Source organism: Chelonoidis abingdonii, chromosome 14 (genome assembly GCF_003597395.2).
Source record: "Chelonoidis abingdonii isolate Lonesome George chromosome 14, CheloAbing_2.0, whole genome shotgun sequence".
NCBI classification, from domain to species: Eukaryota; Metazoa; Chordata; order Testudines; family Testudinidae; genus Chelonoidis; species Chelonoidis abingdonii.
In genome coordinates, this window is record NC_133782.1 from 16,994,990 (window position 1) to 17,067,078 (window position 72,089).

The 72,089-nt window shown below is 42.6% G+C and overlaps 1 protein-coding gene across 2 annotated transcripts; it reads right to left on the reverse strand.

Annotated features, from left to right (window-relative positions):
* Window positions 1–14,920: 14,920 nt before the first annotated feature.
* SLC9A8 (solute carrier family 9 member A8) lies at window positions 14,921–59,415 on the reverse strand. 2 transcript variants are annotated; one of them, XM_032804011.2, is made up of 16 exons: window positions 59,296–59,415; window positions 57,927–58,105; window positions 53,778–53,858; window positions 41,519–41,577; window positions 34,191–34,274; window positions 32,611–32,712; window positions 31,857–31,891; window positions 29,932–30,075; window positions 28,368–28,506; window positions 25,527–25,632; window positions 23,360–23,476; window positions 21,875–21,957; window positions 20,163–20,274; window positions 19,481–19,701; window positions 17,506–17,652; window positions 14,921–16,166 (listed from the first exon to the last, which is right to left on the reverse strand). In XM_032804011.2, the coding sequence occupies exons 1-16, from the start codon at window positions 59,307–59,309 to the stop codon at window positions 16,059–16,061; spliced, it is 1,731 nt and encodes a 576-aa protein (XP_032659902.1). In that variant the 5' UTR covers window positions 59,310–59,415; the 3' UTR covers window positions 14,921–16,058. The 2 variants fall into 2 exon arrangements, with proteins under 2 accessions (XP_032659902.1, XP_032659903.1); XM_032804012.2 differs by lacking the exons at window positions 41,519–41,577; window positions 57,927–58,105; window positions 59,296–59,415 and having other exon boundaries at window positions 53,778–53,850.
* Window positions 59,416–72,089: the final 12,674 nt, after the last annotated feature.

Genomic DNA, 72,089 nt, shown 5'->3' on the forward strand with positions numbered 1-72,089 from the left:
TGGCTGCAGCTATGTGCAAGACAGCAGGGGGACAGGAAAATGGCAGCCGGAGATGAGCATCACAGCCCAGTGGGCTCCCTTTGACATTGGCTTCAGAGCCAACATCCTTGCTGTGCCCAGCTCACATACTGCATGCCACTTCCTGGGCAGTAGGAATGGACACACCTGGGTATTAGCTCTTCTGAGACATATCCCCCCACCCTTCCTCATGGTGCCTTGCTGCAAGTTCTGAGGAAGAACAGGGGAGAGATGGGTGTCCAGTCTCTCCATGCTCTCCAGGGTATGTGATTCCACCCGTGCCCTTGGCAGCATGTCCCAGTGTGAACACATGCCTGAGGCGCTGCCTGGGTTGCCCTGGAGCAGTGAAGCCCATGACTGTTCTATCCCCATAGATTCATGACTAATCATTGATCCCTCTCGGCTTTCTACTGGCCCTTGCATATCTGTAGACAGCTATCAGGCCTCCTCTAGGTCTACCCCACAGGGCCCATACCTAGCTCTTACCCAGAGCTCTGACTTTCCAGCTCCTGCATCTTTTGGGATGCTCTCTGCCAAGCTCCCTCCACTTTCTCCTTTTGAAAGGCAACGCCCTACCTGAGCCCAGCTTCCCCCAGGAGCAGCACTTCCTTCTGGAAGAATAACTAATATTGAAACAGTGCCTGTCTCTTGGGACCCAGAAACAGTGATAGCAGGGGGAGGGTGGAGTGAATTCTCCACTTCTAACTGGAAACTCCCATCTGGAAAAGTAACAGTAGTGGGGGCAAGCCCCCCTGCCCAAAGGCCAGTGAACAGCCGGCCTCACCTCTTTGACAGCAGCACCAGCTCTTCTGTCAGCAGCACCAATGAGGAACAGGGGTCTGCTGTCCTGACCCAGCTATAGAATGGGCTTTGTAGTTCTGGAGCAATGGAGGCAGCATCCTGCTTGCCATGCTGCTCACAAGCTACTGCTGTACTTCCTGCTGAGGAGAAAAGGTGATGGTGGCTGCAGTACCAGAGAAGAGCCTCTTGCAGTGAGCAGGGCACCTCTGTCTCTTCCTCTGGGTAAGCTATGGAGAGTCTCACTCCCGCAGAGGCTGCTGTAGCCCAGTGCTGCTGCTTCTCCCCACTTCTTAAATATACCTATATTCCTGAGGGCATTCTGCACCAAAAAAAAAAAAAAAAAAAATCTGTGCCCCCAAAAAACCCATCTGTGCACAATATTTTAAAATGCTCCAAAATTCTGCATATGTTATTTGTCAAATAAATGTGAAGGCTCCAGCATGGCACTGGGGAGTACAGGCCATTGGCTGCACAGAGGTGGGAGATCACTCTGTAACTCCCTTGCAGGACATGGACTCAGTGGTGAGGTTGTACCCAACTGTGACACAGAGAAAGGACCTGGCCTGCCCCAGAAACACCACAGGGCCCTTCCCCTCCGTGCCAGGTGCACCAGGTGTGGGCAGGCAGGCTCATCCTGGAAGGATCCAAGTATAGAGGTGCTTATTTGGGGAGAAGGGGCGAGGAGAATCCAGGTGTGGGTTGAGAGAGTTCTGTGTGGGGCAATGTGGGAGCAGGTGGCTCGATGGGGGATCTGGGTGCAGGGAGGGGTATGGATGCCCAGGTGCTTCTTGGGGGTTATGGGTGCAGCAGTAATGAGACTCCAAATGCAGGTGGCTCATCAGGGTGGTCCAGGTGCAGGGGGAGTGTGGCTTGGCAGAGGAGCTTTTGGACATGGGGGGGTGAGGCTTAGCAAGAGGGTCTGGGTATGAGGGGGTCTGGATGCACAGGGGTTGGGCAGATGGGGGAACAGCTTCCTGTACAGTGATCCCTTCCCCTGCAGCGGAGGAGTGATGAGTGCAGGAAGTGGCAGGGTCGGGGAAGAGACTTTGCAGAGCTTCCTGCAACCTGGGGAGAAATCTGGGGTTGGATTTGACCCAGCATCAATTGCAGTGCATGGGACAAGGAAGTCCCCTCTTCCCCAGCCCCACTGGGACTAGCTGCTGAGCCCAGTGCAGGGTAGAAGTCCCCAGCCCCACCCTCTTCAGCTGCCCTGGACACTCAAAACATATTACTGGGGGTGGTTGCATGACCGCTCTTGTGGCTTCCCTTTGCTTCCCTGTCAGAAAGTCATTTTTCTGTGGGGAAGCAAAGAAATCTGTGGGGGACATGAATTCCTCACATGCACAGTGGTGCAGAATTCCCCAAGGTGTAATAGCCAGTGGGTGATGCTTTGAATCTGAGAGGTCCTCATTTTGCCTGTGACCTGACCTGCCCAACCCAAACCAACAACCCGCAAGGGTCAGGCAGGAACAGCCTCAGGCCCTGCAGGGACTGAAAGAGGAGAAACAATAGGACCTTCTCAATCCCCCTTCAGTCCTTTCCTCTGATTTTCCAGCAGAAGCAATTAGGGCCCTGTTGTTACTGCCCTGCGGTTAGTTTAATTATTTTCTTATCACAATTCTTTGATCTACCCTGAATCTTAATTTAAACCTTAATCTTATGTTGTGCAGCAAAATGATCATTATTAATTTTTACTTCTCTGTGCTGAAGTGCTCACTGATTGTGCCAAACTGCTGACCAAGACTTCACAGACAATAACCAAGGGCCGGGCATTGATAGGCCCCAAAGCTTTTCCTGTCTTCTGCATTACTTCTGGGTTTTACTGCAATAAAGAAGTGAACAAGGCAGGCTTTAAACATTCCCCAGGGTTAGCAGCACATGCTCCCCAGCCTTGGTGCGCCCTGATGGCCCATTAGCCTGGTTGCATTAGCACAGTGCCTACATGCCACATCTTGACTGTGCAGTACCAGTGACCGACCGTTCAGGGCTCAGCATGTACACTATGCTTTCCACCTTCAAAGCACAGTGTTCTGCACACTTCTTCCTAGAGCAAAGGTTAATTAGCTCAGTCCACTTACAAGCTAGAGCCTAGATGAACACCGTGTTAACTGGTTCTGTTAGCTAATAAATAGACAACAGATCTTTTTTTCATGTTCTAACCTTCACGTGCCCCCTCTGAAGACGGTTTGTAAGAGAACACGTAAAGATCAGATTGCTCACTCTTTAGGGAGTTTACTGTACAATGCAGGTTATACCTTGTTTTTAAGGAAATAGTAATGGGGGCTTTGTATTCCTCAGACTAAAACAGCTTCAGCTCAACTTTTGCTTGAGGAAAGGTGGCAATGACTGCCTTCTTGTGGGATACTCTATTGGACCGATGACTGGATCTATTAAATTGTGCAGACTATGAACCGGCGCATTCTGAAAGGAGAAACTCACTGAGCAAAGCTTACTGGGAAAGCCCATTTACACCCAGCTGTTTCCCCATGCAGTGGAACCGTTCTCTCTTGGCAGTCACAGCCTGGCCTAGAAGCCATTTTCCAGATACTCATGGACCAAGAGGCTCATAATAAAAGTTCCATCTTAGAATGTCAATTTTATTCCTCTTGAATTCTGTGAAAACTGCTCTGTGTTGCTGAATGGAATGCTGTGAACATAAGCCAGTAATACTGTTTCCATCAAGTTGGCACAATTAATACCCCACTTTAAAAGTTTAGCATTGCATGGAGAACAATCCATAGCTTTTAATTTGTTTAAAATTGCTTTAAAAGCCACCTTTTGAAAATATGCCACTTCAGCAGAGCTGCTGGAATGTTAATTTCTTTGTACACCTGGGGAACTTCCGTCCATTCTGAGACTGAACATCAAATATTGATTAAGCTGCCTTCTCATTTCTATGCTATTTCAGGTTCTTGTGCTGCGCCCATCATCATGGTACACAGACTTGCCTTCTGATAACTTAGTGTGCCAGCTCTTGCCAGACTGGCTCACTCTGAGTGACAAGTAACAGCCACCCAAAAAGGTATCAAGCCTTTCAGAGAGCTGGAGATCTGCTAATTCAATGACATTAGGTCCCCTGGATTCCAACATTGCCCATCAGCGTTTAGGGAATAAGCAGCTGACTAGCTTCCCATGAAATGGCATTTCCTAGTGCATCGCTCTGCTTTCCCAAAGCCCCTCACACACACAGAGTCTAAATGTGCTGATTAGATGTGGCGCTACGACAGATCTGCACATGGTCCTTGATCATTCCCCTGCTCTAAGATCTGTTCTCATTCCATGAACCAGTACAGCCTGACAGAATTGGAACCATGAAGAAAATCTGACGACAACCACTGTGCAGCTGCAGGAGAATTCATGGAAGGGGTGACACAACAATTTCATGTGCTTCAAATTAGGTGTCCCTTCATCTGTTGTAATAGTGTGGCAAACAATTGCCAAGAGGGCCAAGAACAGAGATGCATGTAAAGATGTTGCTGGTCATTTTCTCAGCTCCACTGAAGAACCACTTGTTTCCTTTGCTTGGGCAGTTTTGCTAGATCCTGCTGCAAACCCAAGATAAAACTTTATACAAATGGGCTTTGCCATTGGGGGAGTTTTGCACATGGGATCCCCTTGCTGTGTTGTCAGTGATCTGAGCCACATGCTCAGTGGCACAGTTCACAGTTGCCAGCAGACTTCTGCTATGGCTAAGACACTTTACAGAGCCTGAATTTTCTATCTGGGTATTCAGCAACAATGTTGTTACTGTAGTGGCCTCTGGCCTGGGGAATGTACAAACTGTACACATAATGCAGCTGTACAAACACATAGTAAGAGATTGGCCCTGCCCTGTGTGCTGACAATCTAAATATACAAAACTAACAAAAGGGAGTATGATTTCCACTGCCCAGATAGGGCACAGAGGCACAGAGATCCCACAGTCAGAGGTGTGTAGCACAGGTAGGAATTGAATTGTCAAGAATTCTTCCATTGACCTAGCTCCTGCCCCTTGGACGGGTGGATTAACTAGAGCAATGGAAAAAAATAAACCCTTCCATCGCTGTAGCAAGTGTCTACAGTGCTACAGGAGCAGCTGCAGTGTCACAGTTGTGCCGCTATAGCATCTGTCATAGACAAGCCCCATCTTCTGTCCTCAGTCCTCTCTGTTAAAGACTATTAACTCCTGGGCTGCCTTCCCTGGAGTCCCTCTTGCAGTCTACCTCTCACTGAAGTTCCCTGCTTTTTGCCCCTATTTCTGGGCCCTACAGCGCTCTTCTTTGCCCTTTAACAGCACTGTCTCCCCGAGCTTTCTGCCCTGAATCTCCTTCCTAGCAGGCTCCCACTGCTGCCCCTCCCAGGCGACTCAGCAGCTTCTGGCAGACCCTCCTTCATGGCCTCCCAGAGGAGCCTGCCCTGCTTCCTGTATTTTCTGACTTCCTGAGTTCTCTCTGGCCTTTTATGAGGCCCATGTGTGACCCCATTCATCCCATCCTCTCAGGCTGGGAGGCAGCAAATTATGGGAACGAGTGGAACTGGCCCCATTTCTCCTTTCCAAGGGCCTAGGCACCCTGTGACAGTATGGGATGAAGAAATCTGAAAGAGGTTGGCATTATTCCATCATCTACCTTTAATAGCTTTCAGTTTGAAAACAAGTCAAGGAGAACACTAAAATGAAGTGTAACAGGATCTCCACTATAGCAGCTTATTAGTAATATTAAGGCAATTGATGGGGATTTTTTTGTCTTGAAAAGAGTCAGATGCCATTACAGACAGCTGTGATCAAATGGACAGAGACCTGGGAATAGATCCTCAGCTGGTGTAAATTTGTTAAGAGCACCATCATAACAGAGGAATCCATTGAGAGAACTCTGAGGCCAACTTGCAGCAGCTAAGGATCTAGCCCTTGGCTTCTTTTCTTGACATTGCCATTGTTAGACTGGCTCGTATTACTTGACTATAGGAACAGGCAGGTCGTTAAGCATCTACATTCTGTTGATGGGAGGAGCAGAAATGGAGTCTTTAGAAATTTGGCTAACAGTGTTTTGTTTACAAACAATGTGTTAACTGATAAATCGATTGTGTAAGCAGTGGTGTAGCCCTTTTGGTCCCAGGATATTCGTGAGACAAGGTGGGTGAGGTAATATCTTTTATTGGACCAACTTCTATTGGTAAGACAGACAAGCTTCAAGCTGCCCCAGACCTGTTCTTCAGGTCTAGGAAAGGAATTTTAGCTGGGACACTGAGCACTTTCCTACACCTGAAGAACAGGTCTGTGGAAGCTCAAAAGCTTGTCTCTCACCTACAGAAGTTGGTCCAATAAGATATTACCTCATCCACCTTGTCTTTCATTTGATTACTTATAATTATGGATTGACTGACTGATTAGAAATACCCTTTACACTCTAGCTTTGCAGGGGTCTGCCTTGTGACCAGATCCTGAAGTTTTAGTTATTACACGGGCTCTCCTGGGCATGAGAGAGGCAATTATGCTTAGGAAACGGGTTCTGCCCTTGTAATATTTTTGTTAGTTCCGTCAACAAAAGCACAAACACTCCCATCCAGTACAGTAGACAGAGATAATACAAAATGGTCAAAACATCCAGCATCTGAGCATCCGTATACTTGCCCACCACTTGCAGAAAAACCTGAAGTGTTGGTTATTATCCTGATCATCCTCATCAGTCTGGTCATCGTCCTGGCATCTCCCATGTCACGCAGGCTGGGATACAGCTTCTGTAATGTTATGCGGACTCCCACTATGCCTAATATATATTCAGTAGGGACTTCCGTCCCTTTCCCATATTTTGTATTTCCTTTCTTCACAATGTTAGTGCCCTTTTCCTGCAGGTGACGAGGCCTTTTACCTCCATGCGTATACATCAGTTACCCTGGCATCTGGTCATCGAATGTCTGCTTATTTCTCCCCCCAACTTTAAGTAGCTAAAGATGGTATAACCTGGCATGATGTCCCTGTTGGTTAGAGCATTCCGACTAAACTGCTGACAATTATAGCTCGTGTTCTATGATTACTCCTGGTTAGCTGCTTATGCTAAGGCTTCTTGGGCTTTATGAGGCCATTAGAGACGCTTGTAGGCTCATTGTGTTACTGCCTGATGCCTTGCCTAGCAGCACTTGTATCCATAGGTCACAAATGGAATGTAAATATGAATAACTGCTGTCCTCTAGTGGTGAGGGGTTGTCGTCTAAACCTGTGTTTAAACTATACAAAGGCCTGTCACTGGTGCTGCCTTGGTTTTGAAAGCAGCTCGGTAGATAAGGAGGCAGAACACCTAGACGGCTGAATTTTAGGTCAAGCCAACTCAGAAGAAGGTTAATGGGGCTATGATCTTGCCTTGGCATACAAACTGCATTTCAAAAGCTGGCTTTTTCTAAATGTTACCAAACTGATCCGTGGAAACCCCCTGCTTTCCTCACAGTGTTTTTCTTAATGTTTTACTGAAGTAGCAGCAGGTCAACAGGTCCTGCACTCACTAATTCAGTATGCTTTGCAATGGACGCTATGGCCCCTAGCGATCACCTCAAAGCAGCAGAATGGTTCAGCTGAGGTGCAACAAGCATTAGTACTGTTTCTTTGGGCAGGGACTGTCTTTTTGTTTTGTTTATGCAGCACCTGGTGCAGTGGGGTCCCTGGGCCATGCCATGCCCGAGGCTCCTAGGTGCCACTATATCCTGGCAGGCTTAAAAGGCCATGTTGCCAGCTACCTTCTCCTGTGAATGGGCTCGGTAAAAAGGAACATGGCCACAAACCAGTACAGAAAAGGGAGAGCCCCCTCCTTGTTATAAGAAAAGCTGCAGATGACTTTTCTCCTAGTTGCTCAAGTTCTTTTCAGAAATGACTTGGGCCTTTGTTGGAGTTTAGATCAGTCAGTGTGCCTTGTATCAATGGCACTTAAGCCAGTTCCTTACCAACTTATGTTAAATTCATATAAGGGACTCTTAAATCAGTTTGTGTCCACCCAATGGGGCTGCATTGTGTGTGTGGTTTTTGTTTTAAACTAAACCAGTTTTGAGTTAGACTGATGCAACTTGTGTGTCGATAGGCCTTAGCGGCTGGGTCACTAAGAGGGCCAAATGCAAATTCTGGAACAATAAGTCCTATTTAGCTTTGGAACAGAGAGCAGTAATGCAAGTTTCCTCACTCCGTGACCTCTAGGCTCTAGAGCAGGGGCTGTCAATAGGCAGACGATGGGCCAAATCTGGGCCGCCAGATGCTTTGAATGGACCCCAACATCTTTTTATTTGTATTAAATTATTATTTTATTAAATGAATTATTTTTATTTATTTTTTAATTATTTTCTCTTGAGTCTGGACCCTGACTATACCTTGACCAAGAAATTTGGACCTTGACAAAAAATGATAATCTACCCTCTAGAGCAGGGGTAGGCACAGTGCTAATTCAGTCATGGTCTACTGCTGGAAAGGGTGTGTATCAGCCTGCTAAGAATTGTCTGGAGCTCACCAGCTCATGTCACATTCAAAATCAAATCTCTGTGAGATGAGGAGTCGAAAAGGATTTGAACCTGTGACTTCAAGACAAAAGGCTTTATTTCTAACTAATGCCATAGGTTGGCACACAGCCAGGGGGTGGCAAAGATGGCACGTGAGCCAATTTTTGATGGCATGCAGTGGTGGGCTGAACCACTCAGCCTGCCGCCACTCTGGGGTCCCCACTGCTGGCCCCTTGCCAGCCAGGGTCCTGCCGCCGGCCCCACTCAGTCCCTGCTGCTGGCCTAGGTGAAGGAAACCCAGGCTGGCAGTGGGCTGAGACCCCGGCTGGCAGGAGCCGGCAGCTGGAACCCCAGAGCAGCGGGCTGAGCCACTCAGTCACTGCCCCGGGGTTCGGCCGCTGGCCCCTTCCCAGCCGGGATTCCCGCCGCAGCCCGACTCACCTTGCTTCTGGTTGGAGTTCCAGCACAGGCCCCCTGCCAGACAGGGTCCAGGCCTCCGGCCCTGCTCAGCCCTACCAGCCACCAGCTCCACTCACCTCAGCTGCTGATCTGGGGTTCCAGCCGCTGACCTCCTGCCAGCCAGTTAACAACCGATCACTCAGAAGCCTGTGTGCAGCTTAAATAGGGTGATCAGACAGCAAGTGTGAAAAATTGGGACAAGGGGTGGGGTGTAATAGGAGCCTATATAAGAAAAAGACCCAAAAATCAGGACTGTCCCTATAAAATCGGGACATCTGGTCACCCTAAGCATAAAGTATCCAAATATGTGCCAGACACTGGAAAACTCAGCAAGGAAAAGCAAGGGCAAGGATCATACTAAACTGATAAGATCTGCATTTTAATTTAATTTTAAATAAAGCTTCTGAAACATTTTGAAAACCTTGTTTACTTTACATATAACAGTTGTTTGGTTACATAGACTTATAGAGGGACCTTCTAAAAAACACTGAAGTGTATTACCGGCCTGCAAAGCCTTAAATTAGAGTGTATAAATGAAGACTCGGCACACCACTGCTGAAAGATTGTCGACCCCTGAACTAAGCCCTCACCTGAGCCACCTCATTTTCTATAGATTTTCCCAACAACACTTATTCTAAACTTGATGTACACTTCCAGGACTTCACTAATACAACAAGACTGGATTTCAAGACATTTTAAAGTAAACAAGGAAGAAAGGGAGAATTGCAGAATACATGATATTGACCACCCAACCCTGCCAACCCCAGGTAAAACTAGACCTAATGTTTGAGCCCAGAACTAGCAGGGTCATATACCATAGCAGGCCCAATCCAATACACCACATATTTTACATCTGCATGGGGGAGATGGGCAGCATGTGAAGTGAGGGCCACCATGTACATCTGGAATGTATTGACAGAACAATCAGGCCTGGCACAGAGGTGGACTATTTGGTCTTTTCTATCTCTGATTTCTACCAGCATGGCACAAACTGCAGCTATGCTGCACTACTTCAGTTGTATTTAACACTCAAACACTAGCAGAGTGAACCCCACAAAAACAGCAGTAAATCAAAATAAATCATGAATAGTGTGAAGCAGAATTACATCACACATCCTGCAGCACTGGAATAAGACACATTACTGCAGTTTTCTGGTTATAACTTTTATTTCAAAATAAATAAATGTCCTATTCAATTTACAACTCCATGAAGTTTGTATTGCTCAGGCAAATATGTCTGTTTGGATTCTGTACACCCCTTATAAATAACACACATTTACTAAAAAATTCATTGCAATAAGAACCATTTCTCAAAGGCAGGAATCTGATAAAGACTGAAACAGAGACCCCAGATTCTCAGAATTGTGGGTTTTATTTGCACATAAGTAGTCCATGATTCTGCATGCAAATAAAGTAATTTAAAACATCTATACAGTGTTAACAAGTGCTTATAAGCTTTCTTCACCATTCCAAGCACTACAGAGGCTAGGGTTGGCAGGGACTGCAAAAGTATTTGTATGCCCAGGTTTCCTTCTGTGTTTATGCTTTACAGAAAAGTTCCGACTACAAAATCTCAGAGCAGTGCAAATAACCTTCCTTTGCCATCTTCCTCCCCACTCCCATTTGAGTTTCAAGACTATTTCCTCACTTTCCTCAGTTGTCCACCCTGTCCATCAGTGATCTCTGTGAGCTTAACTTCTACTAAAAACTGTTAAACAGAAGCAACAAGGGCAGTCTCAACTCCAAGAAAGCTTACTAGCAGTGTGCTTTGCTCATCTTCAAAGAAACTCTACAGCTAAAATAGTGCAACTCATGCTAGCCATTTCCTTTAGCAGTTCAAGTGGAAGCTCTGAGCAATGGGAAATGTTTGACACTGAAATACAGCCAAGCCAAAATGTTCATCCTCCCTCTTAAATTAAATGCATGGCAGTGATACAAATAAATTGTTGTTCATTCGAGTTGGAACTCTGACAATCCGTTCATCTCCAAGTCTCCAAATCTACCCAGAAATTTTATATTTTACAAGCTTTTGCACTGATATTTCCCAATATTGCACAGCCACCTAGTCCCTTTCAACTATAATTCAAGATGTTGCTATTGATCTTCCCAGCCCGATTGGTCCTGTCTACTTCAGACAATGACCTACTATGATGACAGGAGCTGTAGAACTGCTGGGAGAGATTATAAAAATTGATACTTTCTGCTGGTCTCTTGCTAATGCTGCCTGGATCAGAATGTCTAGCACCTGGTGGCAGGGTGTTGTCAGTGGACAGCTGTTTTGCTCTGGAATCTGCTTTCTATAGTGATCAAATTCAATGGAGTTATGCCACTGTAATTGACAGGAAAATCTGGCCATAGGTTGACATGGGATTTTGCAGGAGGCTGGACAGGGGATATCACTGTCAACAGTTTAGGATTTTTCGTAAGAGCTGTATGTTTTCGTGTCTTCGGTATGGTGAAGAGGGAGCTTTTTACAGCAGTGGCAGTCTCAATGTCTTCATGTTGCTAGAACAAAATTTCTGGTGGTACATGGAGAAGCAAATCAGCTTTTGACTCAAACTCTTCTGCTGGTGCTACAGAATCCTTTATCTATGGGCCATGAAACAGGCTGTTCAGAGAGACACGCCCAACTGTAACGAAGAGCTGTTAGCTGAGAATTGTTAGCCTGCTTGTGTCAACTTGGCAAGAATGATACTCCCTACATTCAGACACCTGCCCTCATGTACCACCCTTTTAGCAAACACGTTTATAACCCTGGCATTATTCCAAGACCTATTGCTCCTATCTGTGATAGGAGGACTCAGACTAAATTGGATTGAGCACTAGAAGCAGTCAGGAGTAAGGTCAGCAAGTGGCACAAGAACTGTCTGGACAAACTCACACGTGGATGCTTGGAGAAAGCGAGCAAACACTGGATTTGAGGCAGATCTTAACAATGCTCTCAAAAGGTGAGAGGACGTTCTCTTAATCATTGTACCTTGACAGTCTCCATTTAAACATGATTTCTGCTCCCTTTTCAAATGAAAGCTACTCAAAGTTGAGATTCCAGCCAAAGGATGGGGTTGCAGTTGTGGTATCAGACTGGGAATTGGATTCAATTCACTACTCTGCCACAGCCACTGCGTGGCACCCTGTGCAAGCCACTGATGGCTCTATAATTCGGTTCCCCTCCGTGAAAAGGGAGTAATAATATAGGCCTTCCTCACACAAGTGTTGTGAAGTTAAATCCATTCATGTTTGAGCTGCCTGCAGTAGAGTGATCAATGCCACAGAAAAGCCAACACATTTATAAATGAACCTACAAATCAGTTATCACCATAAAGTGTCAGAACTGAATGGTTCTTCCCTGCCTTGTCTTGTATTCAGGGAAAAACTCAGTTGCTGAAAGTAGCAAGACTAAAATGTGATGTTCAGAATGGTTCACACAAAGCCTGCCTCAGTGTCTCTGAAGCTCTCAAATATTACCTGAAGTGGCACCTCAGTTCTATAGTCCTGCAAATGTACAAAGAGCTGGGCAGTGGTAGGTCATGGCTCACAGACAGGTCTCAGAAACTACTACAATCCTAAGGCACAAATTAAGTAAAAACAGAATAAGCTAATGAAACTGAGGCACACAAAGGCTAACTGGCTTGCCTGAGAGTCACACAGTGATTCTGCAGCAAAGCTAGACTAGAACCCAGGAGTCCTGACCCCCCCCCCAGTGATTTGCCTTAACCACAAACCCATCCTTTCCTCTCATATGTAAGTCTTTGATAGATCCATTAAATAGGATCTCTTTGTTAAAGCTTTTGCACAGATGCTTTTTACATTTAAATAAAGTAAATATGCCTTGAAATAAGGAGTTTCAGGCTGCTTTCGTTAATTTAGAAACTATCACTTCATTGCATCCGTTTAATGTGTCTTAAATTATTTGTAGCAAATGTTTCCTCACTTAGATCTAACTGTATTTTCAAAAATTACCAGCAGAGGGCAGGAAATGACCAATTTATCATGATGAAATCTAACTTCTGCAGAAGACTGATAGGTTGGCATAGAATTTCATTCATTTGATAGATTGCCTTGTCTTTCAGTGAAGTAACTAGCTAACTGAGAACAGTGGCTCTGATCTTTGGCTGTTTTATGTTGCAGCATCATTACAAAGTGGCTCTAAACCCAACCTAAGTGCCATAGGGCAATCACGGGACTCTCCAGTGGTGCAAGAGGCAACACAGCACCTCATGTGCCACCCCTTCTCTCCAAAGCTAACCTGTGGAATGTCTACAGAACAAGAGGTATGGCCAAGACTTCCCTGCACCTTGGCAGTCCCTGGGTGCCATAACAGTCCCTTGTGGCTCTTGGCAGCCAGCGTACCTTAAAGCTGCCTTCAGGATGCTCTAAGGGCTGGTCTACGGTACGGGGGGAAATCGATCTTAGATACGCAACTTCAGCTACGTGAATAACGTAGCTGAAGTCGAATATCTAAGATCGGATTACTCACCCGTCTTCATGGCGCGGGATCGATGTCCGCGGCTCCCCCTGTCGATTCCGCAACTCCGTTGGGGTTGGTGGAGTTCCGGAATCGATATAAGCGCGCTCGGGGATTGATATATCGCGTCTAGATGAGACGCGATATATCGATCCCCGAGCAATCGATTTTAACCCGCCGATACGGCGGGTAGTCTAGACGTAGCCTAAGTTATGTCTGGCACAAAGGGAGCACAGAGTGACTTAAAACTACCTTTGCAGCTCTCCTGCTCCATTTGGAGGTGCACGGTGCACTACACAGCCATAGCCAAGAATTGGTACCATTGTGTTCTATACCAAACAATTCTTAGGAATAGGTAAATCAGACAACAGCTGCTATTCGTTACTAGAAAGCTGAAATGACTGACATTTCAATGATACAAAAATATCTCCAAGAACTAAATAATTGAGGTTAATTGTCAGTTACCATAGTGCACCAAAACAACAGGAACTGCTGCCTAACACTCAACCCATTGTTTGAATGGGGAAAGCTGAGTCTCACCAGTCTTTTTTTTTAAAAAAAAACAACACAATTTCTACCATTCTCCTGTAAGCCAAGAGCATATGAATCTGGCAAAGAGATCCTCATATACTCAGCAACCTCAAAAGGTTCCTAGCCCCTACGGCTTAAACTATTCTTTGTGAGCAACTGTGACATCCCATAAAAAAACATACAAGTGGGCGCTTACTCTGGATGGGCACCTGAGGAAATAGCAGTATTATAAAGTGGAATTTACATTTTTCTCACTCTCACTCACACACACACCCCTATCTTATAGTACTGCAGCTAGGGTTTTCACATCCTAAAATATGTTTTGAAGCATATACCCCTAACTCTGGACTAGTTAGAAAGATCTAATGTTAGAGTTTCCTTCAGTCTGGTTAGCATGATTCTTTACAGATCTGTTCTCCTCCCAAACAACAAGCAAGATGTGATTCTTCAGTACTCAACACTGGAAACAATCTGAGTTCATTCCCCTTCATGCTCACATTACACAGCATGTTCAAGTTCTATAAAGCATGAAGCCAAATTCTGTTCACGTACAAGGGTAAGAAATAAAGTGCATTTCATGGTTGATTAGCACAGAGAGGTTACTTGATTTGTTACCCCGCTAAAAGTGTTCTTTCCTAATGAGATTAATTAGTTTTCAAGTGAAAATGCAGAAGCGAGTCTGAAATTAAAGTGAGGAGGGCTGGACTATACGATCAACCTTTCAACGGCAGCATCACGCAAATCACACATTGTGCTTTCACGAATGAGGGAGACATTCTCTAATAGTTCTGCTTCTGCATGGGGCATAGCTTGAGGAGGCCCACATATTCAGTAATGCTCTGCTTCAAAGCTAAATTAATCAGATATCAATGTCTAACTTTAGCATGTCAAATTTACAGCTGTTGGAAAGCTGCCAGCATCAAGTGCTGCCACTAGACTTGTTTCAAAGTGGGTATGTAGAAAAGAGAATCAAAACTCTAATCCACTTCCCTATTTGTCTTAATCTGTATTGATTTAGGGGATGCAGTAACCACTAACGGTGGCTCGAAAGTACAGATGTTCACCAGAGAGATTAGCTAGAAACTGCTGCGTTTTTTTTTTTCTTAAACATCAGGACTAGCTTCCAAACACACACACACAAAAAACTAGTAAGTCAATCCATATTTAGGAATTTGAGCAGTTATGCTTTTGGAATACATTCCTGAAGTGTCTTTTATTTGTCCAAAAAAACACAACAGATCCATGATTGAAAATGCTCAGTAAAGTTTTTTTTTTTTTTTTTTTAAAGCATGTGCAAATGACCAACTAGGCAAAAAAATTTGTATTTACTGTAGCTGAAACACAGTAAGTGTGCACCATGAAAACCTATGTGGAAAAGCCTGCTACTAGTGCCTCTAGAATTTAAAAACCTCCCTACACTCCTCATGGGTGTTAGGGACATTTCATGAATTTAGGCAAAGCAAAAACATCTGCTTCCTGAGATTCAAAGCTTGTAGTGCCAGCTAGGAGCACCCTTTTTTATTATAATTTTTGTTAAAAAAGTGTAACCATTTATAAGTTTCAGGAGTGAGTGTGGTGGGGGGATAAGTAAAAAAAAAATCTATGGATTTCAAATCCAGTTCTTTGCTTTTTCCTTAAAACACACTTTAAGCAGTGGCAAGTACTGTGGATTAAATCATTTCAACAACATTAAAAAAACAACAGCAATGGCAGACACACTGAGTATTTAAAAGGATCTGGTGCTTTTTGTCCATGCACAATATCTGCTTCCTGTCTGGGGGCTCACTATGCATTCTGGATCCATAATATGCAAATTACAGTTTTGTTCCAGACAAAGGTTCAATTATTCTTATTGGCACAAATTCACAGTATAAACCATGACTCCCCAAGACATGAATGAGTATTAAAGTATACAATAAAGTGCAACTCATTCTGTTTTGTGGAGCCATATTACGGAACCTGAACTGTAACATGAATTTACAGCTTACATCAGAGTGGAAGACACTCTTCTTCAAGGTTATTTCATGCAGTTTTGCATGGGCTGAGTGAAACTTACAAGTGCTGAGATATTCAGAATTAAAAGATACGGCTCTATCCTCAGCCCACATACTGCTTTTGTGTTACTGTAAGGGGGTCCTGCAGCGACTGGTCTTATGAAGTAGAGCGTATCTGGTTCTGTGAAACCTAAGTACAACAGCACATGGTGGGACCTGCAGTGGGAAGTCTTCATTCTTAATACCCTGGGCTTTTGTACAGTCAGAATCTTTTGTTACTTAAATCTAGTTTTTGGTGCTCTATGATAAACCCATTACAGTCCTCCTCCTCTAGCCTGCTATAGCAGCTCTTGTTCATCATCTTCAGACCCTGAGGGTCCTTGTCGCACCTCTTCATACCATTTGTTGGTGAGGCTTTTCATCTGTATGCGTCCATGATGTAGGTCCTAAGGCAAAAGGAAATCAAAATTGCTGTTTAGATACAGCACTGTGTGAGTGAGAGTGACGATTTACTGTATGTTCATTAAATACCCTTCATTCCCATCGCTTCTGTCCCTAAGCATAGACACAATTATGCTCACAGTGGAAAATAAACATCAATGTACAATCTGTCAGTGGTTATTTTCAGCAATGATTATTTCTGATAACAGATTTTTTTCCCCGTGTTCTCCTGAGGCCCACAGAGCTGAGCTGTCAGCAGTAATGTTTTCTGCGTGGCCTGGCTCCGAATCGCCCTTCTTTGTATGTGCGTCAGGTTGAAGCAGGATGCTTGTAGTCAGTTTCAATGGCTCATCCTATCTTCCGAGGCCTTGGATGCTGCTCTGTTCTCCAAGCAGCCCATATTCTGGCTCCCTGGCACATGTAGACTCCAGCTCTGGTTTCCCAATCCACCTGCTTGGTTCTATGGAACAGTGCAGGGAGCATGCACTGGAATCTAATTAATTTTCTCTTGCAGGGAAAGGCGCCAGAGCAAGAAGTAGCTTGAAAGCAGGTTTTACCTGGGCCCAGAGACAAAACAAAACATGCCTGGTGCAGCAAAATGGTAAATTCCACAACAAAAAATGCTGAATTTCACAGCATGTTGGGAAAATGCCCCATCTGTGGCTGCAGAATCCGAGTCTATGGGGCTCTGAGTGAGAAGAGTAGAGCAGTTCACACCTTTCAGTCATAATTTGTAGAGAGCCTGAAGCAGAGGCATCAGATTGCTTTCAAGTCACAGTTTCTCTTTACAAGGAGAAGGAGTAGAAACTTTTTAAGTGAGAGCTGCAATTCCAGTGCACAACTCTGTGACAAGGGGTGAATTCTACAGCAAATTCCACAACTGCAATATACACAGGGCCCTGGGTATAACCAGTACTGCACCTGCTTGTGCCATAGGGTTTTTAAAAAGCATGCATGTGTGGGGGCAATATTTTACACTAACATTTTAGCTTTGCCAGGTCTGATGCTTCCATTTTTAGGCACAAACGTCTACTAAGCCTAGGTTTAGTAACCAAACTGTTGATATAGGGATCTTAGTCTGTAACATTAAAGAAGAGTTTAATAAAAGCTCACACTTCTGTACATTTATTACAAACTTTGGAAGCCATGAAAAGTGTTAACTTAAATCAAATTAGCATCTTACAAGCCAGTCAACTCTCTATAAACAAGTAAGACTGGTCACCTCACTATGCGCAGCTCGAAAGTTGCAAGCCTGTATCACAAACCCTTGGTTGCCTTTGAATGGAATTCCACAAAATGCTATGCCAACACTAACCACAGAATAACAAAACAAGCAGAACCCACCTCCTGTGTGAGCCGTCTTGTGAAGAATGGATTCAAATACCTGGCATCAAGCCACATAAAGCCTTTGAGATCCTGGCGCTTTATGTAGTGGGCTTCATATTCTTCTTCTGTGAGTTCTGATAAGTGTTCAGATTCAATGGTATTACCCTACAAAGATCAGACATATTGGAACAACCGTATAAATCTGATCACTGCACCTTTCGCTTTTGTTTTGAACTTGTTATTTTAAACAACTTTCACCTGATTGAGGTGCCAGTGGCCTCCCTCAGCAACATGGGACTCACGATGTACTAGCTATTATCTATTTGTATAGGACTTAGTCCATCCTGAACCTTGCCTGTGTTTCCATAGGGGTTACTTTATTTTGTGCTGATCTATTTGTAATTAGATTGGGTTATAGTCCTTATTTTAGATCCCTAAATTTTGACTAGAGTTACTCACGTAAATGTTGGTCTAGTAATGCTTTTACAATATTTTAAAATGACAAGGTTTTATCCTTTAGTGTATTTTCATAAGAATGGCCACACTGGGTCAGACCAATGGTCCATCTAACTCAGTATTCTGTCTTCTGACAGTGACAAGTGCTAGATACTTCACAGGGAATGACCAGAACAGGGCAACTGTAGAGTGATTCATCCCGTTGTCCAGTCTCAGCTTCTGGCAGTCAGAGGTTTAAGGACACAGAGTATGGGGCTGCAACTCTTGCCATCTTGGCTAATAGCCATTGATGAACCAATCCTCCATGAACTTATCTAATTCTTTTTTATATTATATTTTGGCGTTCACAAAATAACTTGGTAACAAGTTCCACAGGTTGACTGTGCATTGCGTGAAGTTCATCCTTAAGTTTTTTTGTTTTTAAAATAGCTGCCTATTAATGTAATTGGGTGATCCCTGGCTCCTGTGTTATGTGAAGGGGTAAATAATACTTCCTTATTCACTTTTTCCACACCACTCATGATCTTACAGACCTTTATTGTATTTCCCTTTAGTTGTCTCTTTTCCAAGTTAAACAGTCCCAGACTTTTTAATCTCTCTTCAGATAGAAGCAGTTTCATATCCCTAAGCATTTTTGCTGCCCCTCTGTGTACCTTTTCCTGTTCTAATACATTTTTTTTTGAGATGACTGACCAGAACTGCATTTAGTATTCAAGGTGTGGACATACCATGGACTTATACAGTGACATTATGATATTTTCTATCTTATCTATTCCTATAATACTGACCTGAAGAGCTCTGTGTGGCTCGAAAGCTTCTCTCTCTCACCCACAGAAGTTGGTCCAATAAAAGATATTACCTCACCCACCTTCTCTCTAATATTTTGGGACTGACATGGCTAGAATTACTAGAACCCTTTGTAACTTTTCGCAGTCAGCTTTGGACTTAACTATCTTGACCACAAGTTGAAAACCAATGATAAAGAGAATCCCCTAAACCAGGGGGTTCCCAAACTTGGTTCGTGACTTGTTCAGGGTAAGCCCCTGGCGGGCCACAAGATGCTTTGTTTACCTGTGCGTCTGCAGGTATGGCTGCTCGCAGCTCTCAGTGGTTGTGGTTCGCTGTTCCCAAGCAATGGGAGCTGCGGGAAGTGGCGTAGGCTGGGCCACCACTTCCCACAGCTCCCACTGGTCAGGAACGGCAAACCGCGACCACTGGGAGCTGCAAACGGCCATACCTGCGGATGCTCAGGTAAACAAAGCATCTTGCGTCCCACCAGGGGCTTAACCTGAACAAGCCGCAAACTAAGTTTGGGAACCCCTGCCCTAAACAAATCCTCTCTTAAAGGATGTCTCTGTCTGAACTGTGTGCCCCTCCACACTGTCTTAGCCCTTAATTTAAAAACTCCTTTCTTTGCTTTCATCTCTTTTTCTAACAGAAAGTACCATTGTATATTTATTATGCATTGATCTTTTTTGAAAATTAAAGAAAAGTATCAATGATCACTCAAAAAAAAATCAATATAAAAGGAACAAACCATCTTTTCAGTCTTGCTGAGATTAATATCCTTCTTGTTCCTTCTTCGCGCTTTAGAATCCTCAATATCAATCAGTCTGATAAGGGGCATGGTTCCTCCACCCAACAATAGAATTGTGAATAACACAATAATGATAGTTGTGGTCCCAATGAGCTGCCGCTTTTCTATTGGCTCCAAGCCCAAATGGAGGCTCAGGGCATATGGAATTGCCCCACGTAAACCTGATCAGAGAGGATTATAAACCAAGAATAAAAACTACATCAACAGCAAGATTTGCCCTCTGCATCCTTATAAATGAACATGGTGTTCAACCTACTGGAAGTCTCTTCTTCTAAACCTATTTCATGTTTTAAGCCTGCTAGGTTCTTATGCTGTGCCCATCACCTCACATTTGATTGCCTATCTGAATTTCTAAACAAATCAGATCTCAACAGCTTTTGAATGCAAATCTGTCAAGCTATTAGCTCCCTAAAATCAGGCTTTTTTAAAGGCAGTCTTTGTACACTGGACTCTTTACTGCCTGGCTCACCTGCATAGGGAAAACACAGCACTGCGGCTGCATGTGGATTTGAGAAGGACACAAATGCCCACTTAGCGTTTGCTCCATAGACAGAGGCACAATATCATGCAGAGCAACCCCTACTATGATACACTACTTTGTAAACTCCAAGCTTAGACTTACCACTAAACCACATGATGAACATCATTTTGGGGGTGATTTTATGATCACGAAAGAAGTTGAGCAGGTAAGATAGAGGAAAAATATTCACTGCTCTGCCAAACAGAACAAGCACCTGTTAACAGCAACAAATTAGATAATGAGTTAAAGGCTATTTAATGCATTACATCCATTCCCTAAAGAGCAGTATAAATTGTAACCAGTTTGTGAATAGTCAAGGGAATGTATTATTCTCCTCATAACTAGCTAAACTGGTAATCCAACTTGACGCAATTGCTCAGCATAGGTCAATGTGGAGTTTACATTTTCAAACACCGAGTCACTGGAACTAAATCTCGTTACAGAGAGACTATAGGAATAATTGAAAAAGTTACCAGATGCTGTTTTACAAATGACAAGGTGACAAGTGAATTGAAAGCCAAGAGGGCATTCCAAGAAACCCAGGGATTCATTTGAGTGCAGGCTGAGCGCCTCTGATAGCCCTCCAAAAGCAGTCTAGCTCCTTTAATCATCTGTGGAGCAGCTGAAAGACAAGCAGAAATTTCTCCTGCCTCCCCATAGGCCAGTGCCTCAGAGAAATGAGCAGAAAGCCAAACAGCTGGTTATAATTCAGTCCCTCAGCACTTCCCAGGTATCATTGTAAAAGAACATACCCAATATATGCAATAGAATTATGAGAACTGAGGCTCATTTTCTTCTACAGAATGAATGTCAACAAATATAAATGAAAATTCCACATAGTAAGGTGGAGTTCTTGGTAATGCTGCTCATGAAAGACCACCGCAAGAAACAGGCCTTGACAAGATAAATATCCTAGAGCTAGAACGTGTGGGAGTTCCTAGGGCTGTGCCGTTTTTCTGCATGGCAACCAGCCATAACTACTGCCTTTGCCTTTGGGCTGTGAAGGCAGTCTCCAACAAGAATGAAATGCCGCTCTGCTTGTGAGAAGAGGTAGTTAAATGTAATAAACTGAGAGCAGCCTCTCAGCTCCCACAGATGAGACCAACACCTAAACGTCTCTCACGGCAGAACAAGGGCACTTCTGAAGTATACACTCAAATGTGGCAGCGTCTGGTGCTACCCTCTGAGCCAGCCCCACTGTGGATTAATATTTTGTTCTTTTCCCTCTGTGAAAGGGGAGCATGTTATGGATTTGTAAACTGATATTATAATAGTAACAGGCACTGATAACATGACAATAGTGTGAGGCATAATCGAAAGTATCATTTATACCAAACTCTTCTTTTACTTTGTAATTAAAATCTGTAAAAAAATCAGGAACTTAAAATGTTACATAGGGAAGAAATGCTTCCCTCACAATCTTTACATCCTTTGGGACCTCTGAAAAGATGCTATTTTAATAAATCTGACTGAAAGTCAGACTCAAGCAGGGATTCTTCAGGTCTTTTCAAATAATCTCATACACACAAGCTGCACTAGCTACACTAGAATTCCTTAAAATATGCTCTGAGATATCCATGCCAAAGTCATGTGGACAATCAGAAGAAATAGTTCATTTCAATTCACTGCTGGGGATTTCGGATGCATGATGTACAATACATAAATAGCCTGAGCATATTTTATGAAAAGATAAATATAGGAGGTTTTGTTAAAAAAACTCGAGCCCTATAGACCATGAAAAATACTGTAATGTATTTTTTTTAACAAATACTGTAAAAGGTTTTAAAAACTTTCAGATGAAAGTAAATACTTACTATGCACCAGATGACAAAGGACATTTCAAACTTGTGAGGAAAACTAAAAATGGACAGACCAAGAAACGCAAAAACACAGGTTTCTGAAAAAGAGAGATCAAACTTAGTTATTCAAATAAAACTATGCTGGTCAATAAAAGCTGGTATCTAAAACCTTTCCTACTCCTTTAATAGGCTATTACATACATTATATATATGCACACACACACTCCCTGCTTCTTTGACTCAGGCCAGATTTAAAATAGACATATCTACCATAATGCAAGGGCCAGATTCTGCCATCGTTACTCTCACTGAGCAGCACCTTACTCCATGAGTAGTCTGATTTCAGGAGTAAATACTAATCAGTGTGAAGAAGGCTAGCAGAATTTTACCCTAAATTACTGAAAAATCTCTTCACTGGTATGCTTGTCTGCTTGAAGATTTTGGGCCTGTTTCAAAGCCCATCAAAGTTAATGAGAAGATGCCCATTGACCCTAGTGGACTTTTTTAGATCAGGCCCTATATAAAAATGAGTATCTCACGGAACTGTCAAACATTCTGAGTCAAACATTTTATTATAAAGTTACATGCATAAATATTTAAATCTTACTAAATTACAGCACTTCTTAATGCTTTGTATGATAAATTAAAATACCGCATTGTACAAGCAAATATATTGTTTTAACAACACCTGAAAGTTATTTTTACAAATGTCTCCAATAGTGGCATTAACAATGACTAAGGCATTTTCATAATGTTACTTTAATTTCTGAAGCACAAAGCCAATATGCTATTTAGAACATTCAATGTGTTTTAAAATTATTAGACTTTGCATTATACGATTACTGCATTTTCAGGTGATCTAGTCCTAGCAAAGCAGGCTCTTTCTTAGGAAGAGAGACAGAGATACTAAGTGCTATTCCTCTTGCACAAGGTATGGTATCATGCAGATGCCCTTAAACATAAGTTTATATTGTGATGCACAGTCTTCTCCCTTTCTTCCTTACAAGTTTAGCCAACAGGAAGAAAAGGAAAGGCTACCAATTGCGTTGCTCCGGGCACTTCAAATGGAGATACCTATTAATCTTTGCCAATGTCTGAAACACTATTATTTTTTCAAATAGCTTCTTTATATCCAAAACCATTTTAAAAATAGGGACCTGTTCAAGCCTCCTTCAACTGAAACTAGGCCAGAAGGGGAAAGGATCCAAGAAGATCTATTTGGTTCTCAATTGTGTGTCAAGTCTTAGCTAAAGCTTGGACTGAAGGATGTGGGAGGGAGAAGATTTACTGTATAGCTTACCCAAAATGTCAGTAAAGGTGACTTTAGACTACGTGGCAGCCTTCATAGTAGTAAATGTGTTGGTAGAGACATGTAGTACTGATATACAACTGGCTAGAGGATCACTCAACCTTCCCTCCTGGCCCTAATAGAATCTTCCTTTTATACAAAACAAATACTAATCTAATGGATATTAGGCGTAAGCTAAAGGCAGTACCTACCACACATGAAAGCAACGGCTCTCAGTGTCTGTTGCATTAGGATCTGTGTAACTGGGGAAAGGTTATGGTGTGTGTAGTGAGACATCACAATGCCAGAGAACAGGATTGCCATGATACCTGTGGATACAGTGCAACTGTCAAACAGCAGAATAATACTTAGCATTTATATGGAACTTTACACACACTGCCTACTTAATTCTCACAACACCATCACAAGGTAGGATTATCCCATTTTACAGTTGGGAAAGCGGAGGAAGGGGGTGTCTACTCTAGAGGAAATTTTCCCATCATTGCTAACACTGGTTCAGCTCCATAGTCATGGGAACATTGGGAGCTGCATTGTAGATGGATTGTTGGCTGCTGTTGGAATGTAATTCACCAAAATAAGCTTGCACAGGTGTATTCAAGGGCAGGATCTGGAACTCCGTGTCTAGTTTAAAGAATAAACCCTTGTTCTTTCAGGTTTTCTTATCAGGATGTCCGTGAGGTGTTTAATACGCTGAACCCAAACCATGTTTTTCTGCTTTTAATTTCCCTGGCAAACAGCAAAGATAGGCAAGACCAAAATGGAAAAAACTCAAATCTATGGGGCTAGGAAACTGTATCATTTAATTATCCAAGAAAAGTTTGTCTCCCCGCTCTACACACTGCTCACTCTCAATCTGAGACTGGGGGGAATTTTATCATTGGTAGGGAGAGATGGTACAATCCTTAAGGCCCATGATGGAGCCAGGGCAAAGCTGCTGTGCAAGGTGGGCCCAGGCACTCCCAGAACGATGCAGAGGGGGCCTCTAACCCCGCCATTTTAGCATGGAAGGTAGCAGTGGCAGAGACCTAAGAGAGAGGACATTGGGTTTACAATTATAAAGATCCAGTGGTCCTAACATCATATGCAAGTGGCAGGGTGAGCCAGCAGTTGATATTCCACCCCATGGGCTGGAGCAGCAGCTTAGAAAGTGGGGTAGTATGGTGCAGTCCTGCACCCTGGCTTTAAGTTGGGGGAGGATTACTTTATTCCATTTCCCATCCAGTTCTTGGGCTACATAGCACTCAAGAAGCAATAAGAAAGCATTATGTGCAGTGTTCAGTTGTTCATGAAGAGATGAACATTTTTAAAAAAGGCTTTAAAAGTTTCAAAAGCAACCCGAGGGTTTTGTTGCTGTGAAAGAGTGAATCCAAGATAGTGGCTGTGATTTTTGCAGTTCTGTGGAAACACATTACATTACTCACTTGTGAAGTTACTATGCTGTCACCTGTAAGCAATTTGTGGATTAAGTAAGCACAACGCACACCATGTTCCTCAAGAGGAAATCAACTGCGGTGAAGATTACGGAAAGGACTAAGGGTTACCTGAGGGTTATAACACAATGCCCTGTTTAGTCAAAAACAAAGAAAGTTTGAAAAGCTAACAGTATTTGACTACAGCTACATGCCCAAACAGGAGTGGCCCTGACAAACTGGAATGGAAGGAAAAGAACAAGTATCTGAAGTGTACTCAAAAGAATCCTTTGTTTGGAATGCAGAGATGACCTTTGTAGTTACAGAACATGACCAAGGCTATTCAGAGTTTCTACTCTTCTGATAAATCATTTTTGGAAGTAGTTTGAACAAAGAAGGGAGTTTGTTGTTACAATGTGTTACGTACTTAAAAAAGAAGTGAAGAACTTCCTAATGTCAGCAATTAAGAAGTCATATTTGTAAACATTCTCTGCCATATACAATAGTTAATGACTAATTTACACTATTTTACTATGATTTTTATATTACTATGCAATACATACCAGAAATAAAAAGGTTTCATGTTTTGAAATGTTTATGTAACATGCTCAATATTTTAGCACAGCTTGTTTACAGGGCAAAGCCTATTTTCACAGCAACACCAAATACTTTAACACATTAAACCACTAGGTCAGGTTTCAAAACAGTTTACATTTCCATTTGGATGCCTTAGTAACATGACTGTATGCACAGAGTAATTGCGCATGCAAATATGCAGAATGAGTCATTTGAAACTACAGTATTAATATTCGTGTCAATGGGTCTCTCTCACACATTGGAACACGGGGGGAGAGAACAGAATACCAGAAACTGAAAATCCTGTACATCTAGATTGCTAACTTTCTACAATTCAATAACTAATTTTTCACATATTCATTTTGCTGCTTACCTGAGAGTGAGATACCTTCTGCAAGTCCATAAGGAAGATAAGCAAAGATAATCATCATCCCAAACTCCAGAGAGGGTGTTTTCCTTAAATCTATGTGCTTTAGTACGTACATATCAAACCATTAAGGAAAAAGTAAGAAAAGAAATCCACAGAAAATTTCTAATCTATTCCACACAGGTTCACCATTCACCACATTTCATACATTTGTTTCATCAATAGCTAATATTAAGCCTGTAGTACATCCTGTGGATTGATTAATCATTTCTGGGATGGGAGGGTTTGAAGTGAAATTAAAGTTGGTGAAAGCTGTTAGACAGACAGCCTTAGAGACTGAAGGCCACTGTTTTTTGAAAGAGTACATAAAATATGGACAGTACCATGCCAAAATGTTTAAACCTGGATCTGGAAGCACCACTTTTGTATGCACATTCACTTGTTGACCCCTTGACTCAGACTAGCAGAAATTTCCAATCCTGATGTGTATTCCTGTTCCTTTAGAACTGAACTGAGACCACCACATTTATTGCAGAGAAGTCACAGAACAGTCTTCAAACAATAATGGCTTTCTATCAATATGGGATGGGTCAGAAGCTGAGACTCAGAACTGAAATGGCCCACACATTTTCTCTCATTTCTACTTTTGACAGAAATAAAATCCTCCTTTGTCCTTGCTTAGACATTTACGAAAATGTGAGCTGACCTCTGATTGCACCTGAATTTGTTCTAGAAAGATTTACTAGGCATGAAAGCCTTGCTCCATTCAAATCAATGACACAGCTTCCACTGGTTTCAGAACAACAGCCGTGTTAGTCTGTATCTGCAAAAAGAACAGGAGTACTTGTAGCACCTTAGAGACTAACAAATTTATCTGAGCATTAGCTTTCATGGGCTACAGCCCACTTCATCAGATGCATAGAATAGAACATATAGTAAGAAGATATATATACATACAGAGAACATGAAAAGGTGGAAGTAGTCATACTAACTGTAAGAGGCTAATTAATTAAGATGAGCTATTATCAGCAGGAGAAAAAAAACTTTTGTAGTGATAATCAAGATGGCCCATTTTAGACAGCTGACGAGAAAGTATGAGGACTGACTTCAATGAAACCAGGATTTCACCCTGGCCTAGACTGCTTTTGAAGCAGTTGTAATGCAGTTATTTCTCACTTAGCATCAAAGATTGGAAAAAATTAAAAGCAAAATGATTCTTTACTGTGAAAAGTGTGAAGTTTAATTAAGTTAGAACCAAACCTGGACCCCATTCTCACTCCCACATCTCAGCTGTCCAGGCTGTGAGCTGGGCTTCTCTCGGAAAGAAGAAAGCAGAGGAGAATCAGAGCTGTTCCATAGCTGGTGTTGTAGCCTCAGGGCTACAGCAGCACCCAAAGCAAGTGAATTCCCAACTCAGGAGGAGATTTAATAGTGGCTCAGCATACCTGTGAACCAGTGTAATCTACGAGTTCAGATTCACTGTAGCAGACCTCTACTACCTGTATGAGTCCTTCCCCGCTCCATTTCATGCAGTGGAAATGCAACATGGTTGCAGAGGAGGGGAGCAAGATTTCACCTTATATGTTTAGTAGGGCAAACATGCTCTATATGTCATCAGTTGTATATTCAGCTAGACTTTGAGTTAGTTCCAAATGGACATGATTGATCACCAATAACACCTACATCAACATGTTCATGCACTTGATGAATCATGCTCTTGTCTCACTTTCAAAATAGTCCACATTCATCTTTTTGTTCGAATTCAGAAGACATCTGTGACACGGAAGTTCAGGTTCCTCCAGGCTAATGAACAGGCAAGTTTCAATCATATCTATCTGCCGGCAACTATTATAAATTTTCTTTGCTTCACAGAAATATTTTGCTCTAGCTAATATTTTCAGGCTCAAACAATAAAATATCAGAGTAGTTAAACTGCTTTTCTGTTTGGCCTTTTTCAGTTAGATATTGAATGAAAAACAGCTGCATCAGGAAAATGTCAGTCTCTCTCTTTTGCTGAGATGTTTTGAATTAATCAAAAGTGCATGGAACAATTCTAATGAACAAAGATAGCAAATGTGCCCATGTTTAAACAAACACTCTGGTCCTCTCATTTACAAAACAAAGTACTTGACAATATGGCAGGTTAAACAAATAACTGTAGCATAAGGCTAGCACAAAAAAATATGAAACAGGTTTCTATTTTAAACACTGAAGCAAGCTTTCAAAAGCAACAAAGGTGTCTAGTTTAAGCAAACATCCTTGCTTATCTTAGGGGAGAAGCTCTCGGGTTGTTTAGCAACCAATTCAAGCTGGTGTAGAAAGCCACAGATATAATTCAGCATATAAACCCAAACTGAGCTGTATCCGTATTCAGTTAGCTGAATATGACATGTAAGGCTGGAAGATTTCACAGTCTGACTTTAAAATTTCTTTGGGATAAATATTTTTCTTATTTTTTAAAAATTAATTTACCATTTTTACATGTGAAAACTAGGACATATGCTATTAAAATGGATCAATGTTGAAAACAGAATATCGTGAATTTAGAAAACAACTAGCAAATTTATAACACTCTATTTACATATAATCTAAAATAGTATGCAATAATTTAGACCTTAATTATATTCATCTAAGCATACAAAGCTTTTATGTAAGGTTTAAAAATAGGCCCATTAGCACTAATATTATAAACAAAATAACCGAGAGAAAATATGCCCACAAAAAGACCTTATATAAAAATCATCCCTCTAAGGAACGTTACAGAATGACTGGATGAAAATCATTGTTAGAACAGCAGACTTCACCAATTTATGCATGTGCATCACATTACCCCCCAAAAAAGGATATTAATGCAGAAATCAGGCCGGTAAGAGTGCCAAGTGCTGCAGAGCCAAAGAACATCTTCAGAAAGTAACCCAGTGCCTGGAGAAAGGTTTGCCATCCACTTACATCTGACATATTTTCTCTTGTCAAACCTTCTGCTGTGCTGGGAATGATTTAAAAAATGAAAAAAACATTAGCAACAAACAGTTATGAAGACTTGATCTGAAAAAGCCAAATGTCTTTAGAAAAAAATTCAAGCAACCTACAGTTCTCTGTTGCTACTGCTTTTAAAAGGCTTTTACTGTGATATAACAAGAGCAATGTCAGAAGATATTAAATCAAGTGTTGTTATAATCCCTAAAGGGAAACCTAATTCCACTAAAAATCTGGAAACCTAACATTGCTCTTGTGAAATCTTCTCATAATGGCATAAAAAGGCTACAATGATGCCCAGTACAGCAACACAGGTTCCATACTTTTAGCAGGGAAGAGAAAATGCATTTTTCAATGGTAAAAACTCAAGGTTGGAGAAGGAATAAAAAGACAAAAATCATATGATCCTTATGTGGGAGAGTAAACAAACAAACAGAAAGTCCCATCCCCATGTGGATGAAAGAGGCTGCAGGTTCACTGAAGAAGGGCAAAAGAAGTGATTCAGGGAAGAGGCTGGGAGGAAAGGGGAGAGCTCTTTGGATCCCATGGAATATGAAACTGCTACAGCATGAGGCAATATGGAAAGAAAGAGCCCAATTGCGTTAGAGCTTGCAGACCCCACGACCTTACTGAAGTGTACTCATGATAGATGGTGATTAAAGTATGTTTCTTCCCTGAAAATGGCTATGTAAATATAACACCTTTTTACTCAGGAGATCTGCTGTCCCTATGTATTCTTAGTGACATATACTGACTTCAATGAAAACAATAAAATTGGGGAACATTTTACTCCTGTCAGCCCTGCAGAACCAACATAGCTAAGAGAGTGAACTGGATTCTCTTCTGGTTCATGTACTGTCAAAAGAAATCTTAACTTAATTCCCTTTGCAGGGCCATCAGTGCAACCCCACTGGCTTGCAGTCAGGATTCCATAAGCCAATACCCAGGAGTCAAAGAGGAGCAATGACAGAAGAATTTGACTAGCAAAATCTTTCTAAATAAGACAGAAAGAACAACGCTTGCTTTTCAGATCCCAGGACTGGAGTGAAGAAGAAAAAAAATTAACATGTAAACTGAGCAAATCTGATCTGGAATCAATGAAATACAACTGAAATAGAGCTCAACAAAGTCACCTTACAGGGTAATTTTTCAGAGTAGAGCTGCACTTTAAGGATATGAGATCGACAAGCTAATGTGATTACTATTATAATATTAGAATAGAAGCAGAATGACAATACTCAGTTCCCCTGTTATAACATCTGGATACATAGGCAAGCAACACAACAATATGAGATGAAAAACATGTATTTTCTGCCAACACGGTTTTTGTTAAGAATCAGGAGTTTTGTAAGTCTAAAAGGGGATCTGTAACAAAATTAATTATGTCCATCTACAAGGGAGTGTTACAGTACAATACAAATTCAAATGCACTTACTTTGTCAGGACAATAGAGACTGCATCATTGAGAATACTTTCTCCAAAAACCAACATGTTAAGCACAGGATCTACGTTAAGGGCATTGAAGATGGCAATAGTAGCCACTGGGTCCACAGCAGATATTAATGAGCCAAATGCAAAACTGCAAGAATAAATAAAATCCAAAAAAGAAAACATGCCAGTATAAATGTACAGCATATTTGATAATACTGACCAGTGAAAAAGCATGGAAAATACCAGTGGATTTTCTAGGGAACAGTATAGGTATATTTTGCAGAAAGTTGTATCTTCCCATTAAGGAGCACTTGACTAGCAATATTTAAAACAAAAAGTAAGAGAATTTTTTGTCTCTTTTTGGAAGAAAGGATCATCTATTAAATAAAGCAAAACTTAATAGACCATCAATTCATGGGGATCTTGTGTACTCAGTTTTCCACCAACCCTGATAACTCAGGCTGACTTATGGAGGTCCACATTGCGAAGAAGTAGGAGCAATATGCCTCCCCAGACTTTCAGAAATAAGTAAAAATGTCCCACTAAAAGCAAGCAATGGAAACTGTATACCTTTGCAGAAACAGATTTTCAATGTGTGTCAATCCAAACCACCAAATCAGATATGTACAATGATACAGAGTGATCAGACTGCACAGAATCCCATTAACAATGTAAAACCTGCCCTAGACAGGTATTTGAAAAATTGACTGCGGTCACACTTGTATCTACTGTCATGCTATTGAAGTTACTGAAATTGAAAGAGGCTTTATTAACTAGGTGATACCTAGTTTTCTTTCACAGTTAGAATATTTTACATTTCAGATTTTACAAACACTGTCAGATTTTTTATTTTATTTTTTTAATGCAAGTTTCCTTACATCAGTTTGTTGGGTTTTAGTTGTGCAAACATAGTGAGGAACTTAATTATTTTGTCAGAAAAAACCCTGACATAGGAACTGTCTTTTACATACTTATTTGTAGACTAGGGGACTAATAGAAAAGACTGAGTGAGACCAAAACAAGGAGTTGGTTTAGCCATGCTATCAGTTGCTACTGACAATACTCCTGCTATGTAGCACAAAAGGGCAACATTTAAAAAAAGATGCTAAAGCTTCCTTAGATCTTATACTAAAAGGTAGAGACCACAAAATCAAGAGCTGTCAGCTGTGCAAAGTCAGGTGCTAGAGCCAGTAAGGAAGACATTTGCAGTTCATGCATACTTTTTCTTGTCATGTTTCCTGGTTCTGACTAAGCCAACAGATTTGTGGACTTCAATACAAATCTTCTGTGCTTGTGTACATGGTAAAAGACAAACCAAACCAAAAACCCAAAAGAGTAAATGCAAGTTCTCCATCCAGTTACACTGGATTTATACTAGTGTAACCAAGAGCAGAAATTTGACCTCCTGTGCAGTTTTGAGGGGTTTCAAGAAAACTATGTTGAGCCTTTGCCAGCCAAGTGCTCTGAAAAGCCTATGGTATTAATTCTCACAAGTTCATTCCTTGTTTAAGGAGAAGCTCTGGGTAAGGAAGCCAGACCTGTATAATATATTTTCATTATGTCAGGTTATCAAATGCACATCACAATTTACACATTTTAATTTTGAAGTCTGGGGAAAAAAGAATTTGCAAGGAAAAATATACTGTGAAAATATTTTTGTGCCCAGCTGTTCATTATAGTGTTTCCACTGCTCCAGTTACTCTGATCAGATAATGCTATTGATTAGTAAGTCTTAATATACTTCATTAGAAAAAAGGCATTACAAGAATTTAAAATGTTAAATCTGATTAATGATTTTACAAGTGATATTAAATCTAAGCGATCCAGAACACAATCAGAACACCTGGGCAAGTACTGTCCATCACATCTATTGCAGTATTTTGGAGAATGCCTCTTGGAAGATACTAGGCAATTTTACCAAGAACTTACCTGTCTGTCATGTTCAGTTTATAAATTACCTCAGCCTAAAAGGACAGATCAAAAAAAAAAAAATAAAAAAAGAATCAGCTGTGCAAAGATTTTTCATTTTATTATTTTTACTACATATACATAGTTTTATTAGAAGCTCTGTTTCAAACTTCACTTTAATCCTGATGTACAGGTGTGCATCATACAGCAAAATTATAATAAAAATGTCATAATACATTAATTACTAATACCTAAGAAGTGCTTTATAGACTGTAAATTCTAACTAGAACTCACAGGACGTCAGTGAGGTAGGGAATTATTGTTAGCCCCACTGTAGAGTTAAGGAAATAAGAGATAGGAGAAAGATTAAATGAATCTGCCCAAGCTATACCACGAGTCAGCGTCAGAACTAAGATTAGAACTCATAGAGGTGTCTTACTCCCGGTCCTATGATCACTTCTTTAGTTTAGCCCATGGTGCATTTCTGAAAAAGCAATTAATTCTGATTCTCCTGTTTAATGCACTTTTCCATCTTGATCCACCTTTTGTGCACCTCAGTTGCATGACTTAAGGAGCTAACTAGGAAATTATACAAGCTGATAGACCTTCCCCCGCTTTTTGTAACGTAATGTGTGGGATACATTCTAATGTAAAGCTTATCATCAGTTCCTGTATTATATAATCTTTACCATTGACTATTGACCCTTCTTTGAAAGAATGGGCTTTTGAAGGACCATCCTACTACATGCAGGAGTTTCAAAGACATTTTTCTTACCTGACCCAGAAAATAAATTCCTCCACCTACAATGAAAGCTGAAATTGCTGTGCCAAACACAGAAAACAGAGTGATGGAACCTATGTTCTGAAAGAAGTTACCCTGAAACACAAAAGCAAGACAGAGTGAGGTAGTGAAAATGAACTGTAAAACTAAAAATCCTCAAAACAATCTAAGAAGTTAAAAGCAGATTTCTGTACATTTGTCTTGCAATTGCTGGGTTATCTGTGCTTAGCATTTGGTTGGATTGGGTTCAGTGTACCCATATTCCCATATCTATAGGAAGCAGGCAAGGGAAAGACATTTACAAGACTTGCTTTGACAGTGTGCACATACGTGTATCAAAGCACAGCTGGGAGGCCTTTGTTTATTTCTATCAGTCTTGACCTTCACAAACAGTGTTTCACCCTTAACTCAGAATCTCCTTGCTTGTTTTGTTATTTTGCTCTGCATCCTTCAAATTAAATACATATTCTCCTACTATAAATCTGGAAATCCTTTATGTGCAATACTTTTTAAAAAACGAATACATTTTGATGTTAGTGCTTTACAAGTATGATTAAAGTGAAATGTTATTTCATTGCAAATACTTACTTTACTTCTAGTAATTATAATAGATTACACTAATCTCTCTCCTGGTCTTTATGCAGGATCCAATTCTCATTTAGCTCAGTATGGTTATTAAGATTCTCCACACAGTGATACTAGAAGCCTTGGCTGATATTAATCATGGAATTAAAAGTTCGCTCAGATTTAAGCTGTTATTAAAGAGCTGAGCAGCTAAAAGTACCTCCCAATATGTTGTAACAAGAAAACCCATCTGTTTTTTTAATAACATGAAGAATATATTGTAATACATTTACTTCCTATTTAGGGCCAGTAGCTTTGATTTTAAACTCTTTGGGGCAAGGAATGTGTCTTCCAGCTTGTCAATAAAATACAACAGGGCCTTCTTGACTTCAGCCAAGCCCAAAGCAAAGGCTTAAAGCGTGGACACTACAGCCAAGTTCTAAAAAGGAAGAGAAAACTCTCTAGAGCTATGTCTGCACTACACAGCGTTAGCGACATGGCTGTGTGGCTACAGCTGTGCCGCTAAAAGTCGCACAGTGTAGCTGCTGTTTGTCAGCTCTCCAAAGAGCAGCATTTGTGTTGTCGACAGGAAAGCACTGTTCACACTGGCACTTGTCACAGCAAAACTTGTATCTTTCGGAGGGTGCAGGGGGTTAACACCTCTGAAAGAGAAAAGTTTTGTCATTCAATTGCCAGTGTAGACATAGTTTAGGTTTCTTTTTAGATCCTTCTTCCTTGATTTGTCTGCATCAGATTAGAAACTTCTTGGAGAATGGAACATGACTCATGCTTTTGTAGTACTTAGTACATTGCCAATGCTCAGTTAATATTAGCAGAAACTACATGCCCTGCATTCTGGGTCCAAGAGGCCAAGTTCCACTCTCAATTCCATGAGTGTAAGTATGGTGGAATTCAGTGCAATTATTCCAGAGTTGCATCACAGTAACTGAGGCAGAATTTGGTCCAAAGGCGAGATCAAGTTGTAAAATGATTATCTAGCAGTATCTCACCTTGTGTAATGAATAGCCAGATTCAAATATAATAGGTGGAAGCAAGAGAAGAAAAAACATATTTGGACGAAACATTTCTTCCTCCTGCAAAACAAAAAATGCAAAGGGATTTCAAAGACTGCACAATAACTGAAATAATACTAAATCTAGTCCCTTCAAGTTTCTACCTAAATGGAAACATTTTTAAGAAGCAAAAATACTTGGAAATACAAATTATATTTAACCTGTCTGATTTCCCACCACTAAATAAAAGAGGATTACAGGATGGTAAACAACTTTAGGATTGCCTTTTAAATAAACTTCTTTACCTGATGATTGAGACAGGACGTGTTATTTATCATGAACCACTGTTCCTAAATGTACTGTATGGAAAACAGACTGCTTGCAAAAAAGAAAAAATGTTTCTATATTACGGAAGCATTACCATTTTTATTGCAGGCTTTCAAAGCCTGAAAGGAAATTGGTGGAAAATGCTAAAAGAACACACCTTTCACCTTTAGGTCCCTGATCTGAATCTACTCCAGGACAGTAATTGCCAAATACTGTTGCCATTAGACAGCTGATCAGGGGACCATGTGAAAACAGTTCACAGTCTCAGCACAGCTCCTGGTGGGCAGATGTGTATTTAAATGCTTTGCATTTCTAAAGTGAAGCCCTCACATTGCTTTACAAAAGGTGAGTAAACTTTATTATCCCTTTCTTTACAGACAGAGAAAACAATGAAGAAAGAAGTCAAGGTCACATAGGGCCTGATCCGAAGTCCACTGAAGTCAATGAAAAGACTCATTTACTTCCATGAGCTTTAAATCAGGCTCACAGGATGCCAATGAAAAAAATTAAAGGGCTTGAGTCTCATTTGCAAATGTAATTTATGTCCAGGTTAACGCCCTTTTACACTGTCACAGTGATGTAAATGAGCCTTAGGCTATTTCTACACTGCAAGCTAGGGGTGTGATTCCCCTGCCCATGTGCACATAGTATCATTGCGCTAGGCATGGCTATAAATAGCAGCGTATCCACAGTAGCACTGGTAGCAGTAGCACAGGCATGGCTGAGACATGCCACGTACATACTCATCACAGGTAAGTACTCAGCACAGCTCATCAATACCTCCACTGTGGTTACCAGTGCTACAGAAGCTCCACAGCTATTTATACTCACACTAGCTTGATGAGAACTAACACAAGGGTGTGTACACAAGCAAGACAATCAGATCCCTAGCTTGCTGTGTTGACATAGCTGTATTGTAAATGAGAATCAGGCTCTTAAGTCTCCTGCCTCCTTGTCCTCTACTCTAAGCACTTGGGACACACTGCCTTACAAAAAGCCACCCTCAAAAATGGCTCTCTTTTTTGCTGGCACTCTGAGCAAAGAAGCTGAATCACTCATGCACAGTCTTTGGCCCAGCGTGGTTCTCTTTACATCCCCGGGTTCCCTCAAGATTCCACGGGCACTGACTAAGAAGCCTGCTGCTTTTATAAAAAGCAACAAGGATTCTTTAAATCCAGGTTGAACAATATTAAGTCCTGACACTATAACTCCTACGCTGTATCCTTGTATTATCAAATATGCTGTACATTTATACTGCAACTTTGTTCCTAGTATCAGCCTGCAAAGCAGAAACACTTATCTATTTAAAACCTCATTCACATTTGCACATGTAATGAATTTACCTTCTTAACACAGGATTTATGTGGACTCATCAGCACACGAAACTCTTCTCTTACACTGAAGTTTATTTCATGGAAATATAATTTATTAGATTTTTCCTTTATATGAAATTCAGTTTAGTAATATGCCTAGTAATACCAGGTTTTCACTCTGATTCAATAACTGTACACTAGGCTACCCACTAAACACATTCTTTCTTTAGTATTACAATTTTTAAAATCTAGGTAAAAGTGAGAGTATAGGAAAAGAAGACAAAGAATTTAAGCACAGGACAAGCAAGTGATTATGGTGTCTGTTTTAGCCACCAAGAATCATATGAAAGTAAGTATAAGCTTTGCTGATCTCTAACTCAGACTTGGCTGCAAGAAATCTAGGTTGTAAAATTCTTAGGGCAAGGATGTGTCTCCTTATGTTTGTACTGAACGCAGTGCAAGTTCAATAAATAATAAAAGTTGCCAGATTCACTGCTGTCCAAGACCATGTTTGCTTCCTAGCCAGTGTCACCTAGACCTGCACCTCACCATGCTGCTGTTCCACACCGGAAATACTACTTTTAATGGATTGTTACACCCTTTGAAACAAATTAAGATCATAAGAATGGCTACTGTGGGTCTGAAGTCCATCTAGCACAGTGTCCTGTCTTCCAACTGTGGCCAGTGCCAGATGCTTCAGAGGGCAATCATCGAGTGAGTCATCTTGACCTGACCATCTTGGCTAATAACCATTAACTTTCTTATCCTCCACGAACTTATCTAATTCTTTTTTGCGCCCATTATATTTTTGGCCTTCACATCCCCTGGCAATAAGTTCCACAAGTTGACTATGCTTTGTGTGTAGAAGTACTTCCCTTTGTTTTAAACATCGTGCCTATTAATTTCACTGGGTGACCCCTGGTTCTTGCGTTATGTGAAGTAGTAACACTTCCTCATTCACTTTTCTCCACACCATTCATGATTTTACAGACCTTCATCATATCACCCCTTACTCATCTCTTTTGCAAGCTGAATAGTCTCTGTATTTTAACCTCTGCTCATATGGAAACTGTTCCATACCCCTAATAATTTTTGTTGACCTCTGGTACTTTTTTCCATTTACATCTAATACACCTCTACCCAATATAATGTGACCTGATATAACACGAATTAGGATATAACGCAGTAAAGCAGTGCTCGGGGGGTGGGGGAGAGCTGCGCACTCCAACAGATCAAAGCAAGTTTGATATAACATGGTTTCACCTATAATGCGCTAAGATTTTTTGGCTCCCGAGGACAGCGTTATATCAGGGTAGAGATGTATATCTTTTTTGAGGTGGGGCAACCAGAACTGTAGGCAGTATTCAAGGTGTGGGCATAACATGAATCTATATACTGACATTATGATATTTTCTCTCTTATTATCTATCCCTTTCCAAATATTCTGTTAGCTTTTTTGATGCAGCTGCACATTGAACGGATGTTTTCAGAGACCTATCCACAATGACTCCAAGATCTCTTTCTTGAGTGGTAACAGCTAATTTAGACTCCATCATTTTGTATGTATTGTTGGGATGATGCTTGCGAATGTGCATTACTTTGCATTTATCTGCCATTTTGTTGCCCAGTAACCCAGTTTTGTGAGACTTTGTAACTCTTCGCAGTCTGCTTTGGACTTAACTATTTTGAGTAATTTTGCATCATCTGTAAACTTTGACACCTCAGTTTACCCCTTTTTTCAAGATCATTTATGAATATGTTGATCAGCGCAGGTCCCAGTACAGATCCCTGGGGAACACCACTATTTACCTCTCTCCATTCTGCAAACTGATCAATTATTCCAATCCTTTGTTTCCTGACTTTTAATCAGTTACTGATCCATGAGAGGACCTTCTTTCTTATCCCATGATTGCTTAAGAGCCTTTGGTGAGGAATCTTGTCAAAGGCTTTCTGAAAGCCCACATACACTATATCCACTGGATCACCCTTGTCCATGTTTGACGACATCCTCAAAGAATTCTAATAGAGTGGTGAGGCTTGATTTCCATTTACAAAAGAAGATTTGACTCTTCCCCAACTAATTGTGTTCATCTATGTGTCTGATAATTCTGTTCTTCACTACGGTTTCAATCAATTGGCCCGGTGCTGAGGTAAGACTTACCGACCTGTAATTGTCTGGATCGCCTCTGGAGACTTTTTGAAAAATGGAGTCACATTTGCTATCCTCCAGTCATCTGGTATACAACCTGATTTAAGTGATAGGTTATACACCTCAGTTAGTAGTTCTGCAATTTCATATTTGAGTTCCTTCAGAACTCTTGGGTGAATACCACCTGGTCCTAGAGACTTATTACTGTTGAGTTTATCAATTTGTTCCAAAATCTCCTCTACTGACACATCAGTCTGGACAGTTCCTTAGATTTATCACCTAAAAGAATGGCTTAGAGTTGTGGGAATTTCCCTCACATTCTCTGCAGTGAAGACTGATCCAAAGAATTTGTTTAGCTTCTCATAATGGCCTCGTCTTCCCTGAGTGCTCCTTTAGCACTTCAATTGTCCAGTGGCCCCAGTGGTCCAGTGTCAATTGTTTGACAGGCTTCCTCCTTCTGATGTATTTTTTAAAAAATTGCTGTTAGTTTTTGTGTCTTTTAATTCTGCGTTTCAAATTCTTTTCTGGCACGCATAATTATACTTTTGCACTTGACTTCCCAGAGTTTATGCTCTGTTGTATTTTCCTCAATAGGATTAGACTTCTCATTTTTAAAGGGATGCCTTTTTGCCTCTAACCAACTCTTTTATTCTGTTTTGCCATGGTGCCATTTTTTGGTACTCTTATTATTTTTTTTAATTGGGGGTATATATTTAATCTGAGCCTTTATTATGGTGTTCTTAAAACATTCCATGCAGTTTGTAGACATTTCACTCTTGTGACTGTTCCTTCTAATTTCCGTTTACCTACCTTCCTCATTTGTGTGTATTTCCCATTTTTGACGTTCAATGTGACTGCAGTGGGCTTCTTTGGTATTTTCTCCCTCACAAGGATGTTTAATTTAATTGCATTACGGTTGCTATTACCAAGTGGTTCAGCTACGGTCGCCTCTTGGACCAGATCCTGTGCTCCACTTAGGATTAAATCAAGAATTGCCATCCCCCTGTGGGTTCCAGGACTAGCTGCTCCAAGAACCAGTCTAGAAATTTTATCTCTGCATCCTGTTCTGAGGTTACATGTACCCAGTCAATACAGGGATAGTTGAGATTCCCCATTATTATTGAGTTTGCTATTTTTATAGCCTTTCTAATCTCCCTGAGCATTTCACATTCACCATCACCATCCTGATCAGGTGGTCAGTAGTATATTCCTTCTGCTATACTCTTATAATTCAAGCCTGGAATTTCTATCCAAAGAGTCTCTATGGTACAGTTTGAGTCCTTTAAGATTTTGACTATATTTGACTCTATGCTTTCTTTCAACATATAGTACCATTTCCCCAATAGCATGATCTAATCTGTCATTCCTATATATTTTATTACCTGATATTACCATGCCCCATTGATTATCATCATTCTACCAAGTTTCTCTGATACCTATTATATCAATATCCTTATTTAATACCAGGCACTCGAGTTCACCTATCTTATTATTGAGACTTCAAGCATCTGTATGCAGGCACTTCCAAAAATTGTCAATATTTACCGGTCTGCCTTCATATGATGTAATAAATGGGATTCTTGTTCATTTGACTGTTTCTCTTCAGTTCTTACCTGTACTTCATCAACTTCTATCCTCTCCTCTTTACTAGGATATAGAGAATCCCCCCTAATAGATCTTCCCCTAAAGGATGTCTCTGTCTGAACCATGTGCTCTTCCGCACACGTTGGTTTTCCCAAGCCCTTAGTTTAAAACTCTTCTATGACCTTTTTAATTTTACATGCCAACAATATGGTTTGTTTTGGGTTAGGTGGAGCCCATCCTTCCTGTATAAACTCCTCCTTTCCCAAAAGATTCCCCAGTTACTAATAAATCTAAACCCCTTCCCCCTACACCACGTGCTCATCCATGCACTGAGACCCTGAAGTTCAGCCTGTCCAACAGGCCCTGCATGTGGAACCGGAAGTATTTCAGAGAATGATACTATGGAGCTCCTGGACTTTAATCTCTTACCTAGCAGACTAAATTTGGCTTCCAGGACCTCTCTCCTCTCTCTTCTTATGTTATCCCTACCTACATGTACCACGACCACCGGCTCCTCCCCGCACTGTACATAAAGTCTGTCTAGATGTCTTAAGAGATTTGCACCTGGCAGGCAATTCATCATGCGGTTCTCTCAGTCATCATAAACTCAACCATCTATATTTCTAATGACCAAATCCCCTATTATTATTACCTGTCTCCTCCTAATAACTACAGTTCCCTCCCTGGAGGGGCATCCTGAGTGTGAGAGGATAACATGACATCATCTAGAATGAGGGTCCTAACTATGGGATCGTTTCCCTCCGCTCCAGTTTGATGTTCTCCTTCCCAAAACTTTCATCCTCCTCCACAGCACAGAGGCTGTGAAGGAGGACAAACACTTAAAGATTAAATTATCTTAAAATAAATCCGTAGTAAAACATCAAATAATCACGAGCGAAATGCTGTCCTGATGCAGGTTAGCCTGCAGGGGATAAAATCCTCCTATAACTGTAAGATTCACCTCATGAAGCCACTGCTGTAGCATTCTCCCTTCATGGGGAGGGCTTTACAGTTATGCAGAGGCACAGACTAGAAACCTTATGGAGAGTGTGGGGCCTGGGACACCTGAACAGAGCCAGCCCCTCTGCACAGCTACTTCACGTCTGTTAAATCCTGGAAACAAGACGCATGTGCATGCCCTGCTTTGCTCTGTGACTTTTCCAACATGGCTCTCAGAGTATGGAAAATGCTGCTGCTCCAAGCACCTCTGGCTTCTGTAGCATTTATCAGCAAACAATTCCAGGGGTTCCCAAGAAACATGCAGTGCAAAATACAAGTGTTTTAAGGAAGGGTTTGATTTATTACTCATTGGTGCTAAACACAGTCAACTGCTAAATTTTCAAAACATAAAGCCCATTTTAAAAATATAAAATCAGTAAATGCAGCTTCTTTTAATTTTTAGCAAAAAATAGTTTTGATGTAGGGTTTCTGCTCTTCTCTGCCAAGGCTGGCTCAACAGTCACAGGCAAAAAATTTGCATTTTTAAGAGTATAAGAACAATATTTTATAAGAAGAGCCCCTACACTACTGATCGACCACAGTGACAGTACCAAGCACGTTGATTCAACCAGGAGGAGAGTTGTTAAGAAAAAATAATGGAACTTTGTTCCTTACTTAAATTGTTCCAATCCTGCAAGATACTGAGCACCCTCTATTGCCATTTAATTCAATGGGAATAGAAGAGGCAAGACACCTTGGAGAAGGTACCTACTATTCAGCAGAATCAGGCGCTTAACAGGGAAAGACAAGTATCTGGTTGAGGTTATTCCAAAAAAACCCATACTATGCAGCAAAAAAACCTAACCTCCCCCCACCCCCAAAAAACAAAAACAAAACGAAACACCCACTCTTCGGAACTAAGCCTAAAATAATTAATATTGCAAACAATAATCAACATTTAAAAAATCCCAGAGAACATGACTACAATAAAAAATGAATTGCTTCAAATATACCTTCCAGTTGGCCAGTTTTTGAGACTCTATAATTTTTATAAATGCTCCCATGAGGATACCTGGAGAGAGAGAGACAGACAGACAGACACAACGTTCTTAATTCACTAATCGTGAAACACATAACTCTTCAGGTTACTGTCACTGACTCTCTGTCGAGAGGATCTTAAATTGTTATTTGCAGCTCCACTCACCTATTTTCTGCATACTAAATAAATTATTATAAGCAAAAGACAAGGCAAGACATAAATAAAGCAAAACATTTTCCCATTCCGAGAACAGCATATTAGAGGACTGTTTCTATCTTACTAAAGTTTCTGTAGTACATTTCAAAATAAAACATGCTAATATTGCACCAAAGATGACCAGATAGGATATTTAAATGCCGTACACAGGTTTTGAGGGGGTTTTGTTCATAACTAATAAGGAAAATAGATTTTAGAGAACACTTCTATAACTTTGCAATTTGTTTGTTTTTCATTTCTTCTTTCATCATTAAGTGTGAACAGCAGGTTTACTTACTTAAAAAGCTTCTTCACCTGTATGCAAATGAGAAACCCTACTTCTCTTCCTATTGAGTTAATTATTCAAATAGGGACTGATGGGTGAAATCCAACGCTGTGTCAGCACTAGGTCTGCACAACACTTAAGGCCATGGCTTTGGAGTGGAGCCCGGAGCTGGAGCGCAGACCAGTAGGTTTTTGTGCGGAGCCGGAGCAGAGCAATTCAAAAATTTGATTGCTCCAAATCCCTGCTTAAGGCCATTTAAACCATCAGAACAGGGCAGGAGTGGAAAATGAGAGTGCACAGACCCTCCACACAGAGATAAATTTCATCCTGATGTGAGCAAGAAGCAGCACACTAGGAACCCACTTCTGATCAGTGTGGGGAAGCTGACAGAACCACTCCTCAAATGGGTGGACGTACTGTAAAAGTCACCAGCAGGTTTTAAATATATTGCCCATTTCACACACAATCGTTTTATAGAATAATTATTAACCAAACCAAATATGTTAAAGGCTGAATTGCTAAAGCTCATGATGCTCTCCCACCTAATGCATTTCCAGAGAGATCTGAATGAAGACTTCAAACTAGGACGACAACTTTTAGTGTGAGTCAGGAGCATAATTTGCAGCCTGCTCCAAATGGACTACAGAAAGGGATGAGGCTTCATCTAGTTACTCAGACTCCATTTTTGTGTTTCTCTGTTTGTTTATAGAGTGAGGGTATAATAATCAAATGATAGCACTTGGGAAACATGAAATACACCGCATGAAAAGTACAAGATGATTAAGTAACTAAGAAGTTTTAAAGTATGTTTTCAAGGAAACTGATGTAATTTTTATTCTGTCACACTGTAGTTATCAAAAGAATTTCAAAATAGCATCACATGGACCACTCCTGATGGATGCATCATACACATGATGTTCCATGAGGACTAAGCCTTCTTTCATACAAAAATATTTTAAGGGGCTTGTCCAAGTGGATACAAGTAATTGCTCAGTGAGATGGTTTGAAAGGAGACCAAGAACAAAATGTTAATACAGGAACATCAAAGATCTGCTGTACTTTGATGCAGGATGGAATCAGCCACAGTAATTGATAAGTCCCATTACCAATTTGTAGCCCTTCCACTCTGGGATGGGAGCTACGCTGGAAGCCAATGACTGGGAAATTGATTATTATTTGCTGAGCACCCACAGTAGGCTTGACTCTGTTAGAAACAGTACTGATGACAGAATATACTCTAGGGAATTTATAATCCAAATGAGAAAAACATATAGGAAGCAAAAATCAGCAGCCGAGACTTCAAGAAGTGTATTTTTCAAATGTACTTTCTAAGTTTGATAGATTTTCATTGAGAAGCTCCCCCTGCCGGAATAAGTGTTTTAACGGAGGTACTTCGGTGACATGAAGGAAGTGACTTAGTGAACAATCACATGCATTCAACGAAGTGGGTATTCACCCACGAAATCTCATGCTCCAACACATCTGTTAGTCTATAAGGTGCCACAGGACTCTGTGTTGCAATTATTGAGAGGGAATTACAGGTGTGAGGGAGAAGCAATCACAAAGGCATGAAGAGACAAGTGAAAGGTGGATACAAATGCGACATTCAGGAGGGAGAAGCAGTGGAAACTGGAAGAGGAAGAGGAAATGATTGTATAGATATGGCCTGGGGAAGGATTCTTTCTCCCTCTGCTGCTCTGTAATTACTTTAGATCAGCAGTTCCCAAACTTGTTCCGCCACTTGTGCAGGGAAAGCCCCTGGTGGGCTGGTTTGTTTACCTGCTGCATCCGCAGGTTCGGCTGATCAAGGCTCCCAGTGGCCGTGGTTCGCTGCTACAGGCCAATGGGAGCTGCTGGAAGTGGCGGCCAGTACATCCCTCAGCCAGTGTTGCTTCCAGCAGCTCCCATTGGCCCGGAGCAGCGAACCGCAGCCACTGGGAGCCGCGATTGGCCGAACCTGCAGACGAGGCAGGTGCACAAACTGGCCCAGCCCAGCAGGGGCTTTCCCTGCACAAGCGGCGGAACAAGTTTGGGAACCACTGCTTTAGATATTGCAACATATAATTTTGTAGTAACATTATTAATACTGGGAAGTGGATATGAAAGATGTTATCTTTCATTTGTCATCAAACACTGAAGGCAAATATATGTCTGGAGCAATTTGAAAGTCAAGAGAGTTGAGCTATAGCCTGGGTTTAAACACTAACCTGTCATTGACTGAGGTGTGGCTAACAGTCTAGGTCAATTCAATCTGCTCTCCACCATACCACCACTACACAGTTAGGTACACATGAGTAATGGAGCAAAGGAGCACTGAAGAAGGGGCACAGGCAACCTGGCATGTGTCCAAACCTTCAAGGTGCTTGCTGGGCACCCTTTACTCTTACTGATGTCAAGAGAGCTGGAGGGTGCTCAGCAGCCAAGGGATGTTGATCAGAACCTAATACGAATTGAGGTCCTCTATTGATTTTCGCTTTCTACATCCACAGGTATCTAGTTGTGTGTTCAGGGTGCATGAATAGGTTTGCTCCATCTGGGAGAACTACTTTTTCTGGGAAGGTGGAAGAGCTAAATCACAAGCTGCACCACACAGTAGTTGCATGGGCATTAGAAGGCCTTTCACCAAGCCTTTTGTTCCCTCTTAAAAAAAATATTATGTTCCCTGTTCTGATCAGGGCACCAGAAAAATCACTGTCTGTTGTACCACTTCCTGAAATTTATTCAGAGAACTTTCCACTTTAGCTTTGTTTGACTCGGAAATGGTAGCGACTTGGCTTATTACTTGAAACATCTGCAGTCAACATTTCTCCTGCATCTATTTTAATTACTGTCTTCATTCCCTGTTTATTTCTTACTCCTGACACCTCTGGGTAGCGATCTGTCAAAGAATGCAATCTGTTAGATTCTAATCTAACACTTCAACTACCTCTCAAAGCTGTAGTCACACTAGCAATCATGATATAACATCTGTATGTTTGCAAATAAACTTTTTATAATACGTGCATAGATTTCTTTGGTGGCTTATTCTCAAAGAATAGATATATAATTTCTGGCTTCAGAACATAAGGACGGTCATACTGGGTCAGACGAAAGGTCCAACTAGCCCAGTATCCTCTCCTCTGACAGGGGCCAATGCCAGGTGCTTCAGAAGGAGTGAACAGAACAGGTAATCATCAAATGATCCATCTCCCGTTGCCCATTCCCATCTTCTGGCAAACAGAGGCTAGGGACACCATTCCTGCCTATTCTGGCTAATAGCCATTAATGGACCTTATCCTCCATGAATTTATCGAGCTCTTTTTTGAACCCTGTTATAGTCTTGGCCTTCACAACATCCTCTGGCAAACAGTTCCACAGGTTGACTGTGCATTGTGTAAAGAAATACTTCCTTTTATTTGTTTTATATGCAACTGCATTAAAATGGTGGATTCTTTATCAACATAATAAATATAAACTATAATCTTTAGTCTTCTGCAGCGTTGCAAAGTTCATTTATTACATGACTTACAAACTGCTTCTAGGAATTCATCAAATAGTTAAGACAATGTGATAAAAACAGTTGTATACAGTGAATGGAGAATGCACTATCTGCATTTTGATCAGAAGTGCGTGCCTCTAAATCAGTTTTGCAAAACTGTCATGAAAATGTACCAGTTTAGGCACAAATTATGTATTACTAATCACATTTACTATAGTAATGCCTAAAGATGAAGGTACCGAGGCCCCATTGTGCCATGCACTGCACAAACATAGAGTAGCAGACAGTCCCTACTTGGAGAGCTACAATCTAAATAAATCAAAATTTACCCATATATCTTTTCCATGATGATTATATACATATATATTTTTACCTTGTCTGGAAAAAAATAATCTTTTGCCCTGGGAAAGCAGAAGTTTGCAACTCTGCTCTAAATCTAACACTGAAGTTTGCATTTGTTTTTTTAAATAGATATTGCAGGTAACAGATATGATCAAATGGACTTGAATTACAATAGACATCAGGATTTCAAGATGTAATTACTTCAAGGGGACATTGTGACAGACATGGCAATTTCCCGCAATATCATTGGGAGATCTTATTATATTAAGTTTATGTATCACTATATATAATTCCATAGGGGAGCATAACCACACCTCCTCCAAGATTTAAGAACAGCGCTGGAGCCAGTCAAGGGGCCGGTGACCTTCGAGGAGGTGGCTGTGTATTTCACCAAGGAGGAGTGGGCTCTGCTGGATCCTGCTCAGAGAGCCCTCTACAGAGACGTCATGCAGGAGCACTATGAGAACGTGACCTAGCTGGGTAAGGATTCCTGTGCCCTTGGGTATCAGAAGGGGAAGTGAGGAGTTAAGTTTCACAACACCCCACAGTGCAACCTCAACTCTGCCCTATTTCAGCAACACCCCAACAGACAAATGACACATACACTAGCACTCTACCCTCCCGACCACGGAGCAGTTTGGGAACAGAGCACAGGAGCTGTATAGCACGAAGTCTAACACCTTCTCTTTGCTAAGGCAAAACGTGGGGTTAGGTCCCATACAGGGAACAGAAGGTACCTACACCTGGCCTGCACTCGGACACTGAGCCTACTACACACAATCTATCTCAGACTTTTATAATGTTACCACCTCTTTACTCTTGCACTGAGGATTCCTTCTGAGTCATTGACTTCACTTACCCTCCCTGAGCATTGGAGACCACTAGCATGTATGCCACCAGACTGCTGACAAACCTTGTGACAAGAACACGCTCTTAAATACTTCTATGGTGGGCTTCTTTGGTATTTTACCCCTCACAGGCAATTACATTATGGTCTATATTACGAAGTGGTTCCACTGTATTCACCTCTTGCACCAGATCCTGTGCGCCGTTTAGGGGTAAATCTAGACTTGCCTCTTCCCTTCTGGAATCCAGAACTAGCTGCTCCAATAAGATGCCATTAACGGGGAATGGATCTAGACTGTTCTGAGTGGTGGCAGATGACAGAACAAGGAGCAATGGTCTCAAGTTGCAGTGGGGAAGGTTTAGGTTGGATATTAGGAAAAACTTTTTCACTAGGAGGGTGGTGAGGCACTGCAATGGGTTCCCTAGGGAGGTGGTGAAATCGCCTTCCTTAGAGGTTTTTAAGGTCAGGCTTGACAAAGCCCTGGCTGGGATGATTTAGTTGGTGTTGGTCCTGCTTTGAGCAGGGGGTTGGACTAGATGACCTCCTGAGGCCCTTCTAACCCTGAGATTCTATGATTAGGCAAATGCACTCAGGCTGTAATGTCTCCAAAGATGTACCACCATCTGGAAAGGCTCACAAATACTAGCTCAAACTGGGTTCTCCAGAGACCAACAGGCAGAGAAAGGACTTTTGGATAAATGGCCTGAGTTTAAACCAACGCAGGGACTGCTGTCTGACCAAGCAAACATACAGGTCAGTCTGTCCAAGGAGGGACCCAATCCTTTCTAAGAAGGGTTGGAATGACTTTGGCTTACTGAGGCCACATAAGACTGATGGGTGACCTCTAGTAAGCTTTTAGCATGTGAATAGGAATTTTTATTAGTTCTCATATGTTTTCGCGATAATGCTTTCACCTTAAGAATAAATATGTTTGCTTATAAGGAGCTGTGTGGTAACTTGTAAGTATGGGCAACTACAATTATTCATAGCCTCTGAGGAGAAAACAAATTGTAGATGCTGATCTATCTAGGCAATCTGGCTTGCTGCAAATAACACAGTGTAGGCAGGGATCTGTGCAGCCTGTAAAAACCCAGTCAGGAGGGAGAGAGATGCAGGTCTCTGACAAAGAGAAGGGATGGCTGAGGAGCCTAGAGTGGGTGCCCTTGCTGGACCACAGAGAGGGAGACACAGGGGGCAATTGCCCTGAATTGTGAGAGAGGAGAGAACCAGCAGTTTGTCTCAGCTATTACAGGAGATAGCCAAACTGTGTGCAGTGTATCTTGTATCCTGGTGAAACTCACTGCAAGCAGAGGACCAGCATAGGGCTTATGCAGAACTTACAGCCTGCTTATACACAAAAATTAATAGAAGGCAATGAGGAAAGAAGGATGAACAGGATGTCCCAATATCCCCCAGAGGTAGATGGAAGTTTCCTCTAATGCCATAAGCCTACCGAACAATAAGAAGTTCATAAGGCAGCAGCAGAGTGTGAGTGGAAAAGAGGAGTAAAGGGAAGAAGCACTGGCAGTGGGTAATGGAGGCCGAGGGAGGCTGACCCCTCAAATCTCAGCTAATGCTTCCCGCTGCAGACCCAGGGCTGGGCCACAGCAGGGCTCAGAGCCTCTCTGGGTGGCCCAGGCTCAGGGCTTCTTTGGACTGCTCCAGGCACTGGCAGGCTGGCCATGGTACAGGGCGGCATTGGTGGGCCAGCTGGTGAAAGCAAGTGTGGAGGGGGGGGAATGGAAGGAACAGGGCAGAGGGCTAGCCTTCCCAAACAGGAGGGTGCACACACCGTCCATGGGAGGAAGCACAAGCTATATCAAGTTTATGACTTTTTAATGGGTACAAGCTAGTTCTAGCAACATAACATGCAAGACACCACTATGATTACCATAAAAAAGGAAAGCCAGCTGTCCACATAGAATTCATCAGTATATTAGTTTGGAGGGATCCAGAATGAAAAAACACTCCTGTGTTGGTTTTGGATAATGGAGGAAACCCACCTTGTTTTGCAGCAGACACTAAAACTGCTCTTCCTTAGAGGTTAGTTTAATGGCTGCACTTTTACCAGAGCAGATGTCTTAACTATGTTATTGCTCAACGCTTTCGTCAAAGTGCAAGCTGGAAAGTTAATGGTGTCAAAGACCAAAAGTCATTCCTTTGATAACTTTATACCCAGCTCCTTGTTGAAAATAATTTTTATTGTCTCGAGAAATGAGTTACTGTCAATGATAACAAAGGGCCTGACTCTGATCTCACAGTGCTGTTGCACCAGTGTAACTCCATTAACTTCAGTGGAGTTACTTGGGACTTACATCTGAGTAAGGGAGATCAGAATGTGGTCCAGTGAATGCACTCATCCCCTGCCCCTCATAAGAAAAGTGTGGCTAGAAATTGCCAAGAGCAAAAGGAACTAACAATTAAGAGGATGATCATTGGCAGAAAAGTGATTATAAAAATAACTGTTCTGCCGTGCTATTAATTCTCCCTCAGTGACTGCCACAGCACATTTGCTTAAATCTAACTTCTGGCACACAGGCAGAATTGGATACTTGAAAACGTAGCTGTGCTCTTTCAGCTGCATCTCTCATCACTAGTAATAAGGATTCTTTATTATGGCAATTAGCTGGCAATTTTGTTAATGAAGCAAAAGCTGTATCTCCTCTACAGAGCTGACAAGAGCAAAAATGTGATTCTGTTGGTAAACTGAACAGGTAAGACTCAAGGCCAAACACAGCCTATCAGTAAAACTCTGTTGTTTGCGAAGCCCTTGGGGCGGAATCTTCAAATGAGCTAAGAGTCAGAGGCCAAAACCAAAGTGGAAGGAGCAATCAATGAATAGCTACATTTCAGTATGGAGATTATATCTGAGTTTACCTAAATCACAGTGATAGTTAACTGGATTAGGAGCCAACAGAAACGTATACCCTTTCATCGGAAGTTGTGCATGCGGTGCAGGAAAGAGGGATGGTGATATCCTCTTCTGTCCCTCCAAACAGACTTACATTACACTGAAGCCCTGATATGGAAACCACAAAGGAGATATTTTGGCAGTCTCCCTTTCTAACAATGACTTCTATTAATATATTTGCCTTAATGACAAAGTCACTCAATTTCTGAGGGAACATTGCACATGCTGGGCCAAATTCTACTGTCTGTAACTCCAACTGACTTGAGTAAAGTAACTGAAAGCAGAATTTGGCCCAGAATGTATGTGCCTCTTCAAGTAGCACAGATACTGTAAAACATTCAGGAAACAGTTATTAGGCAAATTTATTTATTAACAAGCACTGAATAGCCACAATTTAATCTCATTCCATAATTTCACAATGAAGCTTTATTAAGCCTCATGTTGATCCTTGATGAAAAAGCAAAATTGCCCTAAGGGGTCATAGTCAATGTTTGATGTATCCCTGTTTCCTGTCAGCTGCTTTTCTAACCCCATATCATATTTTCTTTTGGTTTTACTGCAGTTGAAGCAAAATATCACATTCACACTAATGTGTGTGTACATCATTGCTCTTAACCGCCTCACCAAGTAATGTAAAAGAAACAGATTTTACCCTAACATATACTACCCTACTCTAAAGATCTTACAGTCTAATTAGATAAACACAGATAAACTGCCTCTTGCTGGAATAAATCTAGATACAGCAGGAAATGCTTGGTCTTCTAGAACAGTGTCTTTCGATCATTTTGATACTAGAGACCGGCTTGCTGCTTCCCTAAACTGTGTCAGGGAGATCTCAGAAACCGGCACCAGCCATTGAGAAACCCTGCCCTAGGGCAGAGGTTCTCAACCTTTTTCTTTCTGAGGCCCCACCAAACATGCTATAAAAATTTCAGTCCACCTGTGCCACAAAAACTGTTTTTCTAAATACTCAGTAAATTAAAAGCCAGGGCCACCATTAAGGGTTAGCAAGCAGGGAAATTTCCCAGAGCCCAGCACCACAGGGGGCCCTGCAAAGCTAAATTGCTCAGGCTTCAGCTTTTAGCCCTGGGTGGCAGGACTTGGGCTTTGGCTTTCTGCCCTTGGCCCCAGCGAGTCTAATGTCAGCCCTGCTCTTGGGTTTATTTTGGTGGACCCCCTGAAACCTGCTTGCACAACCTCAAGGGGCCTCGGATCCCTCTTTGAGAACCGCTGTTCTAGAAATCTAGCTAGGTCAGACTTGGTGATCACAGTGATCCCTTCTGGTCTTGGAGTCTATGAACTGTTTGCTTCTCAATTTGAGACTAATCTGTGCCCAAATATGATTTTTCAGATAAGTGTCCCTTTAAGCTAAAGGATTTCCTAATATAGATCTTGCTGTGGGCAATGTAATGTGCCATGAATTAAGTACTGTGAACTAAAAAGCAACTGCAATAAGTCGTATACTTGGGGAGGAGAGAATCTGCTTTCCTTTCCACTTAGAAACAACTTTGAATTCAGGATCCTTGTGGCACAACACCCAGAAGGTTGCAACATTCTTAATTCTGTGAAAGCCCTAAGATTTTGCAAGCACCGAAGGGCTTTGTTTCCTCCAGCATAGTAATGTGATGGGGACAGCTTTGAGAATTTGTATGAAAACTCAGTTAACCAACCAGAAAATGCAGCAGGCAGAAGTCCAGGAGAAAGATGAGAACTACTTGCTCAGTAGGTATGACACTACTACACTCCTAGACCTGGTCTACACGGGGGGTAAGGGGTGGAGGGAGATCGATCTAAGTTACGCAACTTCAGCTACGTGAATAACGTAGCTGAAGTCAATGTGCTTAGATCGACTTACTGTGGTGTCTTCACCACGGTGAGTTGACTGCTGCCGCTCCCCCGTCGACTCTGCCAGCACCTTTCACCAAGCTGGAGTACAGGAGTCAACGGGAGAGTGCTTGGGGGTAGACGCAATAAATCGATCCTCACTGGAGTGATCGCTGCCCACCGATCCGGCTGGTAGTGAAGACATACTCTTAGTTTAGTATTATAGCTAAGCATCTTTTCCTTTGTGGTGTATTTTTAGGCTGACAGTGTCAGTGCCACTAGTGACTAAAGTAAAAATATCACCACTGCACAAAGATTATGGTAAGCAGTTACACAGACAGCTGAAAAGCTGCTGCCTGAGGTTACTTACGTCAGTAAAATAATCTATTTCAGTGACAGGGACAATATCGTATCTACTTGAGTCCTGATTCTCTTCTCATTTACAGATTTGTAAGTCAGGAGTAACTGCACAGAAATCAGTAGTTATACCAATGTACAACCACTGTGAGAGCAGAATCAGGCTCGTGGACTTTTCAGACTTACTGAGAAGTGGCGAAGAGCTTGATCTGAATTAAGGGTGGTGTTCTCTTGCCTCAAGTCATAGAAAGAGTCCATGTGTACAATAGGGACAGTTCAGTATCTAGTAATCTAGGCAAGTTTTCAGGCTATTAGTAAAATTTATATTCTCAGAGTAGGTTAAATCACATGTACCACACAAAGTTCTTCTGCAATTAAAATAAACTGATCTCATAAATGGAGATAAGATTCATGGTAGCAGGTGCCACCATTGTATCTCACCCCAGGCTAATGAGGATGCATGAGTGAGAGGAAGTTGGGAAAGTATTCCCCTCCTCCTAGATGCATCCTAGTTTTGCAGAGAATTACACCTCACTCAGGTCCACCTTCGAAGTCAATGGGACTTAAGCACATACTTAAGTGCTCTCCTGAATCAGGGTCTCAAAATCTAGACAGCAAGACAAAGCACTCTGTAAGGAAATCTGGCATACTAGCAACATCCTGCCATTTGACCTTACTGGCCAGTTTATCTTTTTAATCTTGGCTTGTTCACTGAGCCTTGAGATTTCCTCCTCTCTTCCAATTTTAACTTCTGAAAGGCAGAGTAACAATCTTCATGTTTCCAATCAACTGACTGTGATAAGTCAGGTAGGAATAATAAAAAAGGAAAATGGCACCATCACTCAGCAGTAGTGTTAAAATTACAGAATCCCAGGGCCACATTTTCAGAAGCGCTCAGTGTCCAGCAATTCCGTTTGAGCTCTGAAGGCAGCGCTCAGCCCTTTTGAAAATCCGACCTGAAGATTCTATAATGTTAGCACTAGCACTGGGTGATGATTCCTTTTTCTTTTTGATTACTGGCTGATTTATCACACTCATCAGCTGATGAAGAACAGTGGGAGCTGCTGGGTGCTGAGCACTTTTGAAAATCTAGTCACTTCATTTAGATGCCTAAATGGGAACAGGGTTCTTTTGAAAATCTGGCCCGTAGATGTTAGAAATGACAAATGACAAGGTGGGTGAGCTAATATCTTTTATTGGACCAACTTCTGTTGGTGAAAGAGACAAGTTTCGAGCTACACAGAGCTCCTCTTCAGGATGAGCTCACCCATCTTGTATCTCTAATATTCTGGGTCCAACACAGCTACAACTCTGCAAAGCACTAGTAGGTCATCCTGTCCATCCACCAACCGGTGCAGTAACACATTTTGCTTTGTCCAATCTAGTTTTCAAATCATTCCAAAGATAGGGCTTCCACTTCCTCCTACAGGAAACTATTCCCAAGTAATGGATCTCACTGTCAGAAAGATTCTCATGGTATTTACCATTCCAGTTTCCTTTTATTAGTTTAATGCCAGTTATACCCTCTTTACCATGTGCGATATTTCATCTCCCAACGTAGTGCTTGCACCTTTCAGACATTTAGAGCGTTATCTTGGTTCCCCACGAAACACATCAAGCCCCAGTCAGGCAAAGTGGTCCACTAAATGTGCTCTCATGGAGTTCGATTGATTTCAGTAGGATTCCATACAGCAATAAGGGTCTGTCCACATGTATCACTTTGCAGAGTCATAACACATGCTTAGCTCTTTAACTCTTTCATAAATTAGTCCTTCCATTCCTAGAATTCCTGTTGCTCTTCTCTGAACTATGTCCTGTGTGCCTACATCTTTCTAGTAATAGTCAGCCCAGAAGTGAACACAGTAGTTCAGCCATTGTCACACCAGTTAAAGAGGGCACCAAAGTGGGTAAACCCTATTTTTATCTAAAAATATTGTAACATAAATCAAGTTTACTTCAAAAATATTTAAAGTGTGGTCACAGAAATACTCACCTAAAGAAACAACAGCCACACTCTCTGGCAAGAAATGTAGTCTGTATTTTATCAGTAAATGCACCAATATGATGCAGATAGCTGCGGGGAAGAAGTAAAACAGTATTCAAATATGTAACTGGTAGGACAGAAAAAGACATTCTTCTAAACAATGTTCCATGAATACAAACTGTGAAACTTTCCTAGTAATTTAAAATAAATCTGAAAGTAATCAGATTATAGACTGTTGTTCAAATATTTCAATGATTCCTAGAAATGGGTTAAAATAATTAAAAGATGAATTAGTCAGAGGGGAAGGGGAATGTACACACACACACACACACATATATAAAAATACACATCAAATTATGGACCTGTCAATCCCAAGAGTGTGTCTTTAAATTCTGATATTTGATAAAGCTAATTGTGACAAAGCAGAAAAGTAATTACTAAGACTATTTTCATTCCCTTACCTCACTGTGCCAAATAAGAATTTGGGGGTCGTTTACTAATTCAGTTTCCAGCCTCCACAAGGCTCCTGCAACTAAACTGCAACAAAACCTGTTTCTGATTCAAGAACTAAAAACCTTCTCTGAACTGCTCTTACTAATGGTAAGCTTTAGCAACTCCCCCTAGCTACCATTGAACGGTCTTTGTTCAAGGGGGCAATCTGATGTGCTTCTGATCAAGAGTTGATGGTGGCTTTCAAACAGATAGTTTATTTTATATGCTATTCCTTTGGAATATGGCCTCACTGAAAATAATGATTTTCATGTACCTACAGCATTAGTGGACTTGTCACTTATTGTCCTTTGTTCCACTGAAAAGGACTTTCTCTATACACTGTTCAGAAATTGAAGTCATGTCACTGTGTTCAGAATTCTGCACATTGTTATACTCATATTGGTAGGCACCTCACACACAGCATGCTTTGCATTTAGTACATTTACAAGTGACAGGCCTCGTAGACTAGAGGACTGAGCAGAAACTCCTAATATATACAGTAATACTAGCTGTACTGCTTACAAGTGTTGGCCCTGAGCAAATCATTTACCTTCTGCATCTCAGTTTTCATATCTATAAAATGGGGATAATATCCACCTCATGAGGGAATCTGGGCAATTAATTAATGTTTATATAGCACTTTGTAAATGTAAAGCTCTTACTACTGCCTTATTTCTATTTAGTAGAGCCAAATCCTAGCATCTTCCTATTTCTATTCTATTTCTTTAAACAAAAAAGAAATACTGTGGTGCAACTGTAAGCTCAGATAATGCACTCCTACCAGTAGATATTACAATGATGGCAGGTTGATTGCCCATCTAATTCCATAGCTATTTGGTACCTATTCTCTTGGCAAGTTTGTCCAGTTGGTAACTGACACTATTTAATCTGGTCTGCCCGCAACCTCTTCTATGGCATGACATGAAGCACTCAAGAGATTGACAAGAAAATGCTTCAAATGTTTTCGTGAAGGGTTTAAGTGTCACACAAGGAAGATTAAGGGAGCATAACACAGGCCAGGGGAGCTTGCCGGCCACATTTATCTACTTGGATGCTGTATAAAATGGAGAGAAGTGTTACAAAGATAGGCCCTTTTGGCCAAACAAGGTCCTGAAGTTAAACTGGGGTTTGTCTTAATAGATAAGCAGATTGCAGAAACCTGGGGCCAGAGACTAAGCAGTGTGACTTCTGGCCTGCTGAATTTTGGGCTTAGATGGGGACCAATCCAACCCAAAAGTAAAGCAGCTCCTTGGGATACTCTAATTTAGGGAAGTTTCTCATGGCTGTCTAGGGGCTACTTTACAATCCAAAACAGTCAAAGCCCAGAGCACTCTGGCCACACCCTCCTTCATCCCCACCACACTCTCTGTCAGATGCTATGAATGGGGCAGCACAGAGCACTTATATTGGCTATCCACTGCTCTGGAAACTCTCCTTTGCTGGGGGGAGGGGGAAAAAGCGGGAGGAAAGGGAAATTCATCTGTTTCCAAAGTCCATTATGCTGCTGGAGTGGTGTAACGGGGCTGGAATGCAGCCAAGAATTGTGGCCCTACTCTTTAGTCCTAGGAAAAGATGCAGAAACTTTACCATGAATAAGCCTTTTAAATTCCATTTCACACACACACACACACACACACTCAGAATTTTCTTTTAAACTTCATGTTTTTCTGATCTATTGCATTTTGTTTTGATTTTTCTTTAATATCTACTCAAATATCACTTTGGTATTGGTCACAGAGAGAACACCAGAGGGAAATGTGCATATATCTAAAGGACTGGATTTTCTCTTTGTTGCATTTAATACAAAATACTTCAAAGAGGGTGACACAGATAGCATTTTATCCAAGAGGACTTATAAAACCTGCTGTTATGACAAACATACACATGCTTTCCTATTCAGTTTGCCAGATTGTGACACAAGCCACATATCAACACTGCAAACAGTGATCATCTAGAATATACTGAAGAACCAAGCAAGTAATATTACATACTTCTTCAGAAAGGATCTCTTATTGCGGTTTGTTTATAGGTCCCCCACTTTGCTTGTATTTCATACAGCCAGAGGTAGGACAAACCCCTTAAACACGCTACTGAAATTGTGTTGTTACAGCTTTGACTACTGTATAGTTTACACTAGATCGGGGCAGGCAAACTTTTTGGCCTCATAAATGCATCAGGTTTCATAAATTGTATGGAGGGCCGGTTAGGGGAGAGGGTTGTGGCCCAGACCTCACCTCCTATCTGCCCCCCCCCCTCCCCGCAGGACTCCTGCCCCATCCAATCCCCGTTCCCTGACGGCCCCTCTGGAACCCCTACCCCATCCACAAATTGCCACTCCCTGTCCCACGACTGTCCCAGGACCCTTGCCACCCCATCCAACCCCTCCTCTCATTCCTGATGCCACCCCCCCCCCAGAACCCCTGCCCCATCCAACTACCTCTTCTCCCTGTCCCCTGACTGTACCCAGAATCCTTGCCCGACTGCCCTATCCAACCCCCATCTCCTTCCTGACTGCCCCCTGGGATCCCAGCCCTCATTCAAACCCGTTTCTCCCCCAGACCACCATACACACCCCTACCCTCTGACCACCACCCCAACTCCCCTGCCCTCTAGCCAACCCCCCCAGCTCCCTACCCCCTTTCCACACTGCCTGGAGCACCACAGCCGCGCTGCACAGCTAGAGCCGGGTCACGTTGCCACCGCCGCCAGGCAGCACAGAGTACCAGGTCAGGCCGGGCTTTGTAGCTGCACTGCCCCAGGAGCTCTCAGCCCCGCCGCCCAGAGTACTGCGCTGGTGACAGAGGGAGCTAGCTGAGGCTATGGGCGAGTGGAGACAGCAGGGAACGTGCCAGGGGCTAGTCTTCCAGGCCAGGTGCTTGGGGGCCAAATAAGACTGTCCCGCAGGCCAGATGTGGCCCATGGGCAGTTTGTCCACCCCTTTACTAGATAGATATCAATTAACATTGTTTATCAAAAAGTTGCATAATGTAAACAGAAAGACTTACTGATGACCCAGATTTTCAGAAAAATTGAGTATGCAACTGTATGTGCAAAATATCTGTGCAATTATCACAAATTAGTGTTCAAGTTGGGTAAGTGTACATGCCTATAGTGAAAATTGCCACAATTATCCATAGTTACCTAATTTGTGTATCATTACGGTAACCGTGCATGCAATTTCTATACAGGTTCTTACACTGCACTCTTCACCACAGCTGAGCGCATTCCAGCAGTGCTTTAAGCGACGTGACTAACCTCTCTCATATGTTCTCTCATCCTCTCCTCAAGGGAAAAACTGTGCATAGTGCAGTATTTTGTTTTGGTAGGACACACACATTGCTATGTGTTTATATTAAAGATAAGGTCAAAGAAACATGTCTTGCACTTGGAGCAGAAGGCGGTGAGGTCTGTGAGGGTTCTTAGTTCCTTTAGGAGTTTATTCCAGAGTCACTCAGATCCACAAGCTTACCTTTTTGAACATGTAATTGCATATCCAACTTTTCTAAAAATCTGGGTCTATATGACAAACTTTCGCGGTTAGGGGTTTGCAGGAGAAATACAGCACCAACCTAAAAAAGTATCCCCAGGACTCATGCATCTTACAAATGTTTCAGACACAACACAAACTCAACAGTGAACAATGAGATTTTTCAGTTCAGCATTCACCTAATACAAGGAGACTAAAGAATATAGTCATGCCACTGGATTGCTCCTCTTGCTGAGCTTCGACTCCAGTCTGCACTGGAAGGATAGGTTTGGCAGGTGTAGGAACCACCAGTTTAGTAGTAACGGACAGCGTGGTGTGGAGGGTGACATTGAGGACTTCATGGGTAGCATTTGAGAACCTGTCAGGGCAATACAGAAGATGATTAGACTTAGCAAAAGCTGGACATCGTGGGGGAGGTTGCACAAAACTACTGAAAGATTAAAAACAAAACTCATCACCAACAAGTTATCTTGGCAACAGAATTAACGATAATCACGTGCAGCTGCCTTAGAGAAGTGGCCCCTAATAATGGGACCATGAGAAAGTACTACGATTTTAGGCTCATGGAAAAATTTATTGCTGAATTCTTTCACTCACGGGTGCAAAGAATACTTTGTATTGGAGCTAGGATTTAGCACACAGATGAATGGAAGGTGTGCAGTGTGGACAGGGCCTTATTTTGTATAGTTTGTCCAGTGGAACACATCTACGGTAATACAAATAAGACATCTCTACGGAGATGCCATGGTATTGCATTTGCACGCTCCTGTACCTGACACAGTGGCAATATTTTGATGGACCCTCCCTCATACACTAAATACTGCATCAGGACATTTGATGACTATTCTTTGCCTTGTTACCATGTTAAAACTGGGATGTGCCTAGGATTCCTTTAATGGCACTTAAGCTTTCCCACCTTTAAAGATAACCCCCTCAGCTACACCCCAGTGCACCAGTACTGCCTGGCCACCATTTGACTGTACATGTCCTAGCCATTGGGCTTGCATCGTGCCAAACCTCAACCGTAAGACACAAACACCTGCCAGGGCAGGCTGGCTCACTCACAAACCAAGGGAAGGGGCTGGCCCCATCCCGCTCAGATGAACCTCGCAGAGTTGCCTCTTGGTTAATTTGTGCATCAGTGCATGTGTGCTAGGCAGGGGCTCGTTACGCCTGTACAAATGTGGCAGCGGGACCAGGGGCACAGGGGGGCTCGCAGTGGCTGCACTGGACAGACCCATTTCACGGGGGAGAGGGCCTTGCGATTCCTGCACCGAGTGACCCAATTTGACAAGGGGCCCGGTAGCGATGTCAGGGCCCGTGGGGGTGGGGGGGCGGCACATGGAGCTGGAGGGTGGCTACCAGTGCCCCTCCCCCACAGCGAGAGCCCCCGGCCTGGGGCTGGGCCTGAAATGAGGGGCTCGGCCTCCCGCCCCCGTATTCCCGCCCCGTCCAGGGGGTGGCCCCGCTGGGGAGAGGACCTGGTCCCCCCCCCCGCCCTGCAAACTGTCCCCTCATCCCGCAACGCCCTACAGAGAATCAACTCACTCCACTTCCGCCATCGTGCCGCTCGCTCCGCCCCGCCCCCGCCCTTTCTTCCTCAGTCCTCCACAGCGCTCAGGGTCGGGAGTGGCTGCGCAGTGCGTCTCCTGCTTCCGGGTTCTGGCGGCGGCGGCGGCGCTCCAGGCAACTCTATGGTGAGAGAAAGGGCGGGGCGAAGGAACACGCGCAGGCGGGGAGGCTGAGGTTTAACAGGGACGGAACAGGTGCAGGCACAACTCACGTGACCCGCGGGTGGTGTCACGTGACGAGTGGGACCTGTCCGTCCCGTAATAGGGGGTCCACCACCCCCCATCCCCCTGGGAGCGCTCGCGGGCAGGAAGGTAGAGAGCAGCCGCAGCGTCATGCCAGTGTGCTGTGTCCTCACGCGGTTGCCATGGCATCTTGCTGTGTCATCGCATCGCTGCTGTCACCAGCCCCCAAATCGCAAATTGCCCCCACTCCCGGGAATCCCGAGCTTGCATAACAGCCCCTGCGGTTACTGTCACCGCCATCCAGGGCGTGACACGTTGGTGCAGCCACGCCACTGTTGCCGGCACAAAGTGCCCGAGGAGGGCAACAGCAGGGGGGTCCGTCACCCAGTGTGCACCACGCCAATAAACACACCAGGGTAGAGAAGCAAATCAAGTTTATTTGAGATCTCAAAGTGGTGCTGGGAGACTTGACATGCCTCAAATCCAGCACACCTAAAACAAGCAGTCTGTTCCTTTATATCCATGAGAACTTTTCTCGCTGACAAGCAAGCCCCCGTTTTCCCTCCCTCTTCTGTCCGGCTGCAGCATTCTTTTCTCACACACTTCTTTGTCTTCCCCCTCCCTCTTCTCCTTCCTCCCCCTGTAGCAGTTACGTAAGCACAGGTGCATTAAGTAATCTTGGCTGCGGCAGCTCATTAGTAAGTTTTTCTTCTGCAAGTTATCTTGTCCTTCTGCGAAAGGTGCACAGGCCTCATTATTTCTGCTTTAGACCAGTATGAGCTGTATGGCAACTAAGGGACGTTGCACCTGGCCTTTTCTATTTATTGGCCTGTTAGGTCAATTAGAGTTTAAACATGGAAGAGCTTCTGCTCATCTGAGACCTAAACAGAGAGACTGTATATCCTTATTGCCTTTTACCTTTTAAGTTACTTAGGATTATCCTTAGTGACACCAACACCACGGTTTCAAGCGATGCTCCACAGCCGCCAACTGGGGGGTCGGACTTAACTCTTCTAAATGGAAGTTGAGTTTGTGGTGTAGTCACATGGCTGCAGGAGGTGGGGCTGTAAGAAAACATTCAGTAGCTTCAGCCTCACCCTACAATTGCAAGTGCTGGCCAGCAACGCCGCATCAGCTGATGGTGTGATCGTGCGGCTGTGCCAGCGCGCTGTGTCCTCACCCAGCGTCTACGTGTAGTGCTGCCTAAAGAAACATCTCTGCATTCGCAGGTCGCCTTATGCTGTGATCCGATTCTATGATACCGAAACACTGTGTGCCTGGAAGCGTGGCCAAGTATCATTTTTGTCTGAGCATGGTGATGTTTTGATGCAGTGATTGCTTCGGAAGCACCACTGAAAATAGATGTTATCCCCGTTTGACAAAGCCCTAGGTGGGATGATTTAGTTCGGGTTGGTCCTGCTTTGAGCAGGAGGTTGGTCTAGATGACCTCCTGAGGTCTCTTCCAACCCTAACCTTCTATGATTCAATCACTGAAGTGTGATAATCCATCATTTCAAAATATCTTCATGTTGTGTCAGAATGGTTCTTTCATCCTGATGCTAAACCAAAATGCAATTGTCTCTGAATAGCATTGTATCAAACTACCCTCAAGCTGAATCAGAATGTTGTGTCTCAAAATCAGTGTCAAAACATACTTGGATGAAAATGTCAGTAACTCATAAAAATGTCACCAAATTGTGCCAGAAGAAAGGGAAAGGACAACTGAATGGTAAAGGCATAAGCCTGAGACTTGGGAAATGCAGTTTCAATTCTCTGCTTTCCCACACACTTCCTGTGTGATCTGTGTCATTTAGCTTCTCTGTGCCACAGTTCTACATCTGTAAAATAGAGATGATAGTGCTTTAGTGTTGAGAGGATAAAAATACATTAAAGATTGTAAGGAGGTGAGATACTACAGTGTAAATACTAAAATAGATAGTTGTGCCATGTTATTCCGTTGTCAGGCTCTTTTTCAGCCCCTCAAGGAATCTAAGGATCTATCACTTCACTTTCCAATATGAGTGCCTCAAGAAAATGGCTGGATTTGTGCACACAGGCATATGTGCCTGCACATTTTGGGTGCATTTCTGGAGGCCCTTTTGAAGTTGTAACCCAAGTTTAATAATTGGGATTATTATTCATTATGCATACACAATCCAGTAAAGTATTAGGGTTTTTGCAGACACTTACATACTCACTTAGTATATGTGTTTGTGAATGTTATTCTATCATGCATCAAAATGTAATAAAATGTAGGTGTGTTTCAAAAAAATGTTAAAACTGGAGGAGCTGCTATTCCTCCCGCCCCCATTTTAGGACCATGCTTGCAATTTATAGAAGGGTCATGTTTATGACTCAGGCTTCCTGTCTTTTTCTGGTCAGATATACTCCCACAGCTCTCCCTGTACAATCAGCTTTGGGTGGCTATGTAGTAACATACTTCTCTAAAGCTGATGGATATGATCAGTGGAAGCGTTAGCGTCACCGTAAGGGTTCATATGCCACCCACTCCAGAACCTTGCGCAGTAAGCATACCCAGAGAAAAGGGGACATGGCTAGGGCTGTTGTGTGCCCTAGTGATGTGCCTCAGCTGCTGGAATGGTCCTAGGGAGCCCTGGGCAGCTGGCCCAGCATAAAGTATCTTTCAGTCATCCAATGGTCCTAGGATTGGTGTGGAACAAAGGCATCTTACAGCCACTTATGCCCCTTCCCCTTCCTTGCTACCTGAGCTATGCCTGACGCAAAAAGACAGACCCTTGGACCTAGCCATGGTAGTCTGAAAATTTAGCTGGAGTTTACTTTTTTATGGTGCTTTTTTTAGGGTTATTATATTTCTTGACTGGTATGATCTAGTGCAGTAGCTCTGAACCTTTCCAGACTATTGTGCCCCTTTCAGGAGTCTGATTTGTCTTGCATACCCCAAAGTTTTACCTTACTTAAAAACTACTTGCTTACAATATCAGACATAAAAATGCAAACGTGTCACAGCCACTAATTGTTGACTTTCTCATTTTTACCATATCATTATAAAATAAATCAATTGGAATATAAATATGGTACTTACATTTCAGTCTATAGTATACAGAGCAGTATAAACAAGTCATTGTCAGTATGAAATGTTAGTTTGCACTGACTTCACTTGTGCTTTTTAGGTAGCCTGTTGTAAAACTAGGCAAGTAACTAGATGAGTCGATGAACCCCACCCCTCCTAAGACCTCTGCACGCTCCCAGAGGATATGTGTACCCCTGGTTGAGAACCACTGTTCTAGAAGCTCCACATTTGTTTGTTGGCTTTGCTGAAGAGATGAGCCTTTAATAAAAAGGGATTGTAATGTGTCTCAAGTGCAGAGGCAGTAATAGAACTGTTTACAATATAGAAGGAGGTCAGTTTAACTCCAGCTGCTTGACTCAGCTGGGGCAGAAGTGGGGAACGGATTGGGGGGGCAGTGGACCAGAGCAAATGTATTGGGACAAGAATTTGGGAAGGGGAGTTGGGGGACCTGGACTGAGAATAGAGAATTGGAGACACATAGAAGGGTGACACGGAGCCATGCTCCCAGCCTTAGTATGGGTGGGCTCTGAAGGAAGCCGAAGGAGGCAATGCATTGGAGGGCAGGGTGCTGATGTGGAATGGAAAGAGGGTTGCAATATGGGCAGAGGACCCCAGGAGCATAGGAAAGGAGGGCAAGGAATGTGGGCAAGGGAGATGAACCTGGAAGGGGATACAAAGAACCAGAGGCGTTATAAGGTGTTTGTGTATGGGAACTGGGAAGACATAGATGGAGGTAGGGAAATACAGAAAGTTCCAGGGCAGAACTTGAGGGGTGTAAATTATTATAGCTCCATTGAAATCAAGTCTCAGCCTTCAAATCTATAGTGGCTAGCAAAGTTATTTCAGGTGATCTCATTGGTACATCTCTCAGACAGCCAGGACCCGGACCATATGGGGTTACAAACTATATAATACTCCGTGACGATGACAGGAACAATCCTTATTTCCTGTCCTTGATTCAGAGGTGGAACATACCACAGTGCTTGACATTCTGACCTAGAGACATCACTGAAGGAAACAAAAAACAAACTTACTGTCAGTGACACTGATAGTAACTGAACCAAATACTAGGCTGGCATAATTGCTCATATGGGCTCTTCATGCTCCGAGAGCACCAGCACAACACAAACTGATCGTTTTTTGCAGGAGGACTTTCTGCAGACTTTTCATTTGTGGTTTTTTGATGTGTGTCTAATGAGCATCTGCTGGCAAATGTGTGTGTTAAAATGCTTCTTTTAAAAGATCCCAGGAATTTCATAATTGTTTAAAATTCATCCAAAATGATGTGGCTGTAGGTATCATTGTATTTAATCTTATTTCTTAAATAATACAGAGTAGCCTAAATAAATATTATTATAATTAAGGGCAGACACACGTGAGTACCTGACTATATGTAACCTGTGCACTGGAAGCTTGAGAGAAATAATTAATCTTCAGGTCTAGGGCAAGTTCTCTTCACAGTTATACCAGTGTATAGTCAGTCAGTAGAGTTACTTTAGATTTACTCTTGAAGAAAGAAAGGATGATCCAGTGGTTAGGGTAGTGGCCTTGGGGTTAGAAAGCCAGGGGTCAAGTTCCTGTTGTGCCACAAACTTCCTATGTGACTTTCGCCAAGTCACTTGGTCTTTTCCTGGCTCAATTCTCCATCTGTAAAATGGAAAAAATAGTACTTCTCTACCTCACAGGGTGTTGTGTAGATAAATACATTAAAGATTGTGGTAATTGGGAGCTATAGGAGAACCTGAGATATACTTACATCAGTGAAACTAGTAGCTGAAGTTGCACCTTTTTATCTAATATGTTTATAAGATGTTCTTTACCATGGGATCTTGGCTCTGCAATGGGAAAAAATAAGTGAAAGGAATTACTTTCTTTGAGTGAACATAAGACAGGGATCAAATTTTCAGCTGACTGCAAGTCAGCTTCTGATTTTGGGTGCCCACTTTTGCACATGCAGGACAATGGCTGGCTGTTGGAGCTGCATGTGGAAAATGGGATGCAGGCCGACTTTGCAGGCAAAATCAGTTGTGTGTTCTGAAGATTGTATGTAACATCAGAGCTTAAATGGGCCTAAGATGGTCCATGTCCCTTGCTTGCATGTTTGTGAGTTTATAGAAGGATTATACCCAGGGCTTTGGAGCTGTGCTCCGGCTCTGCTCCAGCTCTAGGCAAAAACCTGCAGCTCCACTGCTCCGGAGCTGCTCTGCACTCCAGCTCTGGGCTCCGCTCCAAAGCCCTGATTAAACCAGCAGTTCTCTAACATCCATCCTGTTGATATAACACTTTCACTTCAGAGGTGGTCAGTGCCCTGAGATGTGTTCAGCATTCCTCAGGCTCAGGCTCACAGCAACTCCTCAAATGCTGTCAGACCCATGCCAGACACAGTGGATGCTAATAAACTGTTGTGAAATTACCTATTTGTCAGAAGATCGTCTGCTTGCAGTCCCTTATTTTATTCCCCACCCCCCACCCCTACACTTCAGAATGGAGTTGAGGAAAGACAACTCATTGTACGGTGAGTGGACTGAAGATAAATGACCTTTGCTATCAAACTCAGGATATGTATTAATTTTAGAGAGAAAGGCTAAGCATGCCACTGAAAGAAGGGAGAGGAAGAGACAGCCATGTAATGTACTTGCTTTATTGCTTTGGGGCAAATGTGGAGGATTCTCTCAGGCTGACTGATTAAATACTGAAAATTGTTTCAAACCCTTCACATAATAAATGTATTTTTATATCTATTTAATGTGTCTTATCTTAATCTTAATAAAATATATTTGGAAAGATCTGAGCATGAGCCATCAGCAGATAGCACCTCTCCTGCACCCTTAATTACTTGGAAATTTTTAGATACTTTAGAATCCAGTGGTTTGTTTGCTTTTCATTTAATGTTTCTATATTTTAAAGTAATAAATCCTGAGTTTATCCAGGACACTTGTATATGTAAATAAATCACACCTGGGTTGTGGGCAGTGCTGTGCATGATGTGCCAGCAGAGTCAACACTTTATGACTGTTATCAGTCATAAAATAATAAAGAATGAAACTTACACAGATCCAGCCCAACAGGAATCCAAAGGGCACAGGGGAAGGATATTGTTCAGGGATGCTGTCATATCACATCCTTGTTGACAAGCTCAGCAGAATGGCCAAGGACAGTGGTCCATGAACCATGAACTTTCCTCTGACCATGGTCAGGGTTGAGGCATGTTAATTAAAAGGGGGACAGTATAGGGAAGAGTTTATTGGTAGTTGGCTGATGGAATGTGCATAATCCATGTCTTCCCCAGCCTTTTCCCATCTTCAGTTGGCGTGCAGGTCTCATTGACCCACTGAGGGATTTCACAGGCTCATTTCCTCTGTCTCCATTGTAAATACCAACTATTAACAATAATAAATAAATAATAATGTATTTACTTATAATGCAGTAGAACCTAGGAGCCCCACTCAATGATGAATGCTCCATTGTGCCAGACATTTTGTAGGCAATGTACAGAACCCAGGTTTTCTGCCTTGCAGGCCAATGCCCCATCCACTGGACCACACTGCCTCTGCTAGTTGAGCATTGTTCCTAATGGATAAAATGAGGTCAGGTCACTTATCCAAGGTGACACAGCAAGTCAGTGGCAGAGTTAGGAATAAGAAACTTAGTGTGTTGACTCTTGCTCTAACTACCAAACCACACGCTTTCTCACTGTTCCTTTTTTATTAGAGAAATATTTTTTTCAGGGGCACATCTCTGAAGCTTTCATCAGTAGAATGTCCTGCTTCTTAGGCTATCTCTGTAATTCCTCCTCACGATAACATTGGCTATGTTTCTTAAGGCAGAGCTCTCATGAACACACAGCATACAAATCACTTCTCGTACGCTACACACAGGTTCTATTTTACATCTAGAGACATCAGTTCTCAACATTGTATGGCCTTTCTTGCCCTAAATAAAGGACTGGAATAGGGTCCTTGGTCTCTGGAGCTGAGCTAGAGGGAGAGGTGCAGATTTAAGGGACATACAATGAGAAATCCAGAGTGATAAAGGCTTAGCACTAGCAATAGGCAGAGGCCACTCATGACAATCTGCCATCCTAGGCAAAACTTCAGTATGCTACCCACTCCAGCTCTCTAGAACAGAGAGGGGATGAGGGATGCAGTGAGCCATCTGATGTTCCAGTGCTTGTGGTAGGGGTGCAGGCAGAGGGAAGTGGCGGGGTAGGGGAGGTCAAGTTGCAGGTTGTAGCACCACTTAGGGTTGGTCCAGCTCCGCCTCTGTCATGACAGGGGGCAGCCAGGCAAAATTTGAGTGGGTGGCATTCTGACCTGGTATGTGGGGTTGCAGCACCACTCAGGTTTGGCCCGCTGCCCCAGCCACCCTGTGCAGAATCTGCCATCTTAGGCAGCTGCCTAGTTTGCCTATAGCTAGTGCAGCCGTGATCATAGGTCAGAGTTGATTTAATGAAACAAATAAACATGACGAATTAACATGGAATAGAAACTATGTAGCTAGGCATTCCAAAACTGAGATGTTGTGCAGAGGAAAGACATTCATGAGGGACTTTTAAGAAAGAGGAAGGGTTGAGATTATCCAGTTAATAGGACTATTTCCTTGGCCAGATGAGGGGATCCTTCTTGGAATCCTCCCTTCTGACGATGAAGTGATGTCAACTATAGCCTCATTTGTCTTCACCTCTGTAGTGTAAAAAATGAGCCCTCAGTAGGGATTTTCCAGCAACCACTCCTTCTCTATGCCAGAAGCTGAGGTCCTGCCTCAGGGCCTGATTCTGATCTCACCCCCTCATCTTTGAAGTAACTAGCTAGGAGTCAGTGGAATTCCACCTATGTGAGGCTAGTGTAAGTGACTGCAGAATCAGGCCCTGGGTCTTTACTGAGGCAGCCTTCCGTTGACTTCAATGGGAGTTTGCCAGAGAAAGGACTGAGTAAAATCTGCGTCAGAGTCTCAGGATTCGGCCTGGTGTTAGAAGTTTCATTCCCCTCTGCTTCACAGAATCACTACTGATTTTAAGTTACTGCAAAACTAAGAAATCTGCAGTGTCCACAAGACATAGACTTAAATGTGTTTGGTCAGCTTAAAATGTCCTTTTAAATTTGATAGTTTAAGCACAGATTACGTAACATTCGGAGTTTATTCCTGTAATTGCACATTGAAAAGCAAAATCTAGTTTGCATTGTTACAAGGCACTGTATTTAGTGAACTATAGCCTTTAGCAACATTCAGCAGCTGTGAAGAACGAATCAACAATACTTAAGAATATAAAAATCCATGCACCTTGGTATGCAAGCTGTGGTGCTAGCACTCTTCCTTTTGAATTGTTACTGAACCAATGGCTCACCATGATCTTAGAAGGTCATCACTTATAGATTCATAGATGTTAAGGCCAGAAGGGACCATTATATTAGAGTTACCATATTTCAATAGAGGACACTGCTGGAGAGAAGAGAAGCTGGAGAGGAGGTAGAGTTGGGGGGTGCTGGAGGGTGTGTGTACTGGGAGGGGGTATTTAGAGGGTGCTAGAGGGGTGTGTGTGTACTGAGAAGGAGTGTTTGGGGGTGCTGGAGGGATATGTGTACTGGGAGGGTATTTGAGGGCTGCTGGAGGGGGTACCTGGGGGCGCTGGAGGGGTGTGTGTACTGGGAGGGAGTGTTTGGGAGTGCTGGAGGGGTATATGTGTAGTGGGAAGGAGTGTTTGGGGGTGCTGGAGGGGTGTGTGTACTGGAAGGGGGTATTTAGGGAGTGCTGGAGGGGATACCTTTAGCCTCACACTTGAGGTGGAGGCAGTGTCACACTCCCTGTCACAGTGGTAGAGTGGTTGGTGCAGGCCCAGGATGCAGCTCCAGCCCATTAGTTAATTCCTCCCTGTGGGTTTCTCCCCCTCCCCAGGGCAGGGAGCTGGGGCCTGGCCCTATCACCCTGGCCCTGTCACCCCTCCAGGCCAAACTCTGAGGCCCTGTGACGGGGCAGACATCCTGGCCAAGAGGCACCTGACAGCTCCGCTTACCTGGTAGGCCGGGTGGGGTCGGCGCGGGTGGGATCCGGCCAGGGCCGCCCAGGGGGGGCAAGAGGGGCAATTTGCCCTGGGCCCCGGGCCCCGCAGGGACCCTCACGAGAGATTTTTGGGGCCCCTGGAGCGGGGTCCTTCACTCGCTCTGGGGGCCCTGGAAAATTCTTGCAGGGCCCGGTCCCCCGGAGCTGCTTCTGCTCCTGGTCTTCGCCGGCGGGGGGTCCTTCCGCTCCTGGACTTACCACCGAAGCAGGACCCACTGCGTAATTCAGCAGCGGGGGTCCTTCCGTTCCGGGACTCGCCGCTGAAGTGCCCCAGAGAGCCGCGGCGAGGGCCCTCGCCACCGAATTACCATCGAAGACCCGGCTGCACTTCGGGTCCTGATTCAGCGGTAATTCGGCGGTAGGGGGGTCCCTGCTGCAGGTCTCCGGGGCACTTTGGTGGGTCCCGGTATGGATGGATCCCCTGCCGCCGAAGACCCCAGGCCCGCGAAATTATCTGGGCGGCCCTGGATCCGGCAGCTGTGGATGCAGGGGAGGGACCCATCAGGGCACAGCAATGGCTCTTTCTGAGGTGCAATGTCTGGAGCGGAAAAATCCGGGACATTTCCTCTTATTTCAAATATCTGCTCAGACGGAGGGAGGAGGAGGACAAAAAAAAAAAAAGAGAGATGATGTCTGGGAAAACCCGGATGTATGATAACTCTACATTACCATATATCATCTAATCTAACCTATGGTATGTCATGTTAACTCTTATCCAATTATCTCTTTATTGAGCCCAATATCTTCGATCCAGGGGTGAAAGTAACTTAGGGGACTTACTGGTCCACAGGGGGCCAGGGTCCTGAGCAAGCAAGGTGTGTGCGTGTGTGGAGGGGCTCAATCAGAAAGGGGGGGCTTGGGTGGAAGGGGCAGGGCTGGGGCCAGACACTCCCTGCCAACCATTCGTGTGGTCTGGTGGAGATTTAAAGGGCCAGGGGCTTCCAGCTGCTGCTGCCAGCACTACCCTAGGGCCCAAGCAGTGATTGAAGGCAGGGGACCAGACTCAGTGACTTTCAAGGTCCCTTCCAGTTCTATGAGATAGGTATATCTCCATATCTAAAAAAAAAAGGCCGGAGTCCCAGGCCCTTTAAATCACCACCCCATGGTAGTTGTAGCAGCAGCTGGGAGCCCTGGGGCTCTGGCTACTGCCGGAAGCCCTGGGCCCTTTTAAATTGCTGGCCCCCAGGGAAGCTGTCCATTTTGGCCCCCCCTCATCAGTGGCCCTGCCGGTACAGTGGGCTGTGTACCAGCTTTTACCAGTATGCTGGACTAGACTGTACTGGCTTACTTTCATCTCTGCTTGGATCTGACTAAAATATAATTTGTGATTGATTAAAGCATGTCTTCCAAAAAGCCTCCTGCCTTGATCTGAAGACATCAAGAGATGGAGAATCCACCACTTCCCTTGGTAGTTTGTGCCAATGGTTAATCATCATCACTGTTAACAATGTGTGCATAAATTTAATTTGAATGTGTCTGGCTTCAGCTTCCAGCTATTGGTTCTTGCTATGCCTTGACCGAATTCCAATATGGATGTTCACACTCTGCCTCCCTAAAACTCCCAATGAGTTTTTATTGCCAAATGATATTCCACATATGCTATCCCATCTTTTGTACTATTGCTATGTGTTCTTCTGAGTACAGGGTGTCAAATACAATGGTGACAAGAGCAACATAATGGATAAGATGGGTAGGTGGATAGACAGGCAGAGCATCCACAACCCCTACTGACTTCATTTGGAATTGAAGGTATGTAGCCTCTCACAGGAAGTGCTTTGCATCTTGCAAGTTCCCGAAGAGCTGCCTGCATTTCAGTAACAAATCAGTTTTAAGGTGCTTGAGCTCCTGGCACAGAAAGATGTTATATAAATGCAAGATCATTATCATACCAGATTAGACCACACGGTAGGTTCATATGGTCCAGACTCTTGTCTCTGTCAATACCTGGTGCTTCTAAGCATTAGGTTTTCTGTTTTTGTAAAATTTAGCAATTTGGCAGGGAGATTCTTAGTGTTTCAGTAAAAAGTATTAGGCCAGAATAAAGTGGCTAGTGCTATATAAATATCCAAGACAACTGGAGAGATATGCTGGCCTTGGGCCACATATAAAAGTTCCATTAAAGGAAAAGGGAGTTGTTTGCATGGATCAGACACAACACAGAATTAAAATCTCCTTGTAGTAAAATCTGCATACAAATAAACATGGGGAGTATATTCAACAATAAATATCAAGAAAAATGGGATCTATATAGTTACTTGTTTGCAAAGTATTGTAATGAACTGGAGTGTGTGAGTGTATTCTCTCTCTCTCTTCTAGAAAGAATCAGAACTGATTAGCTGTGTGTCACAGGCCCTATATTGATATACTAGCTAATAAAGTTTCTTGAACTCAAGTGGGTGAAGCCTATGTTTTTGAAATAAGAGGACCTGGGTTTTATTCCCATTGCTGTAAAATTCAGAATGGCCTTACTGAACAGCATAGTGGTGGTTATGAAGCCCTAAGTAGCTAATGGTTATTTATAATGTCATATATATTGTTTATGGCTTGGAGTCTGAGTAAGTATTATTATTTTATTTCTTACGTGTAACCCTACATCCCAACTGAATGGGTCTGGTTTTAGTTATGTTTCATGGTGGGAAATTTCTGGTGGTTAATTTTTCTGATGGATACTGTGAAAGTGACTAATCCATTGGAACAATCTTAGTCTGCCTGAGCATGCAGCCTTGGATGGAGTTACACATTTTATGTTCTAGAAAATGTATGCAAATAGCTTTTTGAAAACATTCTCATCACCATCCACATTAAAAGCAATTAACTTCCCTCACAGTGACACTTCCATGCAAAAAATATTACACAGTATGTCAGCAAAACATGAGTGCAGCCAAGTAAATCATTAGTGGCAATAACTCTGGTCTTTGAACCATTGTTCTCCAGATGAGGTAAAAATCATTTCAAACAGAAGCAACCGTAGCTGCTGTGTTCAGAGCAGGCCAAAGGCCTCTCTAGCTTGACATCACCTTTTCCATGCTGTCATGCTTTCTCCTGAAAAGACTTTGGAATTGGATATTTATAGAACAGCAAGACACCCCCCTACTCCACCCCCACTAATATGAACAATTCTGAGCAAAGGAGGAAAATAAGTAGGATTTACTTGGAATAAACTAAATATAGAAAGAGGAGGTAAAATCTCCCTTTTGGAAAAAAAATAAAAGTAAAAATGCAAATGGTACTAAATGCTGGGAATAGATAGGAATTAAAGGTAGAAGAGAGAGAACCAAAAATGACCCTTAGGGCTTTTCTATGCTTGAAATGCTGTAGGGGCACAGCTGAAGCATTGCAGCTGCACCCTGGTGGTGCTTCAGCATACATTCTACCTACACTGATGGGAGCGGTTCTCCCATCAGCATACGTAATACACCTTCCTGAGATGCAGTAGCTAGGTCAGCAGAATTCTTCCATTGACCTAGGGCTGTCTACAC

Excerpts from the sequence above, each read along its gene's own strand:
- SLC9A8 (XM_032804011.2), bottom strand. Across the intron at positions 53,859-57,926 it reads CTTTAGTCTCCTTGTATTAG|CTATCTGCATCATATTGGTG; the intron begins GTGAATGCTGAA and ends TCTTCCCCGCAG. Across the intron at positions 19,702-20,162 it reads GTTCATCATGTGGTTTAGTG|GTTTACGTGGGGCAATTCCA; the intron begins GTAAGTCTAAGC and ends CTCTCTGATCAG.